The sequence below is a fragment of the Varanus komodoensis genome, unplaced genomic scaffold, assembly GCF_004798865.1.
Source record: "Varanus komodoensis strain SLA01 unplaced genomic scaffold, ASM479886v1 scaffold5, whole genome shotgun sequence".
Lineage (NCBI taxonomy): Eukaryota > Metazoa > Chordata > Lepidosauria > Squamata > Varanidae > Varanus > Varanus komodoensis.
Genome location: NW_025336087.1, coordinates 12,480,933 through 12,552,642, shown reverse-complemented (window position 1 = coordinate 12,552,642; position 71,710 = coordinate 12,480,933). Strand labels below are relative to the sequence as shown.

Here is a 71,710-nt window from a genome sequence, read left to right as displayed (position 1 = left end):
GGGGGGGGGTGGGGAGATGGCCGCGATCGCGGTCACTACCCAATGTGGAGTTCATGACCTGAGTCAAAATTTTTATGAAATTCTTGTTCATGACCCGTTTTGGTTGTGAACTGAGACGTTCGTGAGCTGAGGTGCCACTGTATTTAGAGATCAAATGCCCTCTCATAGAGGACAGTCTTAACCTGGCACTTAAAAGATAAGAGTTGGTGCCAGGCAGGACATAAGTGGGGAGCTTGCTCCATAATTAGGGGGCCACCATTGAAAAGACCCTCTTCCTTTGTGTGACCAGCTGAACTTCCATAGAAGGAAGCAATGAGAGGCATGCTCCAGAACTTGACTGAAAATGCAGCTGGGAGATGTACTCCATCAAGCCACATAAGGCAATAAATGCTGTTACATTTATGTCTGGATACATGAATTATTGTACTGACTGAAGCTCTTCAATGGGAGCCAAGACTCAAGGTATCAAGGTTATTTTCTGAAAGTTAAAACATCTCAGCACATATGAAAAAATAACCAATAGAAATATTTGGTGGTAAAAGTGGGAGTGGGACATCCCCGAAGCATCTAAAAAGAGCAGGTTACATGAATTTAGTGTCCAGATCCTTAAATCAATTTCTGGACTTGCCTGTGCTTTGGCATTCATTCTTTTGGCTCATTGGCTGTACTCTTAGACAAGATGCTTCTTTTCGTGTGTGACATTGCTTAGGTTGCATTGCTTTGCATTGCCTAGGACCCAATGGAATGTAAAGGGAAGCACTGATACCATCTTGATATCAGTGGGAAGAAATAAATTTCTCCTCTCTGAATGCTTAAACCTTTTAGCACATGGAAATTCTGGAAGAATTCTGTTGTGAACAGCTGTTCTTAAGTGTAAATCCAATGACATAAAAGGATTATAGAGTAACTCAATACAATCACAGAAATACGAGTGGCCTTGAGTTGTCAACAACAGGAATGCACTTGGATTACTGAAGGGTCAGTGGCTAACCGAGAAATAAAATGGAATGTAGCACTTCGCGAGCAGTAACAGTTAGCATAGACATTTGGCTTCCTTATTAACAAATGTACATTAGTAAAGCTCTTAAAGGCAACTAAAAATAAATGATTGTGATAATTTATTATAAAACAGTGGAATATTAGTTAAAACTAAGCCAAGAAAAAGGGAAAAGAGAAACTATGTAAATATTATTATAATAAAATGCATGATAGATGAGATTAGACCTTGTTTCCCAACATAAACAATGGAGAAGACAGGACACTTTGTTGCAGAACATGTTTCCTACCAGTAAGAGTCAGCCTGGCATAATCTTAAAACAAAATTTTTAAATGAATTAAACCATTTTTCTAAATGTTGTCTTTACTCTTATGTTGGTCACTTCCTGTTTGGTGCTCCTTAATCTGTGTCTTTCCACTGCATCACAGAGTTACTCATTTTTAGGGAGACTTGAATTCAAAGTCCTGATTAAGTGGATGGCCTTCTGCAAGTCATTATCTGTCACTCTAACTCACTTTGCAGGGCTGTTATGAGGATAAACTCAAGTTTCTCCTTGAGGGAAGGCATAACCCTACCATATTTAGACAGGGGAAAAAATTCTTCAACTCCCAGCATTCCCAGTCAGGATGAATGAATACACTTAGCACATGCATATTCAGTCTAAATCTGTCAGAAAATGTTTAACTGAATTATATTTAAACACAGGAATGAATTCCCTTGAAGGTTCAGCCCTTTGGTTTCTAAACTCTGACTAGACAGCGCTAGGAAAATGTGAAGCCCCAGCTCTAACCTTGGAAAAGTCTTCCAACATTGTAGTAAATTTGGAGTGCCCTCTGCTGCCTTTCAGCCAGTGCAGTTCTCTCTGTGCCTCTGACTCTAAAGTTGCATGTGCAAATTCAGAACCATTACTGGTGCTGGGGGCAGGATGGGGAAGGCAAGACCAGGAATTTTCCAGGTTATGAGGAATGCCAGTGATGCCTCAGCCCCTCCTTTTTCTGAGAACAAGTAAAGCTCTCAGATAGCCAAAATCAGCCATCTATGTGTTTTGGAAGGCAAGTTCCTCCTGCCTTCCATTGGATTTCTGTAAACCTCCAAGATCAGAGGATTATGAACAGTGACATTAGATAGCACTTTAGTTTTTAAAAAGCCAGGCTGGAACAGTGCTCAGCTGAAGGTGTTCCTGCTTTTTCATGGAATGGAGTAACACAAGGAAATGGTTCGTGTGATGGCCACATGGGTTTCATCTTTACAGGGAGTGGGCCTGAGGAAGAAGGATCCATGAAAACACAGGGGCTGACTTTTTGGTTCCCGGCTTTGCAAGCTGAAATGGAGAATTGCATTCAGAGAGAAATAAGGACTACCCCCTGTGATCATCGTTGAAGGAGTTGGTGAGATGTTCCAGCTCACTGCAGACTAGAGAATCATAAAGTTTCAAAACTGGCAATGTCCACCACTGCCCATGAAGACTACATCCTTCTCAATTTCGATGTATTCCAAACACCTCATTATATCATGCATTTCTCCCCAAGTTGATTTTGCACTTGTGCTTTGGGATAATTGATGTACAGAAAATTGCAGAAATTGATAACCTTATTTCTCCTCAGTTATGGACTCAGTATTCTTGTCTATTTTTCATAATTCTGTGTTTGCATTTTCAGCAAGGAAAAACTGCACTAACTATAGCTTCAAGAAGCAATCATGCCTTGGTTGTAGATATGATTATAAAAGCAGAGAGATATTACATCTGGAAACAGGTAAGAAACTACTTTAATTCATACCCACTTTTTCGGAAGCAGATTTCTCCAGTGTGTTAAACTGCTTTTGCAAAATTTGGTTTTTTAGGTTGTGGGTTCCCAAGGCCCAAGATAGGCCTCTTTGCAGAGCTGCTAGAAAATGTTAGAAACACCCCAGTCCCCTCCCCTCCCCCCAGTAGCTTTTGTTTATGCCTTCATTGGTATTGACAGGACAGTAAGCAGCTCAGCTTTTAAAAAAAAACTTCCTTAATATCCCCTGTGCGTCTCTGTTTCCATTTTTAGCTGATTATATTAGGAACTGATGGAACAGATCACTATTTGCAGGAGATTTTGGCTTTTTTGAGAAGCAAAATTATGCATGTTTACATGAAAGAAAGTCTCACCATTTTCAGTCAGCTTTACTCCTTTGAATGAATGTTTCAAAACCTTAGAACCTTAGAAACATTGAACATTGCTTTTTCATCAGTCTGCCCCCTACTATGTTTGGATTAAGACTGCTCCCCCCATTTATTTATTTATTTATTTAAAACATTTTTATGCCGCCCCCATTGCAACAAAGCCTTGGGGCAGCTCACAACAAGAACAAAATTATACAATAAAAATATTAAAACCCGGTGCATCTCGGCTTAAAAAATTTAAAATCCTACAAATAACCAATACATTAACACTTAAAATAAGTTTTAAATAAAAAGGTCTTAGCCTGGCGCTGAAAAACAAATAACGACGGCGCCAGGTAGACCTCTCTGGGGAGCGCATTCCATAGGTGGGGCGCCACCGCAGAGAAGGCCCTCCTCCCGGTACTCACCCTCCTAATATCATTCACAGAGGGTTCCCGGAGAAGGGCATTTGTTGCTGATCTCAAGGGGCGGGAGGGCATATATGGATGCAAGCGTTCCTTTAGATAGCCAGGACCCAAGCTGTTGAGGGCTTTACAGGTCATCACCAACACCTTGAATTGGGCCCGGACTTCAATCGGGAGCCAGTGGAGCTGACGGAGAACTGAGGTTATATGAGAACAACGCCCAGTCCCCGTCAGCAGCCTGGCAGCTCTATTCTGCACCAATTGAAGTATCCGGACCGTCTTCAAGGGTAGCCCCACGTAGAGCATGTTGCAGAAATCTAATCAGGAAGTTACCAATGCATGTGTCACTGTCGCCAGGCAGTCGTTCTCCAGGAAGGGACGCAGCTGATGGATCAGCCGAAGCTGAAGGAAAGCACTTCTTGCCACCGCCGTCACCTGAGCTTCTAAAGACAGCTCAGGGTTGAGGAGCACTCCTAAGCTGCGAACCCTGTCCCTCAGAGGGAGTGCAACCCCATTTAGTTCAAGGCCCAAGTCCCCCATCCTGAGGCCCAAACCACCCACCAACAGGACCTCTGTCTTGTCTGGATTGAGCTTCAGTTTATTGACCCTCATCCAGCCCATTACCTCGGCCAGGCACCAGTTCAGCACAGCCACTGCCTCACCTGGATTGGTGGAAAACAAGAGGTAGAGCTGGGTATCATCAGCATACTGATGATTCCGCAGCCCACACCTCCTGATGACCTCTCCCAGCGGTTTCATGTAGATGTTGAATAGCAAGGGGGACAAAATAGACCCCTGCAGAACTCCATGGCATAACTGCCATGGCGCAGAGCCATAGTCCCCCAGCACCACCTTCTGAAATCGGCCGTCGAGATAGGAGCAGAACCAGCACCACGCGGTGCCTCCATTACTAATGTTTTTCTCGGGGAAGCACCTTTCTTACCCCATTGCCTTATGCTATGCAAATAGATTGCCTAGACTGTTCATTATGATTAATACTCATTTTTGCCAATATCACTTAACATGCATTTAAGAACATAAGAAGAGCCATGCTAGATCGTATCACTTCAGCGTTTTTCCCACAGTGACCAGCCAGATGCCTGTGGGGACCCCAGAAGCAGGTCATGAGTGCAGTAGTACCCTCCGAATCATATTCCAGCAACTGGCATTGAGAAGTACTTAAAACATTTGCAGCAGTGTGAGTGTTACTCTGTCTGCATGCACACACGTCAGTCTGTTTTGTGTCCTGAGATTCGCTGCATGATGTCCTTCTAACAGCCCCCATGGAGTCAGGGGTGTCCTATCCATATAACTGACAGCAAGCTCAAGGGTCCTGCAGGAAGAACCACAGAGTTCTTGGAAGCTTCCACTGCCATGCTATCATATGACTGTGGTGACACTGTGCATGCAGGTCCTCTGTGGGAAAGCTGCAGAGCAGCAAGTGGAAGTACAATGGATATCGAGCACAATTTCAGTCTGGATACATTCATACAAATCCTAAAAATTCTGGACATAATTTCTTGGCAGACATTGCATGCTGCTTGCTGCATTTTACAGAGCTAGTACGATACGGTGAATAGAACAATAGATTGGGATTCTGGAAACCCATTCTGTCATGTAGTCCACTTACAGGCCATGTAACTCACAAGGCACTGGGCAGGTTTGCACATCATGCCAACCTACCCAGCAATAAGCCATGGTGGATTGGTTGGTGGCTAAACAATCCACAGAGTGCTTGACAAAGCTTTGGGCTCACCATGCTTTGTCTGTTCCCTCCTTTCCCCTCAGTCCTCTTGCACGGAACCCTGTGACAAGACTAACTTGGCTTCCCCTGAACTTCCTCTTACCCCCACCCTCCACATCATAAAAACGGGCTTTCACAGCTGGCTTCCACAATCCCTGCTTTGACAGCCCTTTCAGACTGCCTCAGTGGCACATTAGAGGGCTTGTCAATGGCTGGCAAATCTTCAGAAGTTCAAAAAACTGTGCAAATAGGTTTGTTTGTTTAAGTATTATTTTGTAATAAAAGCAGGTTGCTTACCTGTGACTGATGTTCTTCGAGTGGCCATCTGTGCAGTCACACATATGGGTGCTGTGCCTGCGCAGTGCCTTTGGCCGGAAGATTACAAGCTAACGGTTTTTGGTGGGAAAGCTCCGCTCCCCCTCCCCCATGGCCTATAAAGAGCGGAGCGTCCGCCATTTTGTTCAGTCTTTGATGACCAAATGTACGCCCCCGTGTGGAAAAAATATTCCTACTGTAAATGATATCGGTACCAAGAAAAAAGGAAACGTTCGGTACCGACGAAAAATATCCACTCACCGACACCAAGCGGGGCCAGTGGGTGGGTTGTGTGACTGCACAGATGGCCACTCGAAGAACATCAGTTACAGGTAAGCAACCTGCTTTTCTTTGTTGTGGCCTCTGTGCATCACACATATGGGTAGATTAACAAGCTTACCATAATGGAGGAGGGGAGGTGTCCTCAACGAAGAACAGATGAAAGAACGGCTCTGCCGAAGGAGCAATCTTGTCGAGCCCGAACGTCTAAACGATAATGTTTGGCGAAAGTGCAAGGGTTCGCCCAAGTAGCAGCCCGACATACATCGTCAATCAGTACTCCTGATGCAAAGGCAGAGGAGGTAGCAACAGCCCTAGTTGAATGGCTTCGAGGAGCTGTGGGTAAATCAATCTTAGCCAGTTGATAGGATAAAGTGATAGTATGGACTATCCACTTAGAAAGTCTTTGTGGAGTGACAGGAGCGCCCTGATCTCCGGCAGCATATTTAACGAAAAGTCTATTTGAACACCAAATAGATTCCGTCCTAGATCTGTAGAAGGCTAAACAGTGCCGAACGTCAAGTGAGTGCAATGATCTCTCTAGCGGAGTCGATGGAGACAGAAAGAAGGCCGGCAAATTGATATCTTGTTCCATATGAAAGGGAGTGGACACTTTTGGGAGAAAAGATGGATCGAGCCTCAGGACAACCTTTTCTCTATGAAAGTTGAGGTAAGGTGGGTCTACGTGGAGAGCTCACTGGCCCTTCGGGCCGAGGTAACCGCTACTAGAAACGCTGTCTTCTATCAAACAAGACGTAAATCAACTGTTGCTAACGGTTCAAAAGGAGCTCTTGTAAGTGCTTGCAAAACAACAGAGAGACTCCAGGTAGGCATTACTGGCCTGATCGATGGATTCAGATTATAAAGTCCCTTCAGAAACCTCTTAACAGTAGGTTGAGAAAAGATGGACGCTCCATCTAGCATGCCACGATGATAGGCGACTGCCGCTGTATACACCTTAATCGAAGATGGTTTCAGTCCAGAGTGATGTAGTTCTAAGAGGAACGGGAGAATTTGGTGCATTGATGATGTAAGTGGAGAGAATGAACGAGACTCGGAAAAGGTGGAAAATCTTCTCCATTTAGCTGCATAAGACTTCCGTGTGGAAGGCTTTAGAGCAGAATCCAAGATGTATTGAATGTCCGGATGAAAGGTTGTCGGATTCGATGGAGCAATAGTCGGGTCCGACAGTGCTGGAGCAGCGCTGACTCCAGCAGATTCGAAGGTTGCAAGTGTAGCGGATTCGAAGGTAGGATTCAAACCACTTGAAGTAGTCGACGGTATAGACGTAACAAAGTCAGCTATCGAATTCGCCATGCTGTTAGTTTCAACGATAGTATATCTGGGTGGTGAAGTGCACCGTCCTGCTGGGTTATGAGGTACGGGAGCGGTGGAAGATGAAGGTATTCCCCATGAGAAATGTCCAGCAATGTGGGAAACCAAGGTTGGCGTGGCCACCAAGGAGTAATTAGTATCCCCATGGCCCGATCGTATACAATCTTCACTATGACTCTCATCACCAGAGGAATCGGTGGGAAGGCGTAAAAATTCAGGTTGTTCCATGGAATCTTGAAGGCATCCCCTAGGGATTTGCACCTGATTCCCACTCTCGAACAGAAAGTCGCACACACCTTGTTCTGTTGGTTGGTGAACAAGTCCATGTTGGGAAACCCCCAGCAATGAAAAAGGTCCTCGCGTGTCTGGGGATTTAGTTCCCATTCGTGAGAGATGAGCATGCGCCTGCTGAGAAGGTCCGCTTCCACATTGTCCGTACCGGCCAGATGGACTGCTATCATCGGAATGTCTTTTAAAATGCACCAGTCCCAGATCTGCATAGAAAGTCTGGCCAGGGTCGGAGATTTCGTCCCAATTTGTTTGTTCAGATAAAAAGCAGTGGCTATATTGTCCGACGTTATCTGAACGACCCGATGTTGAAGAACATCTTTGAAAGAGTGTAGGGCTTTGAATACGGCCAACAGTTCCAGGAAGTTGATATGATTCGTGGATTCCCGACGAGTCCACGTGCTCTGAGTATACAGGCTGGAGCATACCGCTCCCCAACCCAGAAGAGACGCGTCGGTACTGACTGTTATCGATGGGCATCGGGGCCTGAAGGGGACCCCAACAGTCAGATTGTCCGGGACCGACCACCATAGTAGGGAATGGAGTACCGAGGATGGGACTCGAAGCAGTTTCGACGGTGGATCTCTCTGTGGGTGGAACGCTTTGTTGAAAAATAGCTGCAGAGGATGAAGTCTCAGTCTGGCGTGTGGTACCTTCAGTGTCCTAGAAGCCTCTGGATGGAATTAGCTGGAACCGATCTGCCTCGTCGCATTCGATGGACATAGCAAGCGAGAGTCAGTTGTCTGTCCCGAGGGAGGAATGCCTTTTCTAACATCGAATCCAAGTGGGCTCCGATGAACATAAGCCTCTGTACCGGAAGGAGAGAAGATTTCTCGGTATTAATGCATAGGCCCAGATCGTCCAATAAGGCACAGGTAATATGGATAGAAGTGAGAAGCGCTTCCCTGGACCTGGAGACCAGGAGCCAGTCATCAAGGTAAGGATAATCTTGTATGCCCTGGAGGCGTAGGTAAGCACAGACAGGGGCCATGCATTTAGTGAACCCTCTCGGAGCGGTGGCCAAACCAAAGGGTAGAACCATGAATTCGTAGAAATTTGAGGCAACAGCAAAGCGAAGGAAACGCCTATGTTTGGATGGATCGCAATATGGAAATAGGCGTCCTTCAGATCCAATGAGGTGAACCAATCCTCTCTCCTTAGCAGTGGCAAAATATTTTGGAGGGTGGTCATTCGACATCGTCATTGTCACGATGAATTGATTCAGACTACGTAAGTCTAAAATCAGGCGTAGGCCACCATCCCGTTTGGGAACTGTAAAATATCTAGAATAGAATCCGTGAAGTCCGACATATTGAGTTAGTTGACGAATCACTCCTTTACGAAGAAGTTGTGGTATTTCATCGAGCAGTACCGGCGAGCATGATGTAAACCGGATCGGACTTGATGGAGGGACGGTGTCGAATTCTATCCTATAGCCGTGCTGTATGATGGACAATACCCACCGATCAGATGTGATGGACTCCCAAATGGGGAGTCAGCTTCTCAGCCGGTCCCCAGATGAGAGTGGGGTGGGTATGGGATAGGTTAGAGGAATGGTTCGCCAGTCCCGTCAACGCTGCCTCCTGTCATCATATCGGCGGTGACCCTGTTGGTAGCGTTGTTGGGGCTGTTGTCAGTGGCGTAGTTGTTGTTGTTGCTGCCTGTGCTGAGGCTGTTGCCTGGGATGGTAAGGCTGTCTGTATGGCGGACGGGTCCATGCCCACTTACGCCTCGGTTGCGACTGGAGTTCCATCCATTGGGCCGTCATGCGGGACTCATGAAGTTTTTTGAGTTTGTGATCTGTCTTTGAGTGGAAAAGCCCGGACTCGTCAAAGGGCATTTCCTCGATTTGGTGCTTGGTCTCTTCGGGGAAGTTGCCGCTCCTCAGCCACGCATGCCTGCGAAGGGAGACGGCAGCGACCAAGGCCCTTGAGTTGGTGTCTACATGGTGCCTGGCTGTGGACAGCTGTTGAACTGCGACGTGTATCGCCTCCTTAATTAGCACCTTGGCCAAGTCGCTCTGGTGGTCTGGGAGGGCCGAGATGACGTTGTGGAGGCGTTGCATTATAAAATACCGGTATCTCGCCAATGCCGCCTCGTAGTTCGAGATACGCAGTCCCAAGCCTGAAGCTGCATAGACTCTCCTGGCCAGGAAGTCGATCTTACAGCCCTCCTTATCTCACGGAGCGGTGTGGTCTCTTGCCTCTCTACCCTGGGAAGGCTTCACCACGACCGAGTTCGGCTTGGGGTGGCGGAGGAGGAATGGGATGTCCTCCTCCCGAACCCGGTACATGGCTTCGTACCTCCATGATGTGGGTTGAGGGTGAGAGGGCAAGTCCCAGGGTTGCGTCATCGCCTGCCGTAGGGTGGTGATCAAGGGCAGGACGATGGAGGTGGACTGCTCCCCGCGGACGTCGTCATAAAATTTATCCGTCAACGGCCCCGGGTGCTGGACGGCGTCAATATCCAGGGACTGGATGAGCCTGGACATCAGCTCCGCGAAGGAGACGTGGGACTCGTCCGGTGACGCAGGGCCCTGGGAGGTCACCACGACATCGGGAGAGGTGGAATCGATGTCCAAGTCGGCAGAGTCCGTGCCATAATACGGAGGAGCCAAAGAAGAGGACTCCACCAGCAAGACAGACCAGCTGCTTTCATCCCGGGAAACGGGATGCGTGCCTCGGATTCAGCGGCAGTGGGCGATCACGAGAGCGTGGTGGGGATCGATCCCTCGGTGCGGGATAGTACCCGGTAGAGTATGGCTCGCCCCAAGATGGATAATAGGAGTGACGCCATTCCTCAGATCGTTGTTCCCTGGAGCGACTCCTGCAGGCCCTGGGCGGGGATCCGACCACATCCGCCTCCATTGTGGCCATGGGCATAGGCGTGGATGACCTAACCCTGGGGGGATAGTCTTGAATTTCCCCATCAGAGATCGACCCCCGCTGAAGAGGTGGAAGTGGCTCAGTGGGGAGGTCGGCCACACGCCGAGGGGACTCATAAGGGGTGACCCTCATGGCTGCCTGGAGTACTGGCTCGGGTGGGGTTGGTATGGTAGCTGCCACCGGTACCAACGCGGCAGTCGAACCCGAGTCACGGTGCCATGGCCACTCCGGATCCTTTGCCTTCTGGGTCGGTTTAGGAGGCTTCTCCATGCTGGCCTTCTTTGCTGATTTATCAGCATCAGCATGTTTGCGCTTCTCGCATTTCTTCTTGGGAGAAGTGGGTGGGGCCCTCAGGGCAGAGGCAACTTCATCCGAAGGGCATGAGGGCAGGACCACCGTAGCCGGGCCAGGCTCCGGAGCGACGATGAGTGGGTCGGACTGCATAAGAGCCCGATCCCACAGGAGCCTCCAGAGGTGGTTCTCCCGATTTTTCCTGGCCTGCTTAGAGAAGGCCAGGCAGTGGGAGCACTTGTCGGTCCTATGCCCCTCCCCCAAGCAGAGGAGGCATAGGTCGTGCGGGTCAGATGGAGACATCTTCGACCCACATTCCGCGCATTTGCGGAAAGCCGCTCACTGCGCCATCTCAAGAAGAGGAAAAAAAGAAGACAGTGCAGAGGGTAAGAATATATTTTTGGGTTTTTTTTATAGAAGAAGGTAGAACGGTAGAATGATACGATAGAACTATAGAACTAACAGGAACTAACAAGAACTATAGAGATAACAAGAACTAACAGGGATATAAAACTGGGAGCTTAATAAGGAGAAGAAATAGGCCATGAGTAACGGTCAGAGCGATAGTCGAAAGTGGCACGAGGCACAGCGAAGGGCGGTTGCAAAGACTGAACAAAATGGCGGACGCTCCGCTCTTTATAGGCCATGGGGGAGGGGGAGCGGAGCTTTCCCGCCAAAAACCGTTAGCTTGTAATCTTCTGGCCAAAGGCACTGCGCAGGCGCAGCACCCATATGTGTGATGCACAGAGGCCACAACAAAGAACTGTACTTGTGGTTTGCAAGCATAGGAGAAGCCCATGCAAATAGTTTTTGAATGGGTTTTTGTAGCACTTGTGCAACAGTAGAGGTTAGGAGTTGCTCAAGTGCCACTTGGGCACTTGTGGGGCAGCTGACTCTGGCACATGCATAGACAGGTTTGGCAAGAGCATTATCAGGTTTTGCTGCTCTTGCCAAAAGAGGTGCCAGCCAATCCACAGTATGCACCGTGTGGCCATCCACCTGGATTTAGATGACACAAGTCTGAGTGGCTTGTCCTAAAATAAGTCACCCTGTAGGAATTGATCTGGATTCACATGGCATGATAAACCTTCATGGTTTGCTACCCATAATCTGGATTGTCGTGTTATTCCAAACCATTGTCTCTCAGATTAACCTGCCTCTCAGGGTTGTTGTGAAAATAAAACATAAGCTAACTTGAGCTTTGTGGAAGGACAGGCTATAAAAAGCACAACAAATATATGTATGTATGCATGTATATAAGTGTGTGGCCTTAAGTGAGGAGGAAGCTTGGAGATTTCTGCTTTTGCTGCAGAGATAAAAGGTTTTACATTCTGGAGATGAAACATCTGGACCTCTTCTGGCTTTTTAGTCCACTGAATAAAACAGAGGGTGGAGGAAAGTGCAAGAAAATAACATGTAGTGTGGATTCATCCTGGTTTGGTGTTACTTGGCATTTATAATGTTGTTTCACACAATTAATGACATCCATAGTTTGTCTTCATAGTTGCCTTCTGTATGGGGAAATGAGGTTCAGACATAAGAACAAGCATCCTAGACTGCACAGAATGGCTGTTTTGGAGCCCAGATACTGCCATCAGAAGTGGGCAAAGGAGGGTAGTAACTGCTGCTGAATGGAGGAGCTGGTAAACAAGGGACCAGTGTTCCCCCCATCTCCCCAGGATTCTCATTAAAATTCCATCCTTTAGCTATGAGAAAACTTTGTGAAGATAAGCATGAAATAAAATGAAATACAAATGCTCTGGGAAATTGAATACAGTATATGCTGGAGAGAAAATTCCTATCACAAGTTTAATTCAGTTATTTACCACAGAGGTAGGAAAACTTTATTCTTCTACTTTTTCACAAGAACATTGGAATCCATAATCCAGAACCAGGTGCAGAAGGCATGCATCATAACCAAAACATTAATTCTTGCCTATGAATCAAGGGGAGTTCGGGTGATATAGTGATTAGTGCTGGACTGCAGAGACCTCACTTCAATTTCCCACTCAGCCATGAATCTCAGTGAATGAATTTAGACCAGTCATTGAATCTTAGTCTATGCTACCTCACAGAATTGTTGCAAGGATAAAATGGAGAGGAAGAGCATGTATGTGACCTTGGGCTCTTTGTAGGTAACGTGAAGTATAAATGTAACAAACCAACCAAGAACAGCAATGCAGGTGGTGCAGTGGTTTAAACTGCTGTGCTGCTGGGTTGGTTGATCGAAAGGTTGCCAGTTCGAATCTGCACAGTGGGGTGAGTGCCCGTTGCTCTGTCCCAGCTCCTGCCAACCTTGCAGTTTGAAAGCATGCAAATGCAAGTAGATAAAAATGCAAGTAGATTCCCACTTTCAGTGGGAAGGTAACAGCATTCTGTACACTTCAGTGTTTAGTCATGCCATCTGCATGACCACGGAGACTGTCTGCAGACAAACGCTGGCTCCCTTGGCTAGGAAACAGAGATGAGCACCACTCCCTAAAGTCAGACATGACTGGACTTAACATCAAGGGGAAACCTTTACCTTTAACCAAGAACAGAATGCAGAAAACAGAAGAATTATAGATAGGACTGCTCCTGAGCCTAGAAATTTGCCTTCTGTACCAGGATTGAAGTGAGCTCAGTCTCACATAACCCATTCTTGGTAATCTCAAACTCTCTTTAGGTGGAAAAAAGTCATTTTATGTTGTTCTTGTTAAACAGTTAGAAGTCACAGCTGCTGCAAATTACCCAGAAAAGTCTTCTGCATTCAAGCTTTAGCCTCTGAACTGAATGCTGACTACTTCTTTCCCTTCCACATTGGGTTGTGTGTTTTCTAAAGCAGCCTGAGTATTATCTGAACTATTCAGTGTTTTAGTATTTACTGGGGGGGTTTTTTGGGGGGGGGATGTAGCTTTGTTATTCTTGAATAATTACTCTTAAAAGAGTGGTGTGTTGAGAATTGTAAACAGCTAACTGGCAAATATACTAAAATGGCAACAAGTCAGAACATGTGTAACTGAAGATTTCTGTCATATAATTAATGCATTGGGAAATCAGTTTGCAGAATTGAGTGCAAGGACTGCTGTGCAAATGAAGCATCATTGCAATTTTGTAATAATATACCAGAAATACTGTCTTGGACCCTAAGATAAATGAACTTAAGAATTTTTTTCTGCTCCCTCCCCTTCATGGAGCCACTCCCCAAAAGCTAGGGCCAGGGAAAGAGGCTTCCTGACCGATGTGGGACATGGGGATGGCTATTGGAACTTTCCTTTTGTGAAGTTTCTTAACAGGATCTGAGCTTGACTTGAAGCAATTTTTTCCTCCATTAGCAACCAGTTTAGTCCCATCCTATGTTGTCCAAGAGGACCTGGGGGAAAGCTTTTTATTACCTGCAAAAAAAGTATACTGTGAAAAACAACATAATTAAGTCTCCGCAGATTACCTAGTAATTCTTTATTTTCCAGAAGCACTGCCAAAACGTTGATCTGCCAAATGATAACATATATTTTAAACAAGATCACAGTCTGCAGACCAAACAGATCCGGTCCTCTCTTTGGAATTTGGCTTATAATCAATTAAAAATAAGGGAGTGGACAAAACTAGCACAATTCTGGAATTTTACAGACGAGCAGATCAAAGCTATTGAAGAACAATGGACAGGTAAATATCCTGGATTTTCTAAAAAATGGCAGGGTCCTCATTCCAAACATAAAGAGTTTTTGAATTAACATTTCTTTTGCTGTACACCAGGGGTGTGGAGCATGTACCACTGAAGATCTTGTTGGACTGCAATTCCTAACAGCTGTGGACAGCATAGGAATAGTAAAGGATGTTGGGAATTGCAGTCCAACATCTGAAATGTTACACATTCCCCATTTCTGCTCTAAGCCTTTCATCTAAATGCAGACTTCTGAAAGACAAGAAACTTCAAGATGAAATAAGTACTTACAAGAGTGTGAGGTGCACTAGAAATGGAATTTGCTGCCGGTGAGTTTTACACTGTGCACTGCATGCTCATAAGCCTTATGTGGCACCCTCCAAAGGACTTAAGGCTCTTCCAGACCAGTGCATATATCCTCATATCTGTCTACATTTGAGGGTAGGTTGAGGGGAAAATAGACTTTGGGCTTACCTCCTCTGATTCCCATCACAATCTCTCTGAGTTGAGCTGTTTCACGTGTTGTACCTCAACAGCTCAGCATGTTCAGGGTCCCCTAATACAGTTTATCCACTTTTCAACACCCTTTTATCTTCCCATTGTATTTACATTCTGTCTGGTTAAAGCATAGTAAAAGGGTAGAGAACCTTGAAGCCACCATGTTCCCAGTCCAGTGTGATTGGCAATTGTCTTTATTGAAACCACCCTTATTTAATGTAGGGTAGGATCTCTGTTCTAGTGATCAGGAAACATCCTTTGCTCATAATTATCATCATTTCAACTGCAAGTTTAAAAGCAGTATTTCTGAGCTGTACATGTGCAATCTCTGGCCTCCTGTCAGAAGAACAAAGAGACATTAACCCCCATCACTTAGTAATCTTTCATAGCAGCTTGCCTGTGCATTAAGATAATGGGTGAAGCCCTTTTCTGATTGCCTTTGGCAGAAGGAATGTGTTACAAAGAAGAGGGCCTTTGTGGGGGTAGTTGTCCAAGATCCTGAGGAGAGTCAACCGGCACCTGCTGTTAGATACTTTAGATGTTAGATTGGAGTGTTTTTATTTGCTTAGGATTTTAATTTGTTTATAGTTTATGGTTATTTTTATGGGCTTGAGGTCTTTTATTCCTTAGTTTTATGGTTTAGTATTTATTGCCTATTATATTTACTGTAACTTTGTATAGTACTGTAGTACTCCCATGAGTCTCTTTCCACAAGTCTCAGTAAATTCAGAATATCCCTTTACATTCTTACCAAGAATTTTGACTTTGAAACACAGAGTAATTACCTGGTCCTCTTGCTCCCCAGCCCCAACCAGACTTTTGCTGCATTCCCTTTGGAACAGAGGAACTTGGAGCAGGAAGCTGATTTCAGGGAAACATTCCTGAATAAGGCTACTAATCAGCCATGCTAGTTGTCCACTTTATGGACAGCATACCATGCAAAAGGTTTTATCTTCCTAAATAGTAAACTAGCATTTCGTATGTTTGGAGTAGGAAAGAAAAGCTACAAGGAACACGGGCACAGGATGCTTCTCATATGGTTACATGGTGTCTTAATGGCTGGCCAAAATCCAATTAAACATCTGTATGAAGATCTGGTGAGAGGGGGATTCCAACAGATCGCTGGTGAGCAATTATTATAGCATCACAGTGAGATTCCCTTCTCAAAATATAGATACCTTTATAGAGATGAGACTATAGCCATCAAGGGCTAGGGTCTTTCCATATGATTATTGGATTAGATTTTAGTTCTACCAAGTAACTCTGGATACCTCCAGTCCAGCAGCTGAGTCCAATCCTGGGTTCTTAGGTTTTTCTACACAAAGGATTTGTTATGCACTTGTCATGGATTCATGGCTATTTATGTTTTCTTTAGACCCTTTAGTTTCACTTTGGGGGTCTAAAAAGTACTCTCAGCAAGGGTTTTTTTTTTTAAACAGGGGACCACAATATTTAATTGTAAAGGTCAAAGAAAGCCTTTTTATGCTTGGGTATTTGTGATATTTCACTATATCACAGTATCACCTAGAAATTACGTAATGGAAAAACAGGAAGGGAAGCTCGAGTAATACTGAAATCTCAGTTCTGCAATAAAACTGCAAGTAGATGCAGTAGTTTCTGTTGGGCAAAAGGAGCGAGATTTACTGGATTTCTGTTTGAATAAAACAACCACCACATACTGCTCAGCAGTGTTACACTGCTGAGGAAGAAGTAAAAGAACAAAATGGCAGGGGATTGCTGCCTAGAGAGGCAATAATTTAGTCCAAGTCCTGGATAGCACCAATTTCTACAGAAGAGAATGAAGTTCCATGTGTGACTAACAGCACATAGTATTACTATAAAAATTACTACTACAACCACATTCCATTTATATTCCACCTTTTTCCGCTTGTGAGGAACCCAAGGTGACTTACACAACTCCATTTTGTCCCCCATACCACAAGCCTGTGAGGGAAGTTGGGCTCAGAGTCTGTGACTGACCTAAAGCCACGCAGTGATCCTCTTGGTCACATAAGTACAGGTTAGGTGACAAGTGGCTGGAGAGCAGCACTTGTGAAAGGGACCTCGGGGTACTGGCTGACTGCAGGCTCGACATGAGTCAGCAGTGTGACGCGGTGGTCAAGAGGGCGAATGTCACCCTTGGTTGCATAGCCAGAAGTGTAGCTTCTAGATCGAGAGAGGTGTTACTACCACTCTACATGACTCTGGTGCGCCCGCAACTGGAGTATTGTGCTTAGTTTGGGGCCCCTCATTACAGAAAGGATATAGCCAGGTTAGAGTCAGTGCGGCATAAGGCCACAAGGTTGGTGGCTGGTTTGCAGGGGATGGGGGATGAGGCGAGACTGAGGGAACTGGGTCTCTTCAGCCTGGAGGAGACTCAGAGGGGATATGCTGGCGACATACAGGTATGTGAGGGGATGTCACATGGAGATGGGTAGAGACCTGTTCTCCCCTGCAGAGCAAGGCAGGAGGCGCTCCAACAGAGCAAAGCTCAGGGAACCAAGGCTCCATTTAGATGCCAGGAAGCACTTCCTGACAGTTAGGACCCCGAGGGTGTGGAATGTGCTTCCATGAGAGGTCGTTGAGGCCCCATCAGTGCGGGTGTTCAAAGATAGGCTGGACATGCACATGGTGGACATGTCATGAGCGGAGCCGGCTGGTGCCAGAGGTCAGACTAGATGGCCCAGGAAGCCCCTTCTGACTCGCTCTGTTTCTATAAGCTGCACCCCCAAGTCCAACACAATTATATGCCATAGAGTTAGATGGGATTTACTCCTATGCAAACACAAAGCTCCTGCCCAAGTGTATCTACAGTCAGCAGAACATATAAAGCAAATACAGGAAACTAAATGGCAGCAAGCTAGTAAATAATACTGTTATTACCCCAAGTTGTAGTAAAAGAAAGCCGACCTTGTTTTGGGAAGGTTCTACTTTAGTTTCAAGCATACTATAATTTAACCAACCATCTTTTTTTGCAGCATGTGTCAGTTATGCATAAACCTATGTAAGGCACGTGTTATTTTCTGAACTCTAACAAGAGTATTTTCTTTTACAGAGAAGATCAGAGCAGAGAATAATGTTGGCACAGAATCCAAGAAGTGTGCAGTTTCATGAACTTAACCAACCAGGCATGCTTGTAGCTACATTCTAAAATAATTAACAAGTACTAAGCTTTTATTTATAAAAAGTAAAATGCTTCTTAAAAATTAGCCCATTTACTCCTTACACATTTCCTCCAATGTACTAACACTTTATACGTAAAATTATTTGGAGGGTTTTTTTTTCTTTTTTTCTCCCTGTTAAAAATGACCTAAAAAACTTAATGGATAAAATAATTAGTACCTTCACATGAAATAGGTTTGAATCTTAGGTTCTGGTATTGTCCAGTATTTCATATGCTAGTGATTTTCTGTCAGTAAAATTCATTGCAGAAGCAATGCTTTTCCTCATGCACAAATAAAATTAAAAGCCATATAACCCCTCTTAAAGTTTCCTTCGTTTTATTTTTCCAGATAGCTTCCTGAAAGCTGCACACTTTAAAAAAACCACAAGTTGGGGTGGATAAAATCCCATTAGGCTTGCACAATTCATTATCTCAGGAACTAAACAGGAGAACCAGTACCAAAAAGGCTGCACTTACCCAGATTTCTCTAGGAGCTTTCATCTCATGTTACCCCCTGGTGCCCTTCAAAGCGCTGCTCCTCGGGAGTCTTTGAAGTGGCAGTCAATGCAGCGTAATTGGAAGAGGAAACTGGTAAGCCCTCTGCACACGTGGCAGTGCCAGTACAAACAGACTGTTTGGATCCCGGCCAGTAAATAGGGATTTAAACAGCCATCCTAAGCTGTAAAGCAGTGCCAGACTGAACTCAGTGGCACTTATTAGGGACAAATCAGTTACAGAAAGAAGCCTTTAGTTTTTGGAACATCATACTGAAGTGACCATTTACTTTCTTCTTCATAGTCTGATCTTTGATGCACTGTGGCAGCTGCAGTGATCCCCTGCTTCCAGATATGGTTCAATATAAATAAGTGTTCCTTCATAGGGATGTACAGGTGAACTCACATAAATAGAATATTTGTTTAATGCACCATAAAATTTAGTGGCATTTATTTGCTGGCCACAGTTAAGGAGAAGAATATGAATTACAATGGATTTTAATTCATCTCTAGAATTCTATGTACATTTGGAAACCACCTTTATTTTTAACAAAAGTGGATCTGACGAAGGGTGCTTCAGGGCTGTGCTGACACATACACAGCCATGAGAATGCTTCCCTCCTCTTAGCACTGTGATTCACAGCTCACTATATTAAATTGCCTCAAATGAAAGTTTTATTTTGATGTTTAGGCAATGTGAATGTTCTGTCAGTAGTGCCTAAACTGCTGCACTCATTTCACACATCCAAACCATCCCTTCATTTTACTGTTATTTAGCAATGACCTTAGCAGTGATTTACACCGTAGGGCCCCTTCCAAATTTACTCAGTGGCCTGAGGATTTCTGCAATATGTCTGCTTCCCCTACAATATTAGACGGCCACATTTCCATGGCAGCGTTGCCCTTCGTGGAACTGGTGCATTGCTGGTGCAGCAAGGGGACATCATGAATTGTTCCCATTTGACCACTTAACTGGATGGCATGAGAAGAAGGCAGACACACAAGCATTTCTTCTACTGGCAACAACTAAAGTCAGGAGTCATAAGACAGCAACACTGAAACACTAAAGAAGTCACTATTTCTCTCCTTGCTGCCTTCTTAGCTTCCTAGTACTGTCAGCCCCACAATCTTTTATGCTTAGTGACCATGGAGCATTCAGAAACAGATAAAACAGTCGCTGGCTGTATTCACACACATGATGCCAAGCTGTGTGAATACCAGAAGGATGATGAAATGTGGCACATTTGGTTACCATGAATCATCATGGAGAACTAACAATTTATTCTAAGGTTTCCACATTTCAGCATTGCTTGTCATTATGTGTGGAGCCGAATACAATGGTTTTCCTGTTTCGGCCAGTGAGTTTGGTGGCCAGAGCTGCCACTGCTGCTCCGGCCACCATTTTCTGCTGCTCTGTTTGCCTAGGAATGACTGAACTGCCAACAGTCAGGACACCGATTGGCTGCCCCCGCATGTCCTGTCATTCCTCCTGGTGCATGTTCCCTGAAGGCTGGCTGCCATGCCCGCCACTTTGCCCCCTCACCTCTTTGCTGCTCCACCGCTCTGCCCCCTCATGACTAGCCAACATGCATGTCTCATGAGACAGGCAACTCTCTCATGTACACTTTATGAGACATGCATGTGACGAGCAGCAAAGAAGCAAGGGGGCAGAGTGGCAGGTATGGTGGCAGTGGGGTGGCTGAGCATCAGGGAGCACACACTGGGAGGACAGGGAGCACCTCCAGCAGCAGCGACTGCAGGGGCAGCTGCGCATGATGTTCCTGCCAGGTCACTGCTCTGCTGCTCCTGCAGAGCCACCATCCTACTCTAATGAGTAGATGGGTTCCACAGAGCAACAAGCAGTGGTCAGCTAAGAGCATACCCAGGGGAATGTGTGGCCCAATGGGGGACAGGCAGGAGACACAGGCAAGAGCAGTGCACACTTGCATTGGTTCCAAGACTTGGGGGCTGATGGGATATGTGCTGCCATTTAGAGGGCAGATGGAGGTGCATGGAAACTACTCATGAGTATGTGAACACAAGACACAAGTTACGAAAGGTAACTTTGTGTTCCTTACTGTTATGTGTGAACACAGCACTTCATAACAGTATGAAGTACATTACGAGATAACTGAAGCCCAAAACTGATGACCTGTAGCCCCCACAGAAAAGTTGTTGTCAGTATAAAACCATGGACTGGGACATTTCAGTGTATTACTACCAATATAATTATGCTGGTACTCTTCCACAGCTAGTAAATAAATTAGTTAATGCTTATAATGGCAAACTTATTTCGTAGTGTATATGGCCCAATTTTTCTGTAACGTCCTTCATTTGTAAATACATGAATATACATTATGAGAAGTCAGTATTACCTTTGAATGATAAATTTGATTGCTGTATCACCAATCAATAGTTTAGGGCCCATTTTCAGAATAAGGTAAAGTTACACATAACTCTATCAATGCTTATGCAGTAGAAACACTTAACACTGGTAATAATAGATGAGACATTCAGTTCATTCTTTTTATTAAAAACATTAAATAAATCATATTTAATAAAATAGGTTAAAGAAATAATTTCAAGCATTCCTTATTTGCAGTTACACAGACTATATTGTACCAGCTCAGGTGGCTTATTTTTAATATCTACAATATTACCAAAAGGGAAAAAAAAACATGATGCATCCTTGGGGTTTAGCTATATTGATCTGCAAACATTAGGGAGTATTTTAAAATGTAACCTGGAAAAATCTCTGTGCGTGCTTAAGGTAAAATACAAGCATTTTAACTTGTAAACCTAGTCAACAACCTTTATTGACTGGATGTTGCTGTGCGTCTGCGTATGAGTTTTCCCACTGTGTCCTGGAGGTCTCACGCTGATAGCATTAGAAAACTGGTGCAAAGTTCGAGGATATTTAGCAGCTGTAGCTTGAGATATTGTTTGCTGAAACACAAGCAATTTTTTACTATCCCACTGGTAAGTTCAAAATATAAAATATAGTCAAAAATGATTAGGAGCTTCCACGAAATTGCTTTCATTAAACATGTTGCATAGAGATTTCCAACTAAAATCAAGGAAAAGGCCACTCAACCAGTAACTTAAGATTTACTTCAACACCTCCTGTTTAAGACTTCTTAACAAACAGTTAAACTGATATACTCAATGTGAATGAATTGGTTCGACCTCTACAGTGTGTTGAGAGCAGCCTAGGTGGAAGACTACCTGAGTGTCCATTAATCTTCTCTTAAGGTTCTCTTAAGGCACAGCAGACCTAAGCAAGCTTCGTCTGCAAGATGGAGACACCTTCAAAGCAAAGCAATCCCTATTCTCGCTAGTCCCATTCTGAGTGGATTCATATATACAGTACAATGGCTACAATCAAGTGGAAAAGCAATCATTGCAAGCATCTGCCTATACAGTATGATCAAAGAAGCAAGCAATATGCTCTCTCTCTGTCCTACATAGAATGCTGCATAGACAAGAATCACAGATGACCAACTTCTCCAAGTTTTAGCTGCCCTGTTTTAGCTGCCCTATGGAGATTCTATGAATGAGCATGTACACATGCATACCCTTCTCCCTTCACCATCTTTACCGGTAAAGTTAATGTGTTGGGTCTAACAAGGACAAACACCAAAGTTACAGCACTTTTCACATGTTTGAGGTGCTTTGCCCTGGGGCTATAGGCATGTTCTGGCCTCTGCCTCTAAGGGCCATTAGGAGATTATACTCCAGTCTCCCAGGAAGAACCTAACACCCAGGAGAAGACCAGCCTGGTACCATCCATTAGCCAGAAAAGGAGCAGCTGCAGCATTTTGCTTCCCTGCCTCCCCAAATAGCTCCAACAGCAGGTTACCTTGAGACTACACAAATAGGACACATGGTCTGGCTCTGCCACAGTGAGAGGAATGAGGGCTGCTGGATTGGACTACAGCACCACCAGCAAGAGAAGATCAGGCAGACAAAATAATTCATGCTGGCACCACAGTGCTTGTGGGGCATATGCAGTTGCATTTTGATTATGCAGCCCTCAGTCAAGGGTTATTGTGTTATACAAGCATGGCAAGCATGAAGACTTGAACAGCCTTGCATAGCCCATGCTTGCTGGGTTCCTCTGACACAACTCCGGGGGGGGGGGGGGGTTGCATAGGCAACATACATCAACAAGCAGTGAGGTTCATCATGGGCTAAAAACAAACACAAGCCATTGCAGGTTGCTTGAACCTGATCCTTATTTTTCTAAAAAACAAGATAAAAGTATACTGTTTAAAAAGATACAGCTTAATTTTTAGAACAAACATATAAAGCAAGCCCATGTTTGCTCATGTTGCAGATTAGATAGACTGCAGCTGAGAGCATGCTGTGCCCAAGGCCTTTTAAGGAATTGATTGCAGAAGAGGGATTTGAATCATACGCTTTCTGATATGTATCACAAAGATCCCCATTATCCCTAGTTAGAAAGCTTGTGCTGCAAGCTAGAATAACCTACTGGCAGACAAAAAGCATTGACGCTCTTGAATTATTGTGTTACATTCCTACACAAATACTTTAGGTAGGACTGTGTTTCTGTGGCTGCAAGCTTGACATGCTCTTCTTTTATAGTCAACATACACAGTCTATTTCACTAAGAACATTTCAAGAGAAGTGAAGATTCCAGCAGAAAGGGAGCATATTCATCTGTTGTGCGGTCAGCTGAGGCGGACAGCTTGTGCTTTGGAAAGCAGTGTAATAGTACTGACAACCTTTGATCTTGCCTATGTGTGTCCACTTAAAGATGCACACATTGACTGACAAAAAACATTGCTTTTGAAAGCTTTGGATGATCAGTTAAGGCAGAAAAGACATTCAGCATTCCAGATTTTCCCAAACATCAAACTTCTCTAGGATTATGAGACCTCACATTGAGTACCTTAGATTCAAAGGTAAAAGCTGTCGCCCAAAATAGTTTTTCATTCTGTCCCCACCCCCCACCATCTCTCTTGATATTTATTTAGTATTTTTAATGTTTATGCATCACTCAGGGCAGCTTAAAAATTAAAATCCATATGAAAATAACAACATTGCTACAGTATAGTGAAGGCAGATATCACATATTAAACACATCTGCACAATTTCTTGCTTTTTCTGTTGGTGAAGGATAGATGAAAGGGCTGGTATGAATCTACTGCTGAACTTTGGTTCCACCTGGGGCCATCTCCATGCTAGGTTTTAACCAACCAGACAGCCATGCTTTTCCTTGGGATTTACAAGCAAATTCATTCATTCATTCCACTCCAAATTTTTCTTCTCATCTGACACTCCAAACTCCATCACTCCTAGACACAACTAATCATGCTCAGTCCTCATTGGCCTATTTGTAGGCCCATTTTACATTGTTACTTAGTTGACAAAATCCATACTTCAAAGTACACTGGAAATCTTCTGCATGCGTAGAAAACTCTCTTATTTGAAAGTGGCTTGAAAATTGATAAAGGTTTCAAGTGGTTGAGTGTCAATAATTAGATAGGATACTGATATAATCTGATCCAGTAAATATTTTGTATTTGAACTCTCAACATGTTTTGACAAATGTTCCAAATTAAACTTATTTACAGAAAAATAGAAAAGAAGCAGAAATAATTTAAATATTATCGGACTTACTTGAGTGACTGGATGATGTTTTTCCACTACAACAGAATTCATGGGGGGAGAAACACCCAACACATCTAAGTTACTATAAATCCGATTCTTGGGTCCAAAATCAGATCGGCCAGTGATTCTAGCAGTAATCGTTTTTCCTGCCTTCTGTTGTGCTGATGTCACAACCCTAGTTGACTGCAATAAGCAAAACACAAATTCTAATTACACAAGAGATACATAGTATTTTATCTCAGTTTATTAGTTTTATGTATCTAAATGCTATTTTTCCCTTGCTTTACCCCAAGAAAGTAAGGTTGCTTACCTGTAACTGATGTTCTTTGAGTGGCCATCTGTGCATACACACATATGGGCTCTGCACCTGTGTGGGTCAGTTGTTGGGGAAGATTTTCCAAGCCAGTCATTCTGACAGGAGCCAGTCTCCTCCCTCCCACTAGGATGGCTCCTGAGGGGAGGGGCTTCCACCAGAATGCATCTAGCTTGGAAAATCTTCCCGACAACAAGCCCCATGCAGGCACAGAGCCCATAACTGTGATGCACAGAGACCACAAAGAAGAACTCCTGCATATAGAAACTTTATTGACTTTAAGAAGCTTAAAAGGCATGGTAACTGAACCCGTCGAAAGCACAAGGCCATATGAACCTTCCATAAGGTTCTGCTGGCATATAAAACAGTATAGATCACATAAGATCATATAGATCTTATAAGAAGGGTAGCTAAGGGAGCCAAACATTGGTTCTATGGGCCTGATTTAAGCCAGAATGAATATCAGAAAGTGACTCTAGGGTAGCAGGTTTATTTGCCTTTGCTAAAGGAAGAAGTTTATGGAAAAGCTGGGAATTTTTTCCATTTTTCTGGAATTAACCAAGATGTCAGTGGTGGTGTTAGCAAATTAGAGGCACTTTGATTTAGGACTGGACATTTAGGACAGGGCTTTTGCAGAGATGCACTGCTCTGATATTTTGGGGAAGCAATCTTGTCTCTTCTCCAGTTATCCCGACAAGTCAGGTATCCCATCATGCTGCCAGAATCGATGTAAACACTTCTGTCTGAAGTGGTGTGGGAAAGAAGAGTTGTTAAAGGGCAACCATACTGCCTCAACAACAAGGACACACACTGCTTTGCTATGTGCAGTATCTACAGAGGACAGAGATAAGATTAGTCTCATTGTCCTGGGAGCAGAAGCACACTCTCCCACCCACCAATGGAGACATCCCCGCAAATGGCTAAAAATGGAAGTACAAAAGTGGACACAAAAATATACACTACATTTCTCCTAGTATAAGAACAGGGATACATTCTGAACATTCCCTGTCTATTTCTACATTGTTTCCACAGCAGACAAAAATTCTCAGTCATCTATACCCACAGACTTGACTCAAACAAATAATGACTAGAATAAATAATTGAGGTTGTTACCAATTTTGGAACAGAAACAGTGCCTGGTCCTGTTGTAGCACCAGAGGCTAATAATGCAGCAGCCGAGTCTAATCTGGTCTGAGAGGTAATTGCATGGCCCTGGTGAGAAGAAAACTGCAAAGCAATAGAAAAATGTATAGTACTCAGGTTAAATTAGGCAACATATACACAAATCGTCTATTTCCCACTGCTAAAAGTGAATACCAATATATTGATCTGGCTCCTACATACAGTTAACTCATGGTTTATTTAACCCATAGTTGAATTTTGGGTGGTTGCAGTGTACAAGGCCAGCCGTGCTAACAATGGTTGGTCTACTATAATTGAGCTAGAAAGCAAACACATGGTTTGTTGTTGGGTTGTGAAATCTGGGCTGTTCAAACCACAGCTTGTTGTTGTATGTCAGGTCAGAACTGTGGGCTGTTCATGGGGTGTTTTGCCAGGTTATATAGGCAGCAGGCAAGAATGGAAAACCAAATCAAACCACATCCAATCCATCTACCTGCCAACACTGGAGCAGTCCAAAGGCATTTCGAATACATGGAAGAAGTGGATGAAAGAGGGAAACAAACAACTATCTGTGATTTGTTTGATAGTCACCCCAACAAACCTGGGTAAGACAACTATGGGTTAGCATGTGCTAACATGGTCAGTATCTTGTTTTGCAGGAGTAATATTAAGCAGGCATAAAATAGGCTAATAGCTTGCTCTAACTATAAGCTAGCATAGCAAATGCCATTAAAATTAATCTTTTATCTTATCTTCCAAACTCTTCTCTTAAATTTTATTTATATTTAGGATTGCTGAAACAGAATTTGCACTGATTCAATGATATTTTCAATGTTTCTTACTTACTAGATTTTCTACAGCAGCAGAGCCAGAAGTCATTGCTGGAGGAGGGGGAGGTGGGGGAGGCGGTGGTGGCAGCAATGATGAGGAAGAGGTTGGTGGTAAAGGTCGATCAAATTGAGTTGGAGGGAGTTTTGGTGTAGGATCACCAGTGCCAGCACCAGGCTCTGCTCTCTTATCTGGCAGATCAGCTACTATACATAAATGAAGAAATATTCATAACTCAACTGGAGAACAGCAAGGAAAAAAAATTAAATCACTTTCAAATCATATGCCTCTTGCATTTTGTGCTTAATTAAAAGTAAGCCATATTGCTGTATGACTTAAAAATGCCTAATTTGTACATTTGTGTTTAGAGCTTTATAAAAAAATATCAGCTATAATTATCCCCCTTTTAACTAGCATCACTCTAGCAACAATGTCACATGATGAAAGATACGTTAAATTATAATTTATTTTCTGCATAAACCACATCTTTTCTGAATATAAACAAAACAACAATACAGATCCTTGCCCAGATATACTGACAATCAAAATTTAATTAAGATGCTCATAGGTAAGTATATAGGGGCAAAATGCATATATGCCTTGCTCTAGGTTCCATGACTACTGAGTTGGCGGTGACACTTTCCCTCCCAGATTATGGAACTCCTTTCCCCACAAAACATGAGTGACTTTTTCTGTTATTGTGTTTTCTTTTGGTAAGTTAGCATATTTTTGTTTCTCTTTGCTTTCAGGCTGAGTTTTAGCATGATATCCTTTTCAGAATGGTTTTGAATATTGTAATGTTTTTACATGGATTTTGTGTTTTATCTCTTTTATATGTTATTCTTATAAGGACTGCAAGCTACCTTGCAAGCTATCTGAAATTCTTAGATACATATAAATGAAAAAAAAAATAGTTTCAGGGTGGTGGGGAACAAGAGATTAAGGCATTAGGCCAAAAGCTTCACAGAAAAGATAAATTTTGAAGAGAAGGTTTCAAGGAAGAAGAGAAGCGGAAACTAAGGAGTTATTTTTGGGGGGCAAGGTGTAGAATTCCAATCAACGAAGTATAAGCCTACTAGTTTAAGGAACCAGTACAGTACATGGTATAAGGCTGGTGTCTACTAATACACTTATGCACAAGCAGTCTTATTCTTTATAAGCCAATTTATACTATAATTTATACCAGATCTAGGCAGAATTAAAAAAAAAACTCTGCAAACAGTTGCCAACCATGTACCAACTCACAGAGATATTAGAAAGATAAAACACAGGGAACTCTCCTCAAAAGTGTGTATCAGCGATTCTTTCTGAAAAGTATTTACTTAAAAGGCTGCACGTCCTTCTATGCGGTGTCTTAAATCTGAGGCTTCTAATCCATTCTTAGAAAAACCTGCACTTCCATGTGGATTTGACTTTTGCACAAATGTTCTTTGTGATATTTGGACAACAACAGAATCTTCAAAATGTCACGCTTACACGCATTCCCACAAATAAGCATGAACTGTTGAGCTTATTTTCTTGGTGTTCTCTTGTTCCTCTGTGGATCTTGGCATGTATGTAGAGTAAGCCTGCAAAGTTGCTATGGGGCTGCCATAATGTATGAAGCAGCTCTGAAGCATACATTTAGAAAGCATGCACATACACACAAACACGCCTACACTTCCAGTTGCTCTAGGGATGCTTGCCATAGAGCTTTCTGCAGGACTACAGTGCCATCTTGTGGTAAATAAACTAGTTCAGATTTTAAAAGCTCTGATTCAACTATGCACACTTTTATTTTTATTTTTTATTTAAAACATTTCTATCCCATCCTTCATGATAAAATGTCTCAGGATAGCTTACTAGCCCAAGGACTATCTTTAAAAAGTTAAGAACACAACCAAACTGCAACTTTCTTTGTACAGGAAAATGAAACAGCAAGAAGTAGCAGAAGAGGAAGTATAAAAGTCATCTCATGACACAGGAGCTGATGTACCTCATCTATTTTATACCGACATTGTAGTTAGGATTGTGTCTACCATGCCTTAACCCAAATATTATGAAAAGAAAATCTGAACCTCTTGTAGTTTGAGAAGCATGATTGGACTGGGTTGACAATCACCAACTGCCCCATTCAAGAGGCTTCTTAATCTTGGAAATCTGAATTGCAAAATTACCATCTAGACCACGTTTTTCCAACCTCTGATGCTCCTCCATGCATTAAACTATGATCCCCAGTATCCTTCAACCAGTCTGGTGAAGGCTGCTCTATGCACCCAACGACCAAGGAGTTTTCTTGAAACTTGTATTATGTATCATGCTAATAACGTATTATAAAAATCGTCTCAAAACAGGGGTGGGGACCTCTTTCAGTTCAAGGACAAAATTCAATTTTGGAGAAGCTCTCAAGGGTCACATCCCAGTGGTAGGCAGGACTGGAGGCAAAATAAAAAGATACCAACATATTTAGTTCAAAGCTCTTGCTGCCAGTAATTAAACCTTAGGAGAGGCATCTCAGCTGTTTAGAATGCAATGGGGTGAGGAGAACAGCCAAAGCGGAAAACTGATTCACACCTCAGTCCAGCGCACTCATCTGTCTTCCTGTAACAAATCATTGAATTGAACTGGGGCAGCACTGTATTTTTTTACATTACTTGCTATCTGACTGAATCAGAACCCTTTTGTGGATTTTCTTTTTGGATTTTTTTTCTGGATTAGCAACCAGAAAACCTTCTGGAACATTGTAACTGAAAGAAATAAAAAAACTATCCATTGGCATGCTACTGGCTTCTTAATGACATCTTGATTGCCTTGTAATACTAACCCTGGTCAAATCTGAATTCTTTGCCCTGAAAGATGGTCATGGCTTCCAGATTGAGTGCACAGACACCACGCATGAAAGCCTTCTTCATAGCATCCTCGTAATCATGTCTTCTGTTCTGCATTTCTAACATCTCAGCTCTTGCGGCTTCCAATTCAGCATTTACCTAATAAGGAAATACAAGAGCAATTCAGTTAGCATATTGTTTGTTTTGTTTCTTTTACAGGTTTTAGAAAATACTGAGACGAAACATATTCTTCGGGTTACTTACTAGCCCTTTCAAAGCAAAAATAAGGAAAGATGGGTGACATACATGTATAGCCAACATAGAACTATAATAGGTTCTGCCTGGAAACTGCAGTGAGGGGGCAATTTACAGGCTTAAAAGGAACCAAAAGAGGCATTTTGGATAGCACAACAGTGGCAAGGAGCTAGGGACAGGTGGGTAAGATAAGTTCAGAGGTTACACAGAGGCATGTAATCATATTTAAAATGCTGGTGTTAAAAAGGTGTCCAATTAGGATATTGTCTGGAGTGATAAAGGTTTCACACTTACAAAATAGATTCTTTCTTTTGAGCATTTGTTATTGTTTGATTAAGAATATCATGTGAGAGAAACATGCCCATAACATATTCATTCCATGTTGATGCAACATGACATCATGATATCCATTTTGTATTTCATATGTCATGGGACCAAAAAAGCAACTGTCCTATACTAGAAAATATTTTCATGGGATGACTTTGGACAATATTCCTCCTGATCTTCCTGTGTATCGAGCACAGGGGTCGTACCTCCCCAACTATATACTGACCTGGATCATATAACATGGCACAACTCGTGATATTTAATGCAATATGAACCATGGTACTTGCAGATGCCAATTTATATATCTAATTCCACTAGAATTGCCATCCCATGCAAACCTGGTGAGTGTATGTTATGTAAGGATTAACAATCCTTGCATAAATCACAGTCTGTTCTAAGATTGTTTAACCTTTGCATAACCTGTGCTTATCTGGTTCTCACAGGACAGCCCTTGAACAGGGTTAAGTCGACATGGCACTCAACTGCCATGTGTGCAAACCAGCCTACTGTTTCATCTGCTGTTCCACATTCAAACAGAATGGGCATATACACATACAAATTGAACACACACAGGCTCAAAGCAAACGAAGTATATTGCAGGTGGGATATTAGTTCAAGTTTGCAGATGCTGGTTTTAGTTTATTATCTTACATGTTCAATGCTTCATAGATAGGAAAATATGACTGGAGAGGGGAGTGAGAATGTATTCCTTTTACATGGAAGGATAAGACTGTAATCATATTTTCTAGCCCAATCATAGTCATTATGCCACACTGAATACATATTTCTCATTTCTACTACACAATGAACAATGGTTCAATTTTTGTTTGGTATTTTCTTTTATAAAAATGGATCCATGGGTGCAATGACATGAGCATCCCAAAACAGGACAAATAATGATAGCCAATCCAGTTTTTAAATTTATTGTTTAAAATTATAAACAGGTCTGAAAAATGTTAAACATTTAAGAGCATGCTACAATACCATATTTCCCTTCTAACTATGCACATTCTTGTTATTCATTTTAACATTCTGGCCAGATCTAGTCTTACCAGATATTAGTCGTCTATACTTCTGCATACTCCATGATGTCTACCAGCCTGTTATTATTCAATCCTGCATTAGCTGCTATGTCACGTACTAGAAGAAAATCTCTACCAAGTAAGCCTTCAGAGTTAAAATCTTTCCTTGTATGTGACAGACATTACTGTCTTTACATAATGTCCATCAGGAAAGAGACCTTTAGAAACCTCCTTACCTCCTGAAGTTTAGTTTCATAGTCACTGGATATCTCAATGCGCACAGATTCAGCACTTGACTGACAGGCCCTTTCCATAGTCTCTTTCCATTTTATATGGATACGAGAGCGCCAAATTGTCCATGCTTTCTTCAACAAACCCATTTCATATAGGCGATCAGCCAGCCGCTTCGTATATACCTGAAATATAGGTTCAACAAATCAGTTACCTATACACTTAAGAGGCTACAAAGGGGTTTTCAATTCCCAGAGCATGGCCCCAGCTGTATTATGGTTATACCTCACTAGCTTGTTTCTGATGTTGCAAAAGCAGGCCTGTGGGGTACATAACTGCCTAGCATGCATAATATAGCGGTCACTGTTGCATGCAGCTGCTGTGAAACCAACCCAAAGATTTGAATGCATGCAAGCTATGCTAAATTCAGATCATCAATCTTGGTTGCCACTGAAAACCAAAAGGGCCTTGCTATCAACGAACAAAGCAAAGGCACTTCGAACACTTCCATATGTCTGACCTCATGAGATAAAGCCCAAGCACAATCCTGCAAATACAAATTATTATCTTTTGATCACCCCATACATGGCTTGCTCAGCTGCCTCAGGGGAAAGAAGATTTTAAATGTATTTATTTTTTCATTACATATTGGCCTGGTTCACACATAATGACAATCCAGGTTTTTTAAATCTCTGGGTTGTTGCAAATGAAAAGTGCACTAGCTCCCGCTGCTTGTTTGCTTCCACTTGGCTTTTCCTGTCTCCAGGAATGGAGAAACAACCATGGGGTGTTCAGTCACTCTCACTAGCAGCAGGAACAATTAAACAACACAATTTGGCATGATGACTCATGCATAACAACCCAGGGGTTAAAAAACCCTGGAAGGTCATTATGTATGAGCCAGGCCATAGAAACTGCTGGTTTTATCTTGTTTTAAATCAGTTTTTTAATGAAAAAGTAAAGACAACTGACTCTGCAATAACCCTCTAGAATTCAACTTATCACATCCACATGTACCTCCTGTCTGGCCTCTTGTCTGCCCACAAAATGTTGAAGGCGCCACTTTGTGAATGTTTTCATCAACTGTATTCTGTCCTTTTGTTTCTCAATTGCATGCGTCAAATTGGCAATCACCTAACAAAAACATGCACAGAAGACGACAGTTCTTAAGTAATTTAGGATGCAGTTCTATGTAAGTTTAGACAGAAAAAGTCTTATACCTCCCAACATAGCCCAGGCAGTATGTTGGCTAGAAACTGTAGCATGTTTGTTCCTTTCTAACCATGCCCAGATTGCACCATTAGTTGAAGTGATTAATTAAAATCAAGCACATTAGGGGGTGGGGAACCTTTGATGCTCTGGATATTGGGCCTACAACTTCCTCTATTCCTGCTCTTTGATTAGATTGACCGGGACTGATAGAAGGTGGGGTACATCTGGAAGACCCAGGCTGTCAACCCCTGACACAGAGAGACTCAATTTCAGTAAATTTCATGCTAATTTTCAGCTTTACTTCTATTCATTTACAATAAGTAAATGCAGTGATGGTGGCAAAACTGGGCAGTGGGAAAACAGATGGTAATCTCTAGTTTGCACAAGCACCAATTTTCAATAATGGAAACGAATTGTTCTTTATATTTATCAGGACCACAATTATTTGATCTGACAGTTCCTCATATCACAGAGAAAGTCCCAGCGTGTGGTCTAAGGGCACATGATGAAAGCAACATACTCAAGCTAAACAGGTCTGAGCAGGGTCATTGCCTCAAGCAGATATCACCCTGGGACCCCATGCATCGCTCCTTGAGTTTCATGACAGAAGAGAGGCAGGACTGAAAAGGAGCAAATAAAAAAATAAAATAAAATAACCTTGTAGGAATTGCTACAAATGATTAGCACAGTGATTCCAAGCCTGGGCTATGCATACCCCAGGGATATAAACCAGGACATTTAGGGGTACACAAGAAAATTGAATAATGGCAAATATAACAGCAACTATATTAGCTCATTTTGCTAATATGTAGGGTATAATTTATGGAAATAGGCTGCCAAAAGGTATGCAAGGTTGGGAACCACTGGCTTAGCAGAACACATTACCTCATCCTTTCTCCCTATTGAAATCTCATATGTATGTAGCAACTCCTTCAAGTTCTCCATCTGATTAGTCAATTGTCGCACATGTGCGGCATGCTTTTCTCTTTCTTGTCTCATTTCTAGTGTGTGATGTTCAATAAAATGAAGCTTCCACTTCCTCAGTTCAGTCAGAACATTGGTCTGAAAAATTAAAGTAACAGGTTTGGTAAAGAAACAAGGATCAGTCCATGCCAAGTTCATCAAAACACATAATGAAGCTTAAGCACAACACTGTCACTTCTAAAGGCAGCTGTAAATTCTGTGACCAAGATGTTTACTGGTCATTGATGCTGCAGCAAGGTGCAGGCATGAGCTGAAGCAGAAGGAGAGCATAATTCTCCCTAGCAAATTTTGTTGGACAAGTATTTGTTATGGCAGGAATATGAACACTGGGGCTCTCTGATGCATATTTCCCTATTTTGCCCTCCCACCCCCTGAGATTGGCAACAGAAGCCCTCCTCCGGGAACCCTCTGTGAAAGATGTTAGGAGACAGAGTACCTGGAGGAGGGCCTTCTCTGCAGTGATGCCCTGACTATGGAATGCGCTCCCCAGAGAGGTCCGCCTGGCGCCATCATTATATGTTTTTCGGCACCAGGTTAAGACCTTTTGATTTAATCAATATTTTAATATGTTTTAATATCAAATTTTATTATTGTATTTTATTAATTTGCAGCCAGAGTGGGTCGTCAATTTATTTATGTTGTTAGCCATCCAGAGACGTTAGTAATTGGATGGCATACAAATTTTATAAATAAATAAATAAAGTTTAGGCAACAGCACTCTAGATAGTGAGTTCTTTGCATCTTAATTGCAATATTTAACTGCTGTTCTGGTCAGCTTCTGTACATGGAATTAGGAGAGCTGCCATGTTCTGTAGGTGGCTACAGATGCTGTGGTGGCTTGAGTGTTAGACTAAAGATCTGAAAGATTCAGTTTCTAGTTAACCATGAAGTTCACTGGGTGACTTTGGGCCAGTCACGGACTCTCAGTCTAACCTACCTCCTAGGGTGGTTGTTGTGAGAATAAAATGGAAAGCAAAAACCTGCCTTGGGTTGCTTGCAAGAGGAAGAAAGGGTATAAATGCAATCATCATTATGGGCTTTCCCCAAAGAATACAATTTTCTGGTTTTCGATGGGGCTTAAGCACAGCTTCTTAGAGCAGCAATATGGGTTTTGTTTTAAAGAAAGGTGAGCAGTTTCAGAAGTCAGGAAATTTAGAGGCAGGAATGAGCAAGACCCTCCCTGCCATACTCTCTTTGAAGTCCCACAGAGTAACAGTAGGTTGGACCAAGTAATTTAGAACGCAGAAGCAGTGGGAGCGGAAAAGATAGGTCTGTCCTCCCTTCCTCCTTGATCTATATGCCATATTTGCCCTACATAAGCTTTTATTTTTATTTTGCCATAAAATAAGCTCTCATTATGCACAGATCATACATTTAGTTTCTCTATGAGCTAAATCTGGATGTGACTAAACTAACTTGAATATAAAAAATCTGTTTGACACACAAGGCGTGTACAAGTGCTACTCAATATACGATGGTTCTTTAATATTAGAATGTCCTGTGGAATCACTAAGAGAAATAAACATGAGTTTAAATACTTTTTAAAAAACCAGGTAGCTTCTTTCTCCAAAGCAGTACAGGATTGTACCCCAGACTTTTTCCCTCTCTTCTTTGCCTTACTTTGTCAAAGTGCTTAATATGAATTCCCCAAGCACATTTTGCCACCAGATCTTCAAAAGTACACAAAATTATCTACAATGGGTATTTTACAAAAATACCTTAAGGCTCCCACTCCAGAGATCAAGTATGCTTTCTATTTGGGTCACTCTTTCATCTGAAAGGCTTAAATCAGTCACATTAGACTCTTGAAGATCCCTTTGACTAGATGAAGACTCTGGAGAAGAACTTTCTTCTGAGCGGACTGGACAAAGTCCTTCCATATCTGGCTCCTTCACTGAAGTTGAAACTGAACAAATAAAAAACCATTTGGGTGAACATCCTGGATGGGTGAAGGTCACACAGGAAAAATTACAAAAGTCTATGTTGCTTCCACCCCGCCCATAGCAAGAAATCTTGTATTACTAAGGACTAGCACATTTATTTGAGATTAAGTTTTCATGGGCTACAGTGCATCTAGTGCATCTGTTGAGGTGTCTCTGGGACATGAAAACTTATCATATAATAAATGTGTTAGCCTTGAAGATCCTGCAAGATAGTATTTTTGTAGTGACAGATTTACAGGGCTACTGTTCTGCATTTTCTCCCTAAGAGTTAGAGCAGACAAGATATTTCATCATCAGAAATTGTCACTTTCAACATCTGGAAGCTGCTGAAATATGAGAAGGATATCTGAAAATTGGGAGCCAAGTGATATACAGAATGGGGCAAAAGTAGGTATACAGTACTGATCAGGTCATGAAGGACCTCACACAGTAGAGCAACTGAGGCAGGTCATCTCACAAGCATTTATCAAGATTGGTGCTAACTGGAATTTCAGGGACAGGTTCTAGGAATGCTGCAATGTTGACGGGGGACATTTCAAACACATATGACCAAATCATTACTGTATACCTATTTTTGGCCCACCTTGTATATAAGAAGTGGGGAAGGCCATTTCAGACCTCCATATACCCATCAAGTCACCAGTTGATCTTGGTCTAGACTCATTTTCTCAGCCCATTATTTTACATATAAAAAATGTAATGTATCCTTGATTTGTATGCTAAAGGTAAAACCTCACACAAGCTTTTAAGCACTACATCTATGAATATTCTATCCTCACACCAGTAGTTATACCTTCTATCCTTGTCGTCCGAGTAGACGCTGCAAAATCAGGAACTCTTCCCTGTTTCCTCCTACTTACTCCTGCAGTTTCACGCCTGCATTCATCCATTACTGGATTTTTCCCTGCTTTAATACAAGGAAAGATTAGGATTAGATGGGTTGGAGCTAAAACCCATCTAAAGCTCTCTGGCACTAAAACCTGATGATAGCCTGCCTAAGCTAAGTCTGTCTCCAGTGGCTCAATGAAACAGGATGAAGGAAAGCAAACTGGAAGAAATTCATGTCTCCAAGAAAATGGCGGCATGTGCTCTCTTACTAGCTCCTGCCGGATAGGAGTTGGTGTGTATGGGTAGAAGCAGTTATTGTATAACATTAACTCTTGCATGGGGTACTTTCACGAAAATGAATGGTGCGGTACAAAGGCATTGCATGGGGCTACAAGAACAAACAAGATGGTTTTAAAGGCATCATAATGAATGTTAAATAGATTTAAATAATGTTCTCTTATGATCTTCTGTGTCCCAAAATCTGCTTTTCCTATTGAATGGAAAATTTCACCAAGTACAGGGCTTGGTGGGAGAAAATAAAATAAATGTTTAGAATATACAAATGACAGGACAGCAGGAAGTTTGTCAATGTACTTCTGAGACAAAAGATGCAAGTCAGCACTTGGCACATTCAGTGTGTACAACACTTCAATAATGGAGGACCAGCACCTTAACAAGAAGCAACACAGAGGGCTAAAGATGATGGTAACTCAGGACAGGAAATTAAATTTTAGTGTTAAAAGCACTCAAATGCTATATTTAACAATGCAGCATGTTTTATTCTGATATTTCTTCCTTATAACACTAGAAACTTCTTTTAAAGATAACTCTTATCTCTAGATCTATTATTTCAAAGCAAGGCTTGTTTTTAGTAACTGGAGCTCTCCTATCAAAGTGTGTTAGATCCAATCCACAGATCAGGTTTTGCAGTTCAAGGTTTTTGCAAAACCATCAAGTATCCCAGATGAACAAACTACAAACAACTCTTCTGTTTATGAGATGATGGCAGTTCCAACTGCAGAGTTCAAATTCTAGTGTAAAGCTGGAGAGAGTTAGACAGATTAAAAGTAATTTAAGTAAACAAAAAGGGATGAGGATCTTCAGCACTATTTTTACCTAGTAGATGTGTTGGATGCTTAGGGCCATCAAGTTGAAAATTGGTCAGCCTAGATTAGTTTCCTCTATGTAGCTAGCTAGGGTCTCTTCAAACACTGCTGGTTTCTCTCTTATTTTTCTCCCAATCTGTTTGCCACTCTAAATATCCACAGATAACGCTTTTCAAGTTCTTCCTCTATGCATGTATTTCTGCAGGTGTACAGACATCAACCTAATCAATGAGCAGTATCAAAGCCTTCATGAACCAGCTCTCAGACACCTAAGACTTCAAACAGGAGAGGATAGCAAAGGGGCATCACCAGACCATATCTCTTGATATGAGGGTGACATCACTTGTCATACCTATTTTAAAAGACTATGTTTTACACACATGTACTTAAACATAATAAAAGATGTGAACTACACAAATATCTGCTGTCACTAAACATGAACACTGTCACTTCCCTTTTCAAAAGGCAAGCTCTACAAAGGATGTCCATTTTACATCTATCTTGCTGCCTTCCATCCACCAAGATATTCCTTCTCCTGCATGTTCTCTGACCAGAAAAGACTGAGTTGGGCTCAGAGAAGCTGGAAATTAGGCTCCTGTGCTGTCTGTCTGTCTTTAAAGCATTTGTATACCATTAGATTATCATAATGCTATCAGAACAGTTTACAAAATATAGCAGGAAAGCAACTGATCAACTGTATTTGATAGCTCTGGACGTGAAGAGCATTTTGTAATACCAGTTGGCATTTTTAACACTGCAAAACACTTTTGATGTACAGATCAATAGGTATAACTTTCATATAACCAGGCCTGAGAAAAACCTTCTTTTTTAGAAATCAGCATGTGTCATCCTTGAAATGTAGCTGACACTAACCAGACACCATTTCAGAGAAAGCTAGTTGACACTTGACAAATAACAGCAGCTCATACAAAGGGCAACACATCAGCTCACGCCATCCTCCTCCTTCTCTTCTATGTAATAGTACCCCATCCTCCCTGCTCCTTTGCAGCACCTTCTTTGGTATGCAAGTGGGAAAGATCACACCATTGTAACTTTTAATTTCTGTAACCTATTGGAAAGTGTTAATTGTGCAACCCTTTCATGATCAATGTATGAAACACATCAACTGAGAACTGCTCAGGTGCGTCCTATGGAACTATGTGTTGGTAGCCAGTTGTTCTTGAGACTAAAGCTTTTAAAAGAAAGCCTTCCCCTGTTGTATATTTTAGGCATACTCACACCAGGACATGGACTGATTGCTCAACACTTTTAATGCTACTTGTCATATAAGGGGTACTTTTAACATGCAGCTACTTGGAGCTTACCTTGCAAAATATTTCCTTCCCCATTTAGGATACATGAATCCAGTGGCAGACCATCCTGCAACTGTTCTTTGAATGGTTAGAATTCTAGAATCTTGCAATTATTTGAATCCCAGCAGTTTTGTCACTGTACACAGCTTGCAGTTGAAAAGGCGTGTTGAAACAAAGCATGCCTGTTCCATCACAACAGGAACAATTTGCCCCAAGTGCTTGCCCCTCATTCAACATGCAGAACAGTTCTGAGTTATACTAACAATTGAACAGCATAGCATCCTTCTTTGAAAATTTAGTTACTATTAACTGAAGAAATCAAACCCCCAAATTATTTGGGATCTCCCCATTTATCTAATCACTTGTTATTTAACAATTGGGGCGATATACAGAAAAAAGTACTGCAGGCTCAAAATCTAAAGAGAGAGGAACTGGAGAAAAGAGGAGAAACATTACATAGTCTGAGAGAGAGATGTGGGGAGGGGAACCACTATGATGCAGTGCACAGTTTAGAACTAAGAAGAAGCAATTCAATCCCCACTAATCATGAGTGGCCATTGGGTCACATGGAGCCCATCACTATCCTTTAGCCTACCTAATGGCAGTTAAAGTGAGCCAAAAGAATCATGCATGCCACCCTGAGCTGCCAGGAGGAAAGGTGGAATATAAATAAATAAATAGGAAAAGGTTAAAGAATACAATAATTCTATCTGTAGAGAACCAACAAGGGTCCACACATGTTGTCTGGCTCTTTCAGCACAATCCTATGCATGCTTATTTGGAAGAAAATTCAATTTGTTCAATGGGACTTACCTGAGATACGTAAGGGTGTATAAGATGGAACATATTATCTCTAATTTCAGATTGAACCTTTGCATTAGGCACAGAACAGTTCCCAAGTCTTCCTCCGAATCAGAGGAGCTTGTCTGGGAGAGGGGCGGCTGAGATGTGTCAGAGCCTACCATCAAAATAGCCAGTTCCAACCTCCCCCTCTTGAAAGGAAGGAAAGCTTAGGACTTGTTTTAGTAGTAGACAGAGCCAACCTTCCTCTTTGGAATCAGAGTTTGTTTTGGTAGTGGGTGCCAAAAGAGGCAGCGTCAACGGTCTTCTCTGCCTGCAGGCATTGTGTGGAGCCCTCCAAAGTGCGACCCAATCCCCACCCCATCTGCAGCCTAGAAAGGAAGGTGATGCTTCTCACATGATCTTTGCCAGAAGATCATCAAGCCCAAAGGTAAATACAAGAAAGAGATGAGGTGAGTTTTCAGTAATTGATTAAAGTGAGACAGAATTTCCTCACCTAAGGGGCTACAAAGGAGGAAGTGAGGCCACAAGAAGGCCCAACTCTAATGTGGCAAGAAGGCTGAAAAATGATACTGTCAGTTGAAGGAGAAGCAAAGAAAAGGCTGGGCTGTAGGACAGGGGAGTCTGCTGCATATTCAATCTGAGATCTTGCCTTTTGTATCCACAGTGAGAAAAGATACAGTGAGAAAAGATACAAGGAACACATGGGCCTAAAACCCTTTGTTACCAGCCAAGTAGAATTACAGGAGCAATATACAGTACTAGGGGTGTTTAACCTCTTTCAGCCTGAGGGCTGAGTTCCATTTCAGAGAAACTCTTCAATGCTGGATTTCAGCCAAAGCTCTTAGTGTCGGTTGCTAAGCATTCAAACTACAATAGAATGAGAAGGAAGCTGCACAAAAACTGGAAAACACCATGCAACCGGTGATGAGGCAAAAGGGGTCCAGGCCCTCTGGAGGCCCCCCAAGGTCAGACTGGCATTCTAGGTGGGCCAGATTAGGCTCCTAGGCCTGAGGGTCTAAACCCCTGCAGTGAACTGTACAAAGGAAACCTTTATTGCTGATGCACAATTCAGAAACATTTCCCCTGGATATCCAAACATTGACATAGTAAAGCCCCATTATTTCTGTACTTTTCTCAAGTGAGCATTTTGTTTCCTGGACAAAAATAACCAAATTTCCTTTTATGCAAAACTGGCTACATCCAAAATATGCACCAGGAACAGAGGCTGGAGCCAAAGCACATGACTACCACTGTGCTACTGTCAAGCTGATGGTAAAGCAAAACTGGTCCCATGTGGATAAGGCAGAGTGTACTGCAATCTTTAAAACTATTGTGCACACATCTGCGTAAAACCTATTCCTAGTGAAAACCACTGCATCTTAGAAGCCATGCAAATCCTTTCCCTTACAACTGTCCTAATTTTGTTTTTTCCTGCTAAATTAATAAACAACCTTTCTAATTTTGAACAAAGAAGTCCCTTTAAAAGTTGGAACTATAAGGATGTCACACTTTCTGAATGCCTTGAAAGATTAAAGCCATTGAGATGAATTAAAACTGTTTCACATTTTTAAACAAGTAGGTATTCATGAAAGGGTTATTTTTAGAAATGCCTCAGGAAATAAACTGTTAGCTAAAAATAAAAATGACTGAAGCAAATTATTAAATATCAATAGCTTTGTCTTTCAAATTAAATGAAATACTACAAAGCACCAGCTGGGAACATAATTATCAGATATTTAGAATGGTGTGCTTAGTTTGCCAGAAGTAGTCTACTTTGCTTAAGAAACATGTAAACATAGAACACATATGCAAGATGACAAACTAATCTAGGCTGTGAAATCTCCTTAAATAAATCTTATTATAAATTAAGACAAACTCTTGAATTAAATGTCACGGCAATGACAGTTTATGAATCTGTACAAATGATTTTGGCCAAAATCAAACTAATTGTGAGCATATTTTAAGTTGTACAAGCAAGCAGTCCTAACCTGAGCAATGGGAAAGGGCCACTGCTTGGCAATAAGGTCCATGATTGGCATGAAGACCTCAGACGTAATCACTGGAATCTCCAGGTCCCACTGAGACAGGTTCCACTCTCAAACCCTGGGGAACTGCTGCCAATCAGGGTCACAGCTGACTGGCCCAAAACAGTTTTCTATCTTTGGCAAAATACAACTATGCCCTCTACCAATTCCACATACAGAAGCTTACTGGACTAGCAGTTGAATCTTACATTAACACTGGCAAGGGGGCAGCATCTTCCACTGTTACCTAAGGTGACAGGCTAGCTTGGGGGACCAAGCAAGCTGTGCAGCATACACAGCACTGTTCTCCCACAGAGTAGAAAAGTGAAGAACAATCGTGTGTGGTGGGGGAAGTTGCCATCCTCCACCATCCCCCACCAGAGGCAGTTGCTTCATTCTGTATAAAGCAGCTATATTCCTAATGGCTTCATCAGAGAAATTGCTTCTTCCATTGTACCACAGTTAATTACAGGAACATACAGATAACTGAAAGATCATCGCCACATACTGCAATGTGCTTACTCTTGGGTTCAGGGTAGTCCATATCTATAGGTAGGGACATGAAAGCATCTTCATTCTGTTCAGCAGGGATGCCCGTTCCTGCACGGCCAGTTCTCATTTTGACCAGTTAGAGCTCCCTCTCTTCATTTAAACTCCCCACCTCCAAAGCCTTATTATCCAGTTCTGATCACAAGTTACCTGCAGCCTTCTGACGAACCTCTCTGTGATCTGACTGCTGTAACACACTTGGCTCGAATTTTGGGGTAACTACAGCATAACGAAGCAGCTCCTCATATTCATCCTATCATAAAAGGATCACAAAGCATAAAAAATGTGTTGCCAGTTGAAAAGTACAAGATAAAAAATGTACATTGCCCCGTTTTTATGTTTTAAAAATATGTATTAAACTGAATTCATAACTCTACAAACAAGACAAGAAAGCACTCTTGCAATCTAGCTTGTAGTTTCTGTTTCAAAACTATTTTGGGCACATCGCATCATAACAAGCCTCACCAAGAGTGGGCAGAAAATGGACTGTAGATGGTTAGCCAGTGAGCCACTTGCAGTGGTTGACTGATGCTTGCCTTGCTCCTCTCCCAACTAAGCAGGTATCACTCATGCATTGGTCCACTTTATAGATAAGCAATTGTCCAAAATTAAGGGGAAGAAAAACAGCCACTAAGACATGAACCTGGGAGTGGGTAGTGCTGGTGCTCTGACCTCCTCTTCCTTTCCCTTCCCCACATGAAGCTCCAGGAACCTCATGAAGGAGCGGAATAGCGGCCACTGAGCTGTGTCAAGCTGGGGGTGAAGCCAAACTGTAAGAAGGCCCAGGAAGAACACTGAAAAGGGACTGCAGCTCACCATGAAGAAATCATACAACAAGCCAATAAGTACCTCCAGGGGGACTATTCACCAGTCTCTGGTCATCCCCACTCCTCACATACAAGTGCGACTCTGATCCCAATATTTCCCTGCATGCCAAATCTTTTATCTGTCATGCCTTCCTCTTTTTAGTACCATGGCTGCTTAAAACTGTGCCTGAGCAATGCGGTATCATACTAATGGATTTCCTTACAAAAATGCAGTTGTGACCTCTGTTTTTGTGTGAATCGTAGGCAGTAATTAATAATTTTGAGAGTATGGTTTCTCATGCTGTGAGAGATTATGCAGAGTGAAGGACACAGTTGTTCAAGCTTGTTTAGTTCTCTGTCCACTTTTTCTTGTTTTGTCTTATTTTGTAAGAAAGTATACAGTATAGTTTGGAGATCAGTCATCAAATACAATAACTAACATGTAGATGTGCTTCCTCCCTATCCTAATTAGAAATCTTAAGTTTTAATTGCAATAACATTTTCTGGTTTGATCATCCAGAGAGAGGGACTATATACGTACCAAAACAATACACTAGAAAATTGTAGATTTATATTGCATACTATATAGCAAGTATGTCTTCAAGGTTTCCTGTTAGTACCTAGTCTCTTAAAATGAATGTAAGTGCTTGGTAATGTTGTGTTTGCATTTGGTTGAGTGTCTGTTGGAACAGTTAACCTTGGAAGAATATTGGTGCCATGAATAATGCAACCAATGATGTACCTCTGTTTCTTCACCAGGTAATTGAATAAGCCATACAAATTGAAGCAATTTGTGTTGTGTCATCTTGTTCCCTTGGCTAGTAATATTTGAGGTGAGTGCCCATTGTTACATAGCCAAAACAGCACTGCCTATGCACAAGAGGGTGGTATTAGCTGGCTCGAGGAACCAAACATTTTTGCAAACTGAGAAAAATTAGCTTGGAAAAAAAAATCCAAGAGAGCAAAACGGTCAAAACTGCTCAGTTAGAACTGTTAATCTTAATGGCAATGTCACACCCAACAATGGTTAGAAAAGAAAACCAAGGGCAAGGAGTTCCTTGCCTTTGTTTTCTCTGAAATCACTCAGTTGGTTAACTTGAAGCGGTTGGTGAAGAGGGTGTGTATAGCTGCAGAAGTATGTGCTAAGAAAACAAGAGGAAAGTGGCAGTTATATCTGTATCTTTGGCTCCATTATCCTCCATTCCATTTCTCTCCTTCCCTTTCTGCCTTTACCCAAACTGGTCCAAATGAAGTTGTCAGTTGAAGGAGATGGACATAAAGGACTGACTCTTTGTGGATGATAGCTGAACTGGCTTCCAAGGGGAAACAAAATTATCATGTTTTTTATATTGTTGTTGTTAAGACTTATTGTGTAAATAATTGATCAGGTTGCCTTCCCTCAATAGAATTATGACCAAAGACTAAGCTGAGCAGTAACAGCTGGTACTAGACAGGAGAGAGACTTGCTTACTATCAGTCTCCCAGTCAAGGAGATTGGGCAGGCTTGCAGAACATGCTCAGCCACCCTGCAAACAAGTCTTGGTGAGCTGCTTTGCAGAACAGTCTGTGGTGCACCTGACAGATGATGTGGCCCACTGCACTGCTCTCCCTGTCCTTTCTCCTCGGTTCTCCAGCCAGCATCCCAGCATCCTTTGCAGCAGCCCTCCCCTTTCCAATGTTTGCCGCCATCTTTTAATTTTTACAACTTTCAGAGGTGCACAGTGTGTGCTTTTAGCTATCATATATATGTAGCCTTGCTTGCTCCATGCCTGGTAAGTTTCAGCTGTCAAAGGGAGTGAACTACTCTTGGTAAAAATTGAAATTGGCAAGTTGAGACTGCATATAGCTTTATTTGCATGCAGCTACTGAGTTGAAAATCACTGGTAAAGCAGAAAAAGTAGGTGTACCAAAACAGGGAAGCAGCAAGATCTCCCCTATAGCAATGAAATCCCCTAATAGTTTTCAAAATTTATTCTTGCCAAGACCTCTTCTAGAAAAGGCCATTCCATGCTGCCAAAAGACTTGAAATGTCTAGGGAAGAGTAAAGCTTCTGGGGTTCGATGTTTATTAGGTTTGCTGCAGGATGAATTGAATTAGGTGGCCAGTTCAGTTAGCAACATTTGCTTAACTGCCAATGTCTCCTTTTCAAGAGTTCTTGCTTCTTCTATACAATAAACCACAAGTCACTGCTTGTACTGTATTTGGTACCGGGGAAAGAGTCTGCTCTGTATTCATGCTGAGAATGAACAATGAGATTTCCTCGCTGAGCATTTCAACTGCCTCTTAATGCGTAAACACAAGAATGGCCACACTTCCTCATTTTGTAAAGGCACTACTTCTGCAACTAGCACATGGCCAGACTAGGAGTCCTAGTCTGGGCACTGCAAACTACAAACTTGCCCCCAGGTGTATTTGTTCTAATAAGAGGGTGTATACTAGCAATGATCATGGAGTCACCTTTTGGTTTGGATGTGCCTGGAGCACTGAACTGCTGCCCTATCCAGCCTTTTTCACTAACTTATAGCTGACTAATATGGATTACATGTCCTGAAGAAAAGCTATAGCTGGATTATACCTTTGCAAGGTGGCTAGAGATCTGGCCTTTTTTTTTTTTTTGGTCAGGGTATCAAGACCTTTACATTCAATATCAAAATTTAAAGAACCCTCCCACTGGACACTTCACATTGCAGAGTTTCAAAACAAGCATGTATAGGTAACACCCAGATGCCTCCTTGTTATTTGTAAAATAATGTAGACTCTATTGTAGGAACAAGGCATAAATATATAAAACATAACAAATATCAAATATAAACTGTATCAACAAGACACCATTTGAGAAGCAGGTTGTTTTCCATTCTATTCTGGTAGGTTTATGATATTTTCCATATATGTGCCACCTCCTGGGCAAATCACTTTCCCTCCTGGCTTGTGCTTACATAAGTATAAATATTATACTTATATTATATGCATAAGTATAATATTTAAATATTAAATATAGACAATGATATAAGCACTGCTTTTTTTCTCTCTTATTTCTGAATTTGAATACTATGGTACCTGAACATTTACAAAATCATGCTATCATGATTTTTCCCTGCTCTGTAATTTTAAAACTCAAGTTTATTGTGATAATCACTATTGTAGACTGATTTGGTGCTGCATCTGTTTCACATGGCTTCCGGTTTTTTATTTCTTCCTGCCTCAGGTCTTAGACACTTGCTATTTTCCTTGAAAAAATTTCTTTGCCCATTTTGGAAGCTTCATTTGAGGTCAGAAAGTTATCTTCAAATGCGGCCTGTGGCACTTCTATGCCTGAAAGAACCAATATCTCTGGGCTTGAGATTACATGGAGGCAATATGCAACTGCTCTTTATCTCTTATTAATTTGAAGGGGATTCTCCAAGAGTATGATACTCCTGTATCTTTCTGATTTTCTGTCTAGGTCTTGACTTTCACCTCTGTAGAGTCCAGTACAAAATATCCTGGAATACTTGCATCTTCCTGTCTTTGTATTGAAGCTTACAAATATTGTCAAGTGCTTAAAATATTTTTCCCTTCTGACACTTGGTTGTCTGGCCTCCATTGGTCTCTGTGCAAGCACTTTATGAGCCTTTTCAATATCATTCAGTTTTACTGTGAATTCAAGATTCAAGCTTGCCAGCCACTGAATAATAAAGGCAACCATATTTGGTTGTTCATGCACCCCAATATTGTAATGTCAACTTCTGTCCTCCTGTAAAGCTGCAGCTTTACAGTCAATTTAGTTAGTGCCTGTATTTTTAGCTGTGCTCGACATTTAGGATCATAGTTTTAATTTCTACAAATCTTTGTGATATGCGTAAAAAATGCACTTTGTTTTGCTTCTACTCGGGAGAGCGCTTGCTTCAGAGCAAGAGCCTAGCCTTCTTCCAAATCTGATTTGTGTTGCCAGCTTAGCCGTGAGAGCCAGTGTGGTGCAGTGGTTAAGAGCATGTGACTGGGACTCAGAGGATCTGGGTTCTAGTCCCCGCTCAGCCATGGAGCCAACTGGGTGACTTTGGGCCAGTCACAGACTCTCAGCCCAACCTACCTCACAGGGTTATTGTGGGGATAAGATGGAGGAGGAGAGATGATGTAACCTGCCTTGAGCCCTTTGTGGGAAAAAGGCAGGATAGAAATCACAATATAAATAAATAAATATAAATAAAAATGTCCATGTCCTTTGACAAAGGTCAGTTTCCTGTGTGCTGTTGTCTTTGTTCCACCCTTCACAATGACAACTCCTTCTTCACTTGAGTATGCTGAGTTGTTGGATGTCTCAGTTACGAAGCAGTGATCTGTCAATTTATTCTCTGTTGCATCCCCTTTGTAGAAGATTTAAGGAGTTGGGGAGCTATGCCTCCATCTTATATTCCATGCCCCCAGCATCAAATTAACTTTGAAGGTCTGCATACTGCATATATGAAGACATAAAATTTCCAACCTTTTTTAAAATCTTCTACTTAGAGTTTGTACTCCATTTCTAATATCCTGCTACATTCACAAAGAAATAGGATTGAAAAGGTACAAACAAGTTGACAGGTCATAAGAGATCCACTTTCAGAAAACATTATACAAGCTTTTTTGTTTTGCTTTAAAAGGCTATTTCTGGCCTACCTGAAGATCAGAAGAGACAGAACTGCCTTGATCAGAGTCTTTTGGCAAAACAGGACTTGTGCTTTTCTCATCAGATGATGAAGACATCCTGTCTTAAGGGACATTTATAAAAAATTCAGGAGGTAAAATTCAAGATTGAAAGCATATTTCTTGTTGCTGCTCAAAAATTCCTCTAATGTTGCATACTACTAAATAACTAGATGACTCCAAATTAGAAACAGGAATTCTGAAGGCATTAAAAAATTTCCTGATCAGTTCTAGTCAAATTTTTGTGACTTCATTAGCTGAGTTTGGATGCATATTATCACCCTACTCTCTACTCTCCCCTGAACAAGTGAAAATAAGGTGGCTCACTTGGAAGGATATGTGTCCTCCTGTGTGAATTAGAAGACTGATTTTAATAAATCAAAAATTGAAATAAAACATTCTTCACTGAATATGGCTTGAAAGTTTGTCTCTGTAATATTTTATTTGCAAGCACTGCACAAGTGAGACTTTCAAAGAGCATCTAACACAAGTTAATTAGAAACAGAGAGTTTGCACTGCAGAGTCATTGGACCCTTATGGTCACCTTTCTTATACAAGTTTAGTTGCAAGATTCCACCCTTTAAGTTATAACACAGATCCAGTCTAGAGGCCAAGAACCTATATTGTACCACTGCAGAAACATTTCCTAAGGTCACAACTGCAGAATCTTCAGACTTTATGAAGGCAAATGTAGGAACTCACTGTTCTTGGAAAAGACATGCTCAAATGCAGGCATGAGAGGCATACAGTCACCCAACTACTCTCTAAAGTAAGATCATATCTTACTTATGAAATGCTACTTAAGGATAATGTATAACAGATGGATACACAGAAGAAAACATGGAAGATGAGAAAGGCCATAAAAATGTATAATATAGCTACTTTATAGCACTTTAATGGCATGATCCTATACATACTTAGCCAAAAAAAGTTCACACACATGAAGGAAGCTCAGTACAGTGATCTCTAGTTAGATAAGGTGCTTAGGCAGAGAGGTAATATCTTTTCTAAAACTACCAAGTTTTATTTAATATTAGTCTTATGATTAAGAATATTCCTATGTGATTTTAATTAATTGAGGTAGTATAAAACTATAATAAATCTCAAATGCTAGGCAGGTATTCATAAATGTATTAACTAATTCAATAAAGCAGTACATATAGATCAGCTGAGACTAGACTCAGAGACTTCCCAATTTACAAGCTAAGCCACTACACTGAAGATGTGATTTAGAGTTCCCTGGCCTTGATGCACACATGCCTCTGAACACAGATGCTTGTGAGCATCTAAGGAAGGATGTGAAGTGTGGTGGTTGGCAGTCTTCACCACCTGTGCCTCATGCTCTGCATTTCATCTAGATGGCCATTTTCAGTCACCCATATGAAGTCTTGGGAAGGCAGAGAGGCTGGACTGCCAGTTGGATAGGGCACAAGCCACTGACTGCAGACTCCTCACCTCCTTCCCCCTAGCATGATCCTTTAGCCCTCTCCAAGGCCAATTTCTGACTTTTGAGAGGCAGCTGGCTTGGTTTTTTTGGCACCAGCTATAAGAAGAACAAAGGTGAGGGATCTATTTTTGGAGTTTCAGCTCTGGGGTCACAGGACTTTGAAGCCAGGACTCTGAATAATCCTATGAACTCCCAGACAATATTGGTAGGCCACAGGATTGTCCCTAAGCCAAGTTGCTTAACCTTCTTTCTAGTTGGGAAGAAGGAAAAAATAGCATTAGTCACGAGGAAAAAGAAAGTAGCTTAGGCAATTGAGTCAACATTATAAAAACATTTTACCTTCAGGCATAGCTTTACTCAGGCTCACTCTGTGTGAAATAATGTGTGATAACGTACACAAAATATGTTGGTTTATCAGAAACAATGCTAGCATAAGAGACATATTACTGAGGATGTTTAATTCAAGCAGTAAAATTACAGGACTAACAATTAACCCCATGCATGTGACTGATTTGTGTATATATTATGCTTTCTTGGGAGGATTTTTTGCAGCTGTCTTTGCCTTCAGTCATATACAATATTATATCAAAGTTAAGCTATAGTCCCAACAAAATTTGCTTAACTTTTTATATGTTTCCTTCTTTTATACATAAGCTTCATGTCCCTGCTTTCATTGTATATGTAGTCAAAAATCATCCTTTCCCAGTTTGGAAGTTATAATCTGATTCATCTGGTAGGGGAACCAGGTTGGTCAGTCCCACAATCCAGTCATAGAAGCTGTATTAGCCTCCTGCTACAGTAACACAAAAGGGTCTTCACGAGTTGTTGCACCAGCTAAGAAGGGCTTAATTAGGAGGAAACCTAAACGACAAACGTGGATTGTGGAGCACAAAAAGCAGAGGCGGGTCAACCACTGGCTGCTATCCAGAGATGTTGCATTACAATTCCCATCACCCACCCAAGATTTAGGAGGAAACTCAAATGAGAAGTATGGATTGTGGAAAGGAAAAGGGGAGGAAGCTGGAGTCAATTGACAACTGCTCTCCAGAGGTGTTGAACTACAACGCCCAACAATCTCCAGGCAGCGTGGAATGCTGGAAGTTGTGGTCCAACAACTCTGGAGGGGGTACCAGGTTGATTTAGGGAGACGCCTTCTTATGCTGCAAGAGGACTTTGTGACTGATCTCTACAACTGCACCTCTGTTTCCCCCCAACCCGCCACCACTTAGGAGCCAGAGCCAACCAACCCTCACCTGAGCAGCCGCCACACCTTCACTTCCCCTGCAGAAGAAATCCTGACAGTTTCAAACTGCCAATACTAAAAGAAAAAGCTCTTGTGATTGGTCTCGATCCCTTTGTTAAAGGCCCGCTAACAGGACGAAACTTCCCAGCAGCTTAGCCGCCAATCCGCACGCCGATCAGGAATTCAGAGGCGGGGCTCCGTGGGTGACGACAGTCGAATAAAAAACCCACCGCTCACTCAGTGAGTCTTGACTGGGCCTTTTTTTCTTTTTGAGATTTCTCGAATCGGGATTCTGACGTAAGAAAAATGGGCCCTCCCTCGCGTGCTGATTGGTCCATTGATATGAAGCCGGGCCGGAGAGGCGGGTAGTGAAGAGGCAGTTAGGCTGAGGTCACGTGATAAAAGCAAGAGCACGGATAGTGTGGATTGCCCGGACCTTGTGTGTTTACTCAGAAGTAAGCCCGTTGCATTTCAGTGGAGAGTACTCCCAAGTAAGTGCCTAGGATTGCAGCTTAAATTATGCTAAAAAAGGGCTTTTGTGAGAAGAGACCAGATCATCAGATTTAAGGTCCGTCTACTTCCTTTTCTTGCTATTGGCCCACGCACCTGATACACTGCCGCAGAGCATTGAGGCTCCACTGAGGGTGCAATCCTAGCTATGCTGAGGCAGCAGTAAGTCGTGCAGTCCCCAGCATTCGTTAGCAAGCGTTGTTGGTAGTTGTAAGACTTTATGTTGGCATTATAGCCAATACCTTGTAAACCTCCCAGAGACCCTTGGGCGGTATATAAGTAAAATAAATACTATATCTCTTTGCCGCGCTCGAGGCGGTTAACAAAATAGTTTAACAAAACTTAAGTAGAATATGAGAATTTACGAATGGTTAAAGAAATAAGCTGCACCCAAACCGACAATTACACAACAGATTAGTTTACTGCCAGAGGCTTGCCGGAATAAAAACAGCTTTGCCTACAGGCAGTAAGAGAGCAGAGACCCAACTACACTCTTAGCAAGCTGTTCTAGAACTTGTGAGCAGCAGTTATCCTCCAGCAATATATTTAATTACCCTTTAAAGTCATATAAGCCAGTGACCATCTCAACATCATATGGCAGTGTCAAGGACTCTAAACCCAGCTGTCCTAAAGGTCCCTTTACCAGCAAGATTCTTCTTATTAAAGGTCTTTATTGAAGTGTGCACAAAAGAGCCAGGTCTTTATCAGCCGTTAGCAATCCAAATATTTTTACGCCTTTAAGAGCAAGCCCAGCCATTGATCACTTTGGCCTAGTCCCATCCTTACATTGATCCTACCTTCTGTGTGTTGTTCGTAGAGAAAGCAGGACAGATTGTATCCTTATCTTAACAGTGGTGAGTTAAGCAGACAGATGCCAACAATTGTCTTCTCAGTGCAGGTCATTTCTTCGGCTAGCAGAACATTATCATAACTAAGAATGTTGTTTTCAGCCAAACAATCTCTGTTACACTAGTGTTAATTCATACACACAATTTTTTTTGAATAAATGTACAGTTTGATGGACACTCTTTGGGTCAAGGCCCAAGAATTAAAGCACAAGGAATTAGAAATATAATCTCCACAGTAAATTCTGTAAATCAGCTATGTGTTGTGTGAAGAAGCTTGCCCAGACATTTCATGGCATGAGCCAAGTTCTAGTATTGGAAAGAGAAAACAAGTTTTCTATTCATTTAGTTTTATCTACATAGAAATTTCTGTCCTGGTCTTCAAATGCTTGTGGACAAAATAAAGTACTTTAATATATAATTAAAAATAAGCAATACAAATAGAACAAACACGGGCATAACCTTTATGTAAACTAGTAAATACAAAATGAACAAAAACCTGCTATGAGAAAGATGTTTACAACTGACAAAAGGGGGGAAGCCACAACTGTTCTCCATGGAGCAAGGAGTTCCACAGTATTGCTACTTTACATACTTTTCTAAACCTGTATGAACACTCTTTTGTTGATATAGGTTATTATGTACAAACCAGCTCAACATATGTCAACTTGAGTATGAATATGCTCCATTTGAGAAGAGCAGTGCTCTCACCTTCAGAATGTCAGTACTGGCAGCAGTTGAATTGAGAGCAATCCAGCAATACTTTCTATCAAAGCTTCTTCACTGCTGGAATTATACATGTAAGGATTTGGTTTTTCAAATATAAGGCTCTTACTCATTCATGAGCAGAAAAGCTTGAAAATACTACATTTCCCTTAGAAAGCCCAGTAATTCAAATAAAATGAAGTCTGAAATAATTTTTGTTACATTTATTGGGAAGTTCTAACTGCAGTGTTAATACATGGGTTGCATGGTGCTAGGAGAATTCTGTAACACATTTTGATGAGGATTACATATATCGTTGTGAAAACTAGTATTCTGTCTATGACTGAAGGAAGAAATATATGAAACTTATGATGGGTTTGTAAAGAGACATACAATCAAGGTGATAGAAAAGACATGGATAAAATGATATTAAAACTGCACTCCTGTATATATTAATTTGCAGTAAGAACCATTTACTCAACTGGACTTGCTTCTGAGCCTTTCATAGGATTGCAGTACATATTGCACATTAGTAAATACTTTCCAGGTAGCATGCCTGGCTGCTTCCAGATGGAACACCTGTGGTGTTGTAGATCTATAGATATTATGTAGCTGATCTACCTTCTTCTACCTTAATAGATTTCTAGTAAGAAAAAATCCAGGTGGTAGGTAATCATGGGATAAATAACAAAGTGAAGATGATGATGTCTGGACACCAAACATACATGAATATGGGAGGGTAATTACATGATAAAAGCCACATCTGGAAGGCGGGTCAATGTACAACACATTGTACTGTGCATAATTTTTATTTAGCTTCTCTCTCTCCCCCTTATATTTGATCAGCTGGTAGTTTAGAGACTGCATAGTAACAAGAAGTATATTGAATTATTGGGTTCGTGGTAAGCCACTGGAATTATTTTTTCTCTAGTGCTTTTTATAATTGTATGAATGTCTTGCCAGGAATATAGTCAGAAAAGTTCATCTGTGCAGCTGGCTTTTATATCTGGTCTCAGTTAATATAAAATTGATAATCATCATTCAACACTCAACCTGTTGCCAATAGGGTGATCACATATGAACTGCCAAAAAGGAAGGATGAAATTAATAGCCTGATGGGGACAAAAGGGAATGTCATTTGTATAATGTTCTGTTCACTGAAAAAAGTTTATAAAAATTTAAATAAATTTAGATTTATAGATGCACATTTAGATAATGTAATGGTTTAAACAGAAATAGAATGCATCTCACCATGCTATGGAAGGCTGCGATCAGATGGTTTGCTTGCCTGCCCTTTCAGCCTGATGTCCAGGCGCCATCAATGGGAAACTGTTTTTGTGGTTTTTACCTTTAGACTGGAAATAGGCAGGACAGCCACTGTATTTATTAATTAAATTTCGACCCTGCCCATTAGCCAGGATGACTCTGTTTGAGCCATTCAAACAGAGGATGGTCCACTCTTAAAAAGGACATCTAGTCACCCTAGTTGACCGAGGTTCTAGCAGTGCACAAAGTTAGTTCATTGCATAGTCCATGTGAACACTTTAAATTTAATTTATAATTATAGAGAATAACTGAAAGCTACTAAATTGATTTAAGTGGAGTTAAGAATGAAGATTTAGGATAAATTAGGTAATTTTAGCTTACATTCTAATTTACAAAGGTCAATTCGAATCTAACTTAAATTACTGAATTAGTACATAGAGAAACGAAATACAATAAAGTATATGCTAATGTTGAACCTAAAAGGAATTTTAAAAGTGTATAACGATATCCTTTATATTAATGGCAAATTCATTCTCAACTTTGAAGCCCACATGGCATTATACTATCACAAGGGGGAGGTTTTTTTGGTATTTCATTGTTCTAATTTTTACAGGAAGCCACTCAGTGAATTTGTTTTATTGGCTAGCATATAAATACTGCGAATAAATAAGCAACCAATAGGCTTGGGGAAACCCCAAGTTTTACATCATTGCAAAAAACGGGAAAATCCTAAGGACTGGTGACACCAAATCAGCCCAATGAAGAATGACCTATTCAGTAGACAGAGTGCTGACTGACTCTTAAAATGGGGGGGGGGGAGATGAAAAAACAGGGAGTAGGAAGGGAGCATTTGAAAGGAAACCATAGCTGGCTGGCTGGAACATTGAACAAGAGTGTTTCACTCTGCAACATTTAATTGCAGACCCCCTTTTAATGTGTTTGTTTTATTTTATAGACCTGTATCCAAAGGAACTCAAGGCAACTAAGCAAAACACACACACATACAATATTTAAAAATATTTCATACTCTTAAGAAACAGCATAACTCATTTGTATTAATAAACAAACAATTTCAGGAAACAGAAAATAGTATGGGATAAACAGCATTAAAAGTAAAGCAAAAGAAAAACACTTAACCCTTTTGAAAAAGCCCCCTTTTTACTTATCATCTAAAAAAGTTGAAAATTGGGTCCCATCACATCTTGTTTGGCAAGCCATCCAATGGGGTAGGTGCCACTACAGAAAAAAAAAAAGCCACACCAGCTTACTTCACAGGGCAGGGTATTTGGAGAAGTGCCTCAGATGACAGCTGGAGCATGAAGGGAAGAACAAACCAGTGAAGATGATTCTTAAAATACCCAGGTCCCAAGCTGTTTAGGGCATTAAGGGTTAACATCTCCTGCTTTTCTGTTACACACATCACCAAATATAAATACAAAAATATCACTGCCAAAAATTCTGTTGAGCCAACAAGTGAATATGTACATAGTAAACCTACTGTCAGAGGGGGAGAAGATCAGGTGATCAGCTAAATCATTCCTGATATGAGCTCAAAAGATCAGCATCCTCCGAGATCTCTTAATGGCAATGTGTGTGGAAAAAATACATTTGTGATGACATATTTTGCCTCAAGAGGTATAGATTTCCACTACAACCACAGAGAGGCAAAAAACTATAAAGTGCACATTACCAACATCTCTCAGATTAGAACTGAGCTTTCTGCTGACATCTATTATTCAAAGTTATTTGTGAGGAAAGAAGCCTGCTTTTGTTCAGCTACCCTTGCTTGCAGCAGTGTATGTACCATTTTAAAAATGGACTTCAGACAATTCTACCATGTACCCTGCAGGAGTGCTGTGCAGATTATCCCTATACATAACTACTGGGCAGGCAGAATTGAGTGAAGTCCCCATATTTGCAGTGTAATGCATAAGTAGGGCTGCCTTCCCATTTGGTAGACTCACACAGAGGGCAGGCCAGGCCTGGTGGTGGGTGGGAGAGCTATGGTTTGTCCATTCCCCTTCTGTTGGAAGGTATTGCTGTGTGTTGTGGGCAACCTGCTTTCCACCCCCTAAGTTGGCCTGTTGTCCTTTGGTGAGGCAGTGGATCTGTGGAAATCAGATTCAGCTATCAGTCTAGTCAGCTTTTATATGTGGAATGGGCAGGCAGTAAAATGTCTTGCATCAGCCATGATAATAGGAAAAATGTAAAAACAGACTTTGACTTGCAAAGTAAGATATCAGTCTGCCAGATTTTATTTATTTATTTAAGATATTTGTATGCCATCCTTTGCAAGAGTCTCAGGACGATTTACACAAATAAAATACAAATACCTAACATAACATAAATTAATTAATGACCACTCTGGCTGCAATTAAAATATGGTGATAAAATTCAATATTAAAACTTATTAAAATATTGATTAAATAAAAAGGTCTTAACCTGGTGCCGAAAAACATATAATGATGGCGCCAGGTGGACCTCTCTGGGAAGCGCATTCCATAGACACTCCATATTAGCCTCTCAACACAGCTCTATTCTTTGGGAAAGACTGAAGTAGGGCTGGCTTCAGGTTTGTGGGGTCCCTGGCCTTCCAGCAGGTCTCCTACTATGTCAGTAGTCCCCTGCAGGCTTTCCTGGTGGGGCGGGTACCTTCATCCTGCCTTATTAGTTTTCCACAAAGCTCCAATGTAATATCACTCCAGTACAGGAAATTAAGATGGCAGGTTCACAGCTCAAGCCACCTGGTACTATCAACACTGGTATGCTTAAATGCACAAGTTTGCCGACCCTCAGGCCCACTGGTCAAATCCTCATTGCTTGGAGCCCCATTTCAGGGTTTTCCTAATGGCCGTGCCTCTTTCCACACTCCTGTCACTGAATCATTAGGCAGTTTGCTAGCTTTTCCATGTTTTTGCCCATCCCAAAAAGGTTGAAATACTTCTCCTAAGGCTTAGTTCTTTGCAGTAAGAGCTTTAAGCTAAAATATGCTGGTAATTTTTGCTTCTGAACCTTGTCCCTCTGCCTTTGTTCCTGTTCCTTTTGCCTTCAATTCTGCCTACCATTGAAATACACTTCAGAAGGGCTTCTCTGAAATTCAGTTCCACTCTTTCAGCTTGTTCAATTCAGCTGAATAAGGTTCAACACCTATGATATGCATAAGGGACCAAAAGCAGGGGTCTTCATAGGTGGCTTCTCTTGAATTTTCCAAGGCTGCCACCTGCTGATGCCAGGCCAAGACTGAAATAGTGCTACTGCTCTTGATTTTCAGTCTTGGGCAGAATCCTTCTCTCTCAGCTACATACCTGTATGAACGAATGCAGTCATTCTAGTTTATGTAGGAAGATGCAGTTGCCAGCTTGCTTCTCGATCACAAGGGGCATCACTTTCATCAAGGCAAATCTATTATTTCCTTGTGCTTTCTCCTGAAAGAACAACTTGACAACACTCACCCACATATAGCAAGTATATAGTGTGCTGATCCTTGTTACCTCACAGGATCCATGTAATCTGTTGTTGTGGGACTAGGACCACTTAGGTTTATATTTAAGTATTCTCAGGAAAAGGCAACATGGCCTGGAGCCATGCTGGTATGTAGTTACAGGGGCAAGAGGACTGTCTATGGGTGATGCAGGTAAGAAACCTCAAGACTAGAGGGGATTTTCACTGAATGTGGTAAATGGATACAGGACTAGGCTGAATGCCAATAGGATGATATGGGTAAGTAACTGCAGGATAAAATTTTTTTGCCTGGTCTGTATTATAAAAAGTAAGTTGTGGGGGACTGGTTTTAGGATCAGGATGAACTTAATCATTACACAGTTTTTTGCAAAAAGCAGCTACATATCTCCACCCTTTCCTTCTGTCTCTTTTCTGCAAGAAGGTCTTTCTACTGTTCCTAGCAACCATTTCTTTGTCCTTCTAGGGAAGAGGAGAGTCTGTTTACCACTTAATATATCACACTGAGGCTGCCCATCTTCTTCCCTCTCAGAAATTTAAAAGGTGCTCCTGTCAGGGGCTGTGTGTGGAGTGGAATCTGCTGGAAGGAGGACATGTTTATGAGGCATCTGCTGAGGCTTTCTATCTCTTTTATCCCTCCCTGTATTTAAGGACTTTTTCTGACAGACATTGCTGGGGAGAATAGGATGGGTAATGGGAATGTTACGCAGAGAAATTTTTCTTTTTAAGCCTTGTCTTCCAGTTTGAGGAAAGAAACAGATATCAGCAAAGCTGGGCACTTCACACCTGCTTAGCTCTATTTCCTAGTAAGCAGCAGCTGAGTGAACAGAGCAGCAATTGCATATAGTCAAATAATGCCTGCTTCTTGTTAGCTGTTGTGCTGATGACTAAAGTCCAGGCCCTCTCTTTATACCATTATTTCAATATTTATTTATTTAAGATATTTGTATGCCGTCCTTTGCGAGAGCCTCAGGACGGCTTACACAAATAAAATTCCAATACATAACAGTATAACAAATAAATTAACAACCCACTCTGGCTGCAATTAAAATATGGTAATAAAATTCAACATTAAAACTTGTTAAAATATTGATTAAATAAAAAGGTCTTAACCTGGCGCCGAAAAACATAATGACGGTGCCAGGCAGACCTCTCTGGGGAGCGCATTCCATAGACGGGGCACCACCGCAGAGAAGGCCCTCCTCTGGGTACTCTGTCTCCTAATACCTTTCACAGAGGGTTCCCACAGGAGGGCGTCTGTTGCCGATCTCAGGGGGCGGGAGGGCAAATAGGGAAGAAGGCATTCCTTTAGGTATCCTGGTTTCAAGCCGTTTAGGGCTTTATAGGTAATAACCAGCACCTTGAATTGAGCCCGGACTTTGATGGGAAGCCAATGGAGCTGATAGAGGACTGGGTTATATAACGCCCAGTTCCCGACAGCATCCTGGCAGCTCTGTTTTGCACCATCTGAAGTATCCAGACTGTCTTCAAGGGCAGCCCCACGTAAAGCATGTTATAGAAATCCAACCGGAGAGTAACCAATGCGTGTGTTACTGTTCCTAGGCAATCTTCCTCCAGGTAGGGATGCAGCTGATGGATTAGCCAAAGTTGAAGGAAAGCGCTCCACGCCACCACTGTCACTTGAGCTTTCAAGGACAGCTCCAGGTCAAGGAGCACTCCCAAGCTGCAAACCCTGTCCTTTAGAGGGAGTGCAACCCCGTCCAGGGCAAGGCCCAAGTCGCCTCCCCAGGAGCTCGAATCACCCACCAACAGAACCTCCGTCTTATCTGGATTGAGTTTCAGTTTATTGGCCCTCATCCAGCCCATTACCTCGGCCAGGCACTGGTTCAGTACAACCACTGCCTCACCTGGGTTAGTTGAAAAAGAGGTAGAGCTGAGTGTCATCAGCACACTAATGACTCCACAGCCCAAACCTCCTGATGACCTCTCCCTGCGGTTTCATGTAGATGTTAAAAAGCATGGGGGACAAAATGGAACCCTGCGGTACTCCATGGCAAAGTTGCCATGGCGCAGAACCAAAGTCCCCCAGCACCACCTTCTGGAATCGGCCGTTAAGGTAGGAGCGGAACCACTGCCAAGCAGTGCCTCCTACTCCCTGTCCCGCCAGCCTATCCAGGAGGATACCATGGTCGATGGTATCGAAAGCCGCTGAGAGGTCCAGGAGAACCAACAGGGATGTACTCCCCCTGTCTCTCTCCCTGCACAGGTCATCATACAGGGCGACCAAGACAGATTCAGTACAGTACCCGGGTCTGAAACCAGACTGAAATGGGTCGAGATAATCAGTTTCATCCAAGAGTGCTTGGAGTTGTCCCGCCACCACCCATTCCAACACCTTGCCCAAAAACAGGATGTTGGCCACCAGTCTGGATCCACCAGAAGGATCCAGATACACCTTCTTTAGGACAGACCTGATTACTGCCTCCTTTAAAGGAGCAGGCACCCGGCCGTCCCTCAGAGAGGCGTTAATAACCTCCAGGATCCAGGGACCAATCCTGTGTTTGGCTTTGCTCAGTAGCCACAACGGACAAGGGTCGAGTAAGCAGGTGGTAGGATGTACTTATCCAAGCACCTTGTCCGCATCATCAGGCCGCATTAACTGAAATTCATCCATTAATACCTGACCAGACAGAGTCATTGGTGTCTCCCCTAAAGGATCTGAATCAGTTGTGGAGTCCAGCTCATGACGAATCTGAGCAATTTTCTCCTTGAAGTGCTGGGCAAAGTCATCACAGCGGGCCATCGATGGTGGTACAGGATCTTTCTTAGGGCCAGGGTATATGAGCCCATGTACTACTCGAAAAGGCTGTGCTGGACGGCACTGTGAGGAGGCAATGGAAGTGGAGAAGAATTTCTCCTTCACTGCCCTCACCGCCACAGCATAGGCTCAATAATGAGCACGTAAGCGTGTTCAGTCAGATTCATCCCGTGATTTCCTCCATCTATGCTCTAGATGTCTCTCAACCTGCTTCATTGCCCATAATTCAGATGTATACCATGGGGAAGGATGGGCTCTGCTTGGCAGGAGAGGAATATTTGTCAGTTAAATTCATTGCATAGCTTGTGGGGGCGGGGGGGGTGCCCTCATTAGGTTGATCATAAGCAGGGAGAGGTATATCTTAACTTGATACTGAAAGGAATCATAGAATAGTAGAGTTGGAAGGGGTCAGAAGGCCATTGGGTTCAACCCTCTGCTGTTGCAGTACACTAGGTTACACCATCCCATTGACAAGATGGATGACAAGAGTTGGTGCCAGTTAGGCCTTAGTGGGGAGACTGTTGCATGGTCTGAGGGCCACCACTGAGAAGGCTTCCCCCTCATTACTACACTCTAAGCTTTCCTCAGATGTGGCACTTGAAGGAAGGCCTCAGAAGTTGATCATAGTGTCTGGGTAGATTATAGCTGGAAGAGGTGCTCCATTGAGTATTGTGGTCTCAAACTATGTATGGCTTTACATGTTAAAACTGGCACCCTGAACATGTAGGCAGCCAATGCAAGCAGGCCAGAATTGGTTGTATCTGGTCCTTTGCTTCTGTTCCACCTCTTCCACAGCTCTGAATCTATGAGCCATTTCATGAATCCTTGCAATTCTTAAGAGTCCTTATTCTCTTTTGTTCTATTCAGCTAGCCATAGTAGGTCTTGTCGCTGGGTAACTGGGGAAATCCTGGAACCCACACAACAACCCTTGACTGCTCTTCACATAAACATGCTCACAAGACAAAATAGACAGCTAATGACCCATTAAGACAACTATGTTTATGTACTCAAGAGACATACAGTACACATACATTAACATAACTTAAATTTGCAGGCATATATTTTCAAACAGTCTTCAATATGAAATGATGATTATTGGCAATATTTTTTCAGCTTGTAGTATATAGTGCCAACAAGACTATGTATGATTAAAATAAAAATATAGGCTTATTGGGAACCTTGTGGCTAAATTGGTACATTTCTGTATTCCCAAATGTTGGGAAGAATCTCAGATGTTATATTACTCAAGTCCAGGTTTTCCGTGTTGCAACCTCCAGAAAAGTAGGGCAAATGTAACTGGATTCTTCTGGCTGATTCCTTCATATCGATACTGAATATAAATCTAGCTTATTTACTTTAAAGCACATGTGAAAATAGTTGAAGATGCTAAGTATGGACTGTACAAGCTAGCCTACTTTTTGTTGTCACCTTGAATGGTATATTGCAGTTTCCACTTTTCCCAATCAGTTATTCTACTTGTATATAATGCAATATTACAAACTGAAGAAAATCCTTTCCCTTATAAACATGACCTAGTCCCTTGCACGAGGGTACTACTGAAAGAGCTGACCCTATGTACAGGATTTTCTTCCTCTGCAGAAATGTTCATCACTTCTACAGCAGGTGGCAACACATCATTCTGTTTAGGCACCAGTGAACTGACGGATGATCACTCGTTGTGAGTGGAGAAGTGACTAGAATACACAAGCATCTGTGAGGAGAAGCAGCTACAAACTGGGTTTTACTAGAAATGAGGTGGAAAAGATTTCTTAGAACTGTCAAACAGGCTTTGTTTCTGTAATGGATGTGAAGATGTATAAAGATCCAATACATGGTAAAATGTCAGGGATTTTAAAAAGTTAAAAACATGGCAACAAAAGATTTTCAGTCATTGGTATATGACACCAGCAAGACTACACACAATTTTAAAAGGCTTGCTTTACCTGTGCATACCATTCTAATTCTAATTAGAATTTTGGCAGGTGGAGGAATTTCATGGCTTTCAGTATAAGAGTTCTTATTGCTCTTGAAAGCCACAGCTGGAATCCATTAGAATACATCCCATAGTGCAGACTTCCTATCCTGCTACCATCCAGATGGGTTGTACTGAGATTCCCATAATTCCCAGATCTTGCATTTTTGCCACATGCTGCAGTAGATCAATCTATGTTTATTCACAACTTTTTTTCCCAGAAAAAAAATAGGAAGGTTTTTTTTAAATTCTTTGCACAATGGTTCTACCTCTTGCAGCAATTTAGTAGCCCTTTCAGAAGTGATGCCTCCCCCTGCTGACATTTTGGTAAAAATAGCTAGCTAATGTTCCTTGCAGAGAAACAAATTGATATTAAAAGTTTTGCTTTGTGAACTGATTATTTTACCTAATGCAGTTGTAAAGCAATTTGGGATCAAGTCAGCAGGAGATCTAATAAAACAATCACAGAGCCCTGGAGCAATATTGCTGGGAGCAAAGAAAGCTACTTCATGGAGTGTCAGCCTACTGGTCCATTTAGTGCAGTGTTGTCTGCACTGATGGGCAGGTGCGCTTTCTTGGGTTTAAGATGGGAGCTTTTCCCATCCCCATGGGAACTGCCTGGGACCTTCTTCATGCAAAGCATGTGCTCTGCTAGTGACCTACTCCTCACCGAGGATTTACTGTTAAGAGTTAAGCATTACCCTTTAAGCAGGGCTGGCATCAAGGGTAGGCACGGCCATGCACTGGCTGAACCTAGGAAGGGCCTCGTGGCAAGACCTGTTGAACTTGCTTCTCTCCTTTGCCATGGCAAGTTGCCTGTTTGCCTGCCCCTTGCCCTGGGCCAGACACAAGTCGTGCTGAGGAGTAGCATCCGGTGCCCCAGCTGGCTTGCTCACTGGCCTTCTGCCTGTCAAGCAAGCATGGAAAGAAGATGAGCCTATTTTCTCATGGCTATTGTCACTACTCACTGAGGGAGGGGGCCCATTGAGGGTGCGTTGCCCAAGAGCCCTCTGAAACCTGGAGCCAGCACAGCCAAAGTGCAGTAGAAGTGTGCTCACGCACCATCTTCACCATTCTAGAAATGGTGTACTTCACTGGCTAGGGCTACAGGCCAAGTGGACTCTTGAAAAGTGGGACTTTCTGTGACCCTTCACTCATCAGTTGTTCCACATACACTGAAGGTCTTGATGGGAACATGGTTGCCACAAAGTGAATGCAAAACTTGCCTCCTGGGGTGTACTCTGGTCATGATACCACACAGGAAGGGAAGGAGGCTGTGATTGCAATCAGTAATGCAAATGCATTGGGTGTCATTCACAAAATGCCTCTTTCAACACCCAGTTTTTCTTCTTAGAGGTAGTAATCCTACCCCCACCCAAATTCTTTTGAATATAACTGGCATTTTCAAAGAACTGTGCTTTATCCCTGCAATTCACACACACCCATAGCCAAAACTGAAAAGAGAAAGGTTCTACTGAAATGCAATCATGTTTAGCAGTGTAATGACTTAAATAACAAATGTCTGTGTTTAAAGTAAATTAGAAACAGAGGCTGAAGCAATGAGGGAGATAGAGGGGAAAATCTGGTTGGGAAAAATAGTAACTGCATGCCTCATATTGGGCTGTGGCATGAGCCACTGACCGTCTTGTATATTCAAACCACAACCATAGCTTGTTGTGCCATCTAAACCCAGTGGGGTAGGCAGTGCAAATGTTAAATAACCCTTGCCAACCTCATGGTCTGTTTTAGGATGATGCAGGGATTGTTTGACTCTCACACAACTGACTCCCACCAGGGTTGGATGACAGAAAATGGTTGCAGCTTGCATTTTCAGGATTCCACACAGGCATGCTATGGCTCATTGTACTGTAAGCCATGATGAGCTGGGATAAAAGTGCAAGCCTGGTCAATATCTGAGACAAACTTCTGTTCTGCACTGAAATAATATGGCTGTAATTTTAATCATGTGGATATTTCAGCTAAACATATGAAGGCTCTCTATGTCCCTGAGAAGTTAAAAAGCTGTATTTATAGTTGTTGTTATAATCATCAATGATAAAGCACCTAGAACTAGAGCAAAACTCTGTTTCATCTGATGAAGAGCAGTTGGAGGCAAGGAAATAGTGAAGGAGTCTCACTTGAGAAAACAAAGAGCTACAGAAAGAAGCTGAACTTGAGTACCTTATCTGGTGGTTACATGTTTCTAGTGGACTTGTCCAAAACTAGCAGAAAGGAAGACTGAAGAGGTTAAGATACTATAAATTAGAAAATACCCTTCTAGGCGTAAGAGAAATTAATGCAAACAGCATGCTTGCTTTCTGTGGCATGAAAGCACTAATTAGTCAAGTTCCCCTTCTTCCATAATTTGTACTGCTGCATGAAATTTCTCTGTCAGAACTTGCACCCACATCAAATCTTGAGCTGGTGGTGACTTGAGAAATATCAGATAGAGATTCCTCTTCTGCACTACTACCCATATTTGGCCAAAGGAGGGAACTGTAGGAACTTGGCATGCCAGCCAAGTAAATCTCTGTGCACAGAACTGTAGGACTTCTGGGGTTAAGGAATATTCCCAGTTAAAGCTTCTGGGTGAGGTTTGCTTGGTTTGCTACTCTGAGCAACAAAGGAACATGATTACAGTTTACATTAACTTCTGATTGCACAGAGTCTGGGTCTAAAACTCTGGGGTGAATATGTTCTGTGATGGCATTCCTGAATAAAGAATGGCCCATAGTACTGTGCTTGTTTTCTATCAACTGTGGCAAGTGGTAGCAAAGTTCTTTTTGTCCTTTCTTCTCAACTTTTCCTTGGTGATTCCGAGTCCGTTCTTACAAAGATTGCTCAACAAACTTGATTTAATTTATCTTACTTACTACTTGGTTTCAAATAATAGCACATAAATTGTTGTAATCACAGATTATGACTGATTTACCGCTTGCTGTTGTTAATCAGCAGCTTTTTTCTTTTTTTCAGGGCATGACCATGGGTGTATACTCACAAATTCTATTACAGATGCACAATGAACAGTACAATTGGCAGCCAAGTAATGATGATTAGGCAGTGCAGTACACTAGCTCTGAATTGCAGACCATCATCCATTGTTTGTGAGACTGCAGTTCTCTTTCTCTGGTCTGATTCATTCTGAGTCATACCGAACATATCCTTGTTGAAATGGGGCGCGCAGCAGAGAAGGCTGTCGTGCTTGTTCTGCACCATTAGGTAATTGTATGAGTCTTTCTACGAGAAATGTCTGTTAGGCTGGCAGAGTACAAAAAAGAAAAAGAAAAAAGAAAAATCAAAAGGAGTGTAGGCGTTAGTGAGAGAGCATGTAGATTCAAAGGAAAATATACCTGCTCCAATAATAATAATAATAATAAAAAAAAAAGGTAATGTGACCCTGAGTATGATAAAGTCAGCATCATTTGGGTTGTTGCACTTCATTAACCCATGGAGGTTTGAAAAACTACAGCTGGTTTTTCAGCAGCTTCATCTTGTGTCTCATCACTGTATGTTAGCATTGTGATATATTATGACATATACTAATATTGTATATTACATATATTTTAATGGTTGCTCAGAGACCATATTGCCAATGGTTGTCTTTTAACCATACCTAAATAAATAAAAAATACTTGATTTGGTCTTTGTATGGCCAAAACAGCACCATCCATGTAGAAGAGGATCAGCAGGTATAGGGGAAATCCGAAGATTTGCAGAAATACAAACAAACATTGGGAAATAATTTAGGAGAAAAATCTGACATAGCCCATTGAGAAACTGAGCATGCTAAGTGGTCTTGGAAAGCTGGCTGATGAGTGAGCAGTGGTGGGGGTGAAGGTGGGTTGAATTAAGCATCCTGGAAGAAGGTATTATTAGCTGTCCGGATTATTAAGGTATTCCATGTTGCACTTGTTTTCCCTTTATTGGATTGGCTCCTAAAGTGAAAGTTCACTCATACAATGGATTTCTCAATTCTTTCCTTTTCCTTTTAGCCCCCCACATGGCCCCAAGTATGCTTCAGAGGGTCCTCCAGTCCTCTAGTTGAAACCTGTTCCACCCCTGTTTTCCTTTGCCCTGGTAGAATGGCCCAACTGGATCCAACCTAACATTGTTTATACTGTGTTATCACTGAACATGGCTTTAGTACCTTAAACAAAAGATGGAACCCTGTTCTTCAGAGTTTACAATCTAAATTTAGAGGGGAGAAGCATGTGGGTGGGGCAAAAGTGTTAAAATAAGGGAGTAATGTGCAAAAATACAATTATAAGCATTTGGGCTATGCTTCTGTTGGGGATTCAGAACAAAGAGCTAATGGCTTACAGTGCCATCCTAGGTGTGTCTATTCAGAAATAATATAGGATTTAATGAAGAATACTCCCAAGTAAGTGTGTAACCTTCTGTTTTATGTAGCGATTGATATAATTTCTGTCAGCTACAGCATAACCCATTGGGTTTACAACTTTTTTGTATCCATGGGTGCAATTAGCAATTTGAGAAACTGAACTGGGCATCACCATGAAATGAGTGTAGAGCAGATAAAAGCATCAACCTGCAGCTACCTGCCCTCTTCCTTTCCTAAGGATGTATCTGAGCCCCTCGTATGGCCCAGAAGCATTCTTGAGAAAAGACGAGAGAAGTAGCTGGAGGTCCCACTTTGCTTCGCAGCAACTTCTGCTGCCAGTCAGAAATGTTATTTGAAAAAAGAATAGTTTGAAAGGTAGGAAGGGTAGGGCACCTTGACAGGTGCCAAGGAACTAGCACACACTTTTCTTGGCACCTTCTTGCACCCTCTGCTTGGCATCTGCTGAGGTACCCTACCCCTCCTAAATTTTAAAAATATCAGGCATGGCTACCGCTAGTCTAACTATTCCTAATAGAAAAAGCTCTGAAAATAGACACCTGGTTCCATGTAATTATCCTGAAACTCATCAAATCATTCATGGATTGTCAGAGTGACAGCCGCAGACCCATTTACCACAAGCAGCTTTTCTTGATAAGATATCATTGCAGAGACACTGTGGTGTGCTCTCTACTGGGAGATATCAGCTCTCAGAGCAGCCTCCTCCTGTGCAGAGTTGTTAATTAATTCGTTTATAGCAATGGACTGAAACGCAGATGGCTACCCAGGAAACAGTGACAGACTACAGTTTTCCATTTTGGTGGGATGAAAACCCATTCTGTCAAGTAGCCTCACAATGGCAAAAACCCGGGAAGAGATGTAGGAGGAACACCCAGAAATTTCATATGACATGGAATATCTTCATTTCTGTTTCTTGTCGGCACCCCTCTAGCTCATCAAGAAGAAATGGCTGGCTCACTTTCCTGTGCAAATCCCATTGTAAAGTGTGATGGGTCTCCAGTATTCTTTTTGTTATACACGTTTATATACCAACTGCCAGTTCAAATAGAAGCACTTCCCTCAAACCGGATGAAGTGGTATGTATCTTCAGTGTATCTTTCCTGTATCTTACGCAGGGAAAATCCACTGTGCTCATGTGCACGCTTCATAAGAATATCAGTGCCTCTCTGTGCTCTGTCAAGTCCAGCACCTTGTTTTGGGATGACCACAAGGAAGTCAGAGCGCCAAAGTACAATCCTTTTTATCAGTCTGTGCTGATCAGATAAAAACAAAATGTCTGAACATTTGGTTTTGAGTGAGGCAGGTAGAAATGAGCTGGAATTCCAATACAGACTAATCTTTAAATCATTGGCTAAGGAACAATTGATTTGCCTCGTTATCAAATGGAAATTATGTTTGTAGAGGAAGGAATGGAAGCAACTTAAGGGAACAACATGAAATGAAATTAGCATCAAACATAACAGTATTAACATTCACCAAAATAGGGATCTTAACAAGATTTCTTACACAGGAAGAAGACAATAGATGAAAGAGAGGAAAAATGTATGTTGGTGTTTTCCCATATAGTTCTGCTCTTATTTTAAATTTAAACCATGTTGCATTTTAAGACTTTGGGCTCTCTTGCAGAGAGATAAATTATGAGAACATCTTTTTTAAAACCATGTAGCTTGCAGTAAAATCCATTACCAATCCTTTGTTTGAATTCAGTTCACATAGACTTCTTGTGAGCTATAAAGAGGTTCACTCTGTTCCAGAACAGTAATCTCAGTCCATTAAATTCTGTTCCCTGTAATCTTTGTTCCCAGTTACATTTGATACCATAGGAGTGTGTGTGTGTGACTGAGAGAGATGCAGAAGGAGAGAGAACCTATCCTTTCAAGTGTGCGTTTCAGGAACTCCACAGAATCATCCAGACTTTTTTACCATGTAATGTTTCAAAGTCTATTTGCTCACTTCTAATGATGGGGCAGTATCCATCTGGACTATTCTGCAAATGAACTCCACAGTTAATTCCATTCCCCAAGCTGCAACTACCACTTGGGTAATGGGGATTTAGAACTTCCTTTAGATAGCCCCTAAAAGAGCAGAAATGCTTGTTTTTTGGTTCAGGACAGTGCAGTGGAATTTACATGAACTCTACAAATCTACTCTTTTCTGATTCCTAGATAAAGGCACAACATTCTATTAATGCAAGGTGCTTATAACTATGGGCAGCACCTATGGCAGTGGCAAGCCTCAGGCTGAGCTGGGCCCTGCTGTATTGATGGGACCTTGAGATCCCATCAATCTTGCCAATCCCTTATGTCATGCCTCCACTTGGGGGTTAAGAGGGCTTTGTTAAAACTAGCTGCATGTCTCAGATGTTTATCATAAGAGCTCCTTGTTTCATGAGATATGGAAACCTCTTAATCATGTGTAGAGCAACCATTTCAAGGAAAGGACAAGTGTACTGTGGGTAGATTGCACCTCATACAAACCCACCCTGGTAATAACTTGTTTATTTTGATAGCTGTATTATTACATACTGACATATGTAATCTGTATAGACATACATTTCATACACATCTATTTTGACTTGCCTTATTTTTGTAAGAAAAAAATCATTTGTTTCCTTTTTTAAAATACAGTTTGGCTTGATTTGGTGAAAAAATTGGTGTAAAAAAGTGGAATGGTTGTTCTGTAGACCACCCAAGGTGAGCCCTTCAGATATCAGACTCATTGTGGATTGATCACTCCTTTCACCTTAGTTCTGCAAGTGATTTCCCGGGGGACAGTGTAGCAGGACCAAGCCACTCTTTCCTGCCATGAGCCCTCTCAAAGTGTGTGAGTGGCATCTGGCAACACCCTTGGAGGATCGTGCTACAAAGAGTATATAAATCTCCTTTTCATGGGTAAAGATCCTTTATTCTCTTCAATTTCTCTTGACTATTTCCCTTTTGGCAGCAGTCAGGAGAAAGCAAAGTCTATGTAAACAATTTGGGGTCTTTTCTGGGCAGTGTCCTGGGTTGATACCTGCTGAACCTTTGCAGCAGGTACTCTTGTGAACATTGTCCAGCCAAGGCATCAAATCCCCACACTCGTGCAAGAATGGCTGTTTTTAAAGTAAATACACCTATCTACGCCAATTCTATATGATTTTTAAGGTTCTGAAAGCCACTTCAAAGTGCTGGTTGGGCATTTTAAGGGGGCTGCCAGTGGCTATCAAAAAGGAAATTGTGAAAGGCATCTGTCGAACCAGCTTTCACAACCTGCCCCCCCCCCCAAAAGGCAAAAAACACAAACCCAACCCTGTGGGGTGTTGAAAACAGTTCTTCAGCAGGATCTGGGGGTGGGAGGAATTTGGATGGCATGACAACCCACCATGGATCAAACAAACAAACCCTTCAGCATCCCATGTGTTCTCAGGGTGGCTTGTCTGAAAACGCACACAAACCAGTGTGGATAATCAGACTAGCTTGGGAAAGCACAACATATCACTGTGGCTCACTGCCAACGGGGGGCTGTCATTTCATGTAAAGTAGGTTATTGATTCAAGAAGAAAGCATAGAAAATGGAGGGGGGGCTTATTCCTACTGCCTTACATATATAACTCTAAGGGTCAAGCATGCAGAATGCAAAGTGCTCTACTTCTGATTTCATGCTAATTCTTAATGTAGGCTTCATTTTTGTAGGAGGTACCCTCTGAAAGCATACAGTCTTTAAGGGTACAATCCTATGCACACTCAGAGAAGAAAAAAACCCTACAGCTCCTAGCATGCCCCAGCCACAATGCTATGAGTTGTATGGCCTCCACCCATTAGGAAATTGTGTAAATTGGTGATCTGCAACAGCAGGAGGTTGGACCCAGTGGCCTTCATGGCCCCTTCCAACCCTATTCTATGATTCTATGAACAGTTTGTCTCCCAGTCTTTGCCCCTGCTTTTTCAAATTAGCACATTCTTAAACTCTTTGTAAACCTGGAACTAGGAATTTTAAAGAGAAGCTTGACTTTTAAATTACGCTGTTTTGTAGTTACCTTCTACCTTCACTGGAATGGGGGTGGGGGTTCACATACGGAGATATGGAGAAAACATGTGGCATTTGAGCTCCAGAACATTCACCTTCACTTTTAGACAGTGTGTGTTCTGCCCCTCCCATGTGGTAAAAGTTTTATAACAGCAAGTAATTCACACATGCATCTGCCTTGAACACATCTGAGGCGTACCAAGCTGAGGAAGGCTAGTGTATTTTAAAACAGATAACTTTTATTACTCCTGCTAATTCAACTAGTGTACAGGTACTGTATCTGAGGCAACATAAATAAATCCTCCAAGGGAAATGTCGGCAACATGGTTCCAAAAGTCCTTGTACAATCATAAAAGGATCTGAACAACAATTCTGGAAACCAGGCCTTTTTTCTGTTTGAACTTGCATAGGACTGCTCCCAGAGTGCATGCGTTTCTTTAGCAGCATGCGATCTCACAATAACAACTACTATTCAGGTTAAAAGATGCACATAAATATGATAACATCTCATTTTATTTGCCAATTCAGGAGAAAAGAGAATATTTTGAAAATAATATTTTTACTGTCTTTAAGTGAAAGCTTTGACTCAAGGCACTTAATTTGCGATTCTACCTTACTGTGAACCTGAAGAAATGCTTTTCCAGTCTTGGATTTGTTTTCATTTATTTTCATTTTACTGCATCAGAACTGTTCTGCCTTGAGGTAGGTAATGGTGACCAAAACAAAAAAAACAAGGAACTAACCCCTTTCATCATGCCATTGCTGTAGCAACTGTTTCTGGGCCTTGGAGCTTTGCCCAGTCTGAGACACATACTGTATCAACTGTAGAAAAGAAATGGTGAGCTAAATTTAGGTTATGGTGCGGTGCTCACCTGTGTGCTGGGAGAAGAACTGCATTTGGATGGGTGAGTGAGCAGCCCATTTGTGCCCCATCTTATTGTGGCCGCGGCACACCGAAAGAATGGAAGGACTGAGGAACCTAGAAACTGAAGTCATGGAAGGGCACTTTGGGGATGGAGGGTTCCCAAGGTGTGGGATCAGTGCAGGCTAGCTTGAAGACCCAGTGCGGCAGTCAGAAAATGATCTCCATTGTGCCTCTGATGCCAAAATGCTTCAGACTGGCATGCACTGGTGGCAGCTACATGCTTTCCATGGTTAGTGCCTGTCAACCCCATGGTGTAGGTTTGCATGGCTGTAGAACTATCTTTTTAAAAATTATTATTGGCAGGGATGCTGATCTCATTTGCCATTCCTCTCAAACTTCACTGTTCCTTCTGAGATTAGCTGCAGTCCTTAAAAGTAGCAGGACAGAGGGCATAATGGATTTTTCCAGCAACAATATATTGTTCCCTATTATAATGCAAAATATTTGAGGGGGGGCCTTGATCTTGAATGAGTAATGAAGACCCATTAGTGTATCCAAGATGTGTTCCTGGTAGAAATGAGAAATAGTTGCATTGCTTTGTCTCATTCAAAAATTGCTTTCTTGATATAGTTCAACGCAACTGCCTATTTTTCGGGACTCTCCTTGGGTGTGGGCCTCATGAGTGTGCACAACGTCAAAATGTATCCTTGATCAAGCCATAATTTATTTGTCTGGACAATGAATCACCATTGCGGTTGAATGTTAAAAAAGAACAGCTGAATGGAACTATAAAATGAAACATTTGAAATCTAATTGTTTCAAATACATTTGGTCCCTTCCTTACTCATATAATGCTAAATGTTATTTCCTTACAGCAGTAATTGTGTGTGTGTGATGAATGCTGGTGCTGCTTGGAACAGCATGGCCTAGCCTGAAGGAACAAAAGGTGTCTATCTCACTCCGCGTCAATTGCTGTTCCTGACATTAATCTCTCT

The 71,710-nt window shown here is 41.9% G+C and overlaps 2 protein-coding genes across 12 annotated transcripts in view; one reads left to right on the top strand and one right to left on the bottom strand.

The window, feature by feature from the left end:
- The window catches only part of ANKDD1B (ankyrin repeat and death domain containing 1B), a 42,761-nt gene extending 24,442 nt beyond the window's left edge, over positions 1-18,319 (top strand). For 2 of the 5 annotated variants that reach the window (XM_044446329.1, XM_044446331.1), the window contains exons 12-15: positions 2,656-2,751; positions 14,140-14,335; positions 15,825-15,956; positions 17,887-18,319. In XM_044446329.1, coding sequence (XP_044302264.1) covers positions 2,656-2,751; positions 14,140-14,335; positions 15,825-15,956; positions 17,887-17,945 — 483 coding nt within the window. In that variant the 3' untranslated portion in view covers positions 17,946-18,319. Of the gene's footprint in view, positions 1-2,655; positions 2,752-14,139; positions 14,336-14,581; positions 14,663-15,824; positions 15,957-17,886 lie in introns of those variants that run through there. The other 3 variants (XR_006416291.1, XM_044446330.1, XM_044446333.1) reach the window with 3 other exon arrangements.
- A 2,278-nt stretch (positions 18,320-20,597) lies between these two features.
- On the bottom strand, positions 20,598-50,108 carry POC5 (POC5 centriolar protein). 7 transcript variants are annotated; one of them, XM_044446327.1, is made up of 14 exons: positions 49,959-50,108; positions 47,232-47,319; positions 42,434-42,560; positions 41,941-42,043; positions 35,960-36,073; positions 34,942-35,129; positions 33,125-33,301; positions 32,045-32,161; positions 31,033-31,212; positions 29,189-29,351; positions 26,404-26,591; positions 25,549-25,662; positions 24,132-24,305; positions 20,598-21,434 (listed from the first exon to the last, which is right to left on the bottom strand). In XM_044446327.1, exons 5-14 carry the CDS (start codon positions 36,054-36,056, stop codon positions 21,288-21,290), a joined length of 1,545 nt encoding a protein of 514 aa, XP_044302262.1. In that variant the 5' UTR covers positions 36,057-36,073; positions 41,941-42,043; positions 42,434-42,560; positions 47,232-47,319; positions 49,959-50,108; the 3' UTR covers positions 20,598-21,287. The 7 variants fall into 7 exon arrangements, with proteins under 7 accessions (XP_044302262.1, XP_044302258.1, XP_044302257.1 ...); XM_044446323.1 differs by lacking the exon at positions 42,434-42,560 and having other exon boundaries at positions 47,232-47,323; XM_044446322.1 differs by lacking the exon at positions 42,434-42,560.
- Positions 50,109-71,710: the final 21,602 nt, after the last annotated feature.

Coding starts and splice junctions, on each gene's coding strand:
- POC5 (XM_044446323.1), bottom strand. CDS start 47,318: ATGTCTTCATCATCTGATGAGAAAAGCACAAGTCCTGTTTTGCCAAAA. Junction 25,663..26,403: donor CTGCTGCTGTAGAAAATCTA/GTAAGTAAGAAA, acceptor ATTGCTTTGCAG/TTTTCTTCTCACCAGGGCCA. Junction 24,306..25,548: donor CTGTTTCTGTTCCAAAATTG/GTAACAACCTCA, acceptor TGCTTATTGCAG/TCAACTAGGGTTGTGACATC.